The 72,089-nt window shown below is 37.7% G+C and overlaps 2 protein-coding genes across 6 annotated transcripts in view; one reads left to right on the forward strand and one right to left on the reverse strand.

The window, feature by feature from the left end:
- Positions 1-46,537: 46,537 nt before the first annotated feature.
- LOC118915720 (mitochondrial import inner membrane translocase subunit Tim9-like) lies at positions 46,538-48,506 on the reverse strand. The gene has a single exon (XM_036891896.2). The coding sequence runs from the start codon at positions 48,290-48,292 to the stop codon at positions 48,023-48,025; it is 270 nt and encodes an 89-aa protein (XP_036747791.1). The 5' UTR covers positions 48,293-48,506; the 3' UTR covers positions 46,538-48,022.
- Positions 48,507-61,499: 12,993 nt separating this feature from the next.
- The window catches only part of ARL14EP (ADP ribosylation factor like GTPase 14 effector protein), a 26,175-nt gene continuing 15,585 nt past the window's right edge, over positions 61,500-72,089 (forward strand). The window contains exons 1-2 of one of the 5 annotated variants that reach the window (XM_036891776.2): positions 61,516-61,650; positions 61,783-61,936. The gene's annotated coding sequence lies outside the window, so the exon portion shown is untranslated. The other 4 variants (XM_036891774.2, XM_036891773.2, XM_036891770.2 and 1 more) reach the window with 4 other exon arrangements.

The raw sequence follows: 72,089 nt of genomic DNA on the forward strand, positions 1-72,089 counted from the left end.
ATTAGGTATACTATTCTGCTTCAAAAGCTCCATTTGGCTCTTTTTTATAGTTTTTTTATTCTCTTCTCATTATTTTTGTGTTTACCATTATAGCCATAACCATATTAATCATAGCTGTTTTAAAGCTCTTTATTGCTTTAGTATATTTTATTGGATGTTGGCCATAGTCAATTTTACATTCTAAAATGTTAGAGTTTGTTTCAGTTTTTAAATAGTGTTAGACATTATTCTACCAGGTTAATTTACTCACCAATAATGTTGATCTTTTCAAAGCTTCTTTTTCAGCTTTTTCATGAAAAGTCCAGAGTAGCTAACATTAGGGCTAGTTCTGCCATCCTTCTAAAGTATGACCTTTCTGGAGTCTCTATGGAAATGTCGTAGTTGTTAAATGAGGACTCTCCATTCTAGCTGGTCAGAATTTTAACATCTCCCACCCCTGTGTGTGAGCTTTGAGAATTTTCAGCTAACAACTATCCAATTACCTTTCCCCAGCCTCCCTGGTTTCTACCCTATAAATCCTTGATTTATATTCACCTTCAAACCCAAGGGACTCATATGCAGATTTCTGGAGCTCTTTCTTTGCATAGCTCTCTCCTCTCCTGTTCTCTGTCCTACAAATTCCAGCTACCTAATCTCTTCTCCACACTGCAATCTCTGTCTCCTCAAATCAGGGAGATCATTTTGCTCATCTTGGAATTGCCATCTCTATTTCTCTGGAAGAAACCAAAGTGGCTTTAGGACTCAACTTACTTGTTTCCCTTCTTAAGGATCAGAGTTCTGGGATGCCAATTTTTTTAAAAACAGAGTTCTTGGATTCCGGGGAAAAGGTGACAGAAACCTCCTCCCAAAAACACATTTAAAAAAGAAAATACAACTAAACCTGAAAACTATCTGAAGACTGCAGAACTGACCCCTTATATCTGGGGAAGAAGAGATGACCTCACAGAAAAGGGTAAAGTGTCAAAGCAGTGATCCAGTGGACCCAATCCCTTCCACTACCCAGCACACAGGAGGGAGGAAGAGGAATGGAACAGGGAGGGAGTAGGAACCCAGGGTGGCTGAACACCTGGCCCTGGAGAACTTCTCCAGGAGAACGTGCTCTGGTGATTAGTGGGTCTGGACAACAAAGACCGGCAGAACACTTGGGGAGGCTGAGATTATCCAGAACTCTCTGCTTAGGAGAAAGGGCAGGTGGACAATATCTCCCTATCCTGCCCTCATCCCAACAAGCTGGGAACTCTCAGGAGCCCAAGACCCTCCATCCCCTCACTGGCAACACAGCCCCAAGGCTCCTCCCTGTGGTGCATGGCCTTCAGACAGCCCACTTGGCCTGGCAGTGGGTTCAGACTTTGCTGCCAGTAGGCAGAGGAAGACTCTCCCAGGTCTCTCAGCCCTGTTTCTGCCCAGCCAGGGAACTGCCAGAGGGAGCCAGAACTGGGAAGCTCCTTCCTTCCACCAGTTCCACCTGCCTGCTACCCCCATCATTGCTGCAGACCAGGCGGAGGGTGGCTTCACCCGTGGCAGCTCCAGAAGCTACCACCAAGGCTTCTCCCTGCATGCACAACCAGCTGACATCCCACTTGACCAGCAGTGATGTCAAACTTTGCTACCAGGTAGGTAGAGGGAGACTCTCCCAGCTTTCTTGGCCCCAGCAGGGGAACTGCCTATGGAGATGCCAGCTCTGGGAGCTCCTTCCTCCAAGCAGGTGTTGATCCCACCCACCTGCAGCTCCTGACACTGTTGCAGCCCAGGCAGAGGAGAGCCCCACCCACAGCAACTCCAGCAGAGACTCCTGCACTGATCACAAAGGTATGGCCAAAGCAAACAGCCCACCTGAAATCAGATCACTACAAGCTAGACAGAAAGGTGGCCCACCCACTGCATGCTAACAGCTGGGACTCCCACACTGGAAGGTGAAGTGTCAAGCTTCTAGGCACTAGAGGGCGCCTCCTTCATACAACTATTACTCCATAGGACACACTGAAAAAATGAGGAGGCAGAGGAATTTGTTTCAAACAAAACTACAAGACTAAACACCAGGAAGAGGGCTGAAGAAACTGAAATCACCAATCTCCTTGAGAAAGAGTTCAAAGTAAAAGTCATAAACATGCTCACAAGTCTACAGAAAAATATTCAAGATCTCAGGGAGGATCTCAACAAAAAAACAATCTGCAAAAGAGCCACTCAGAGCTGAAGAATACACTGTCTGAAATGAAACATACAATGGAGGGATTTAACAGCAGATTTTCACAGGTTGAAGAAGTTGTAAATAATTTGAAAATTACAGAGCAAGAAAACAATGAAACCAAAAAGCAGAGAGAAGAAAGACTCTAGGAATAAAAGAATAAAAAGAGAGCTGTGTGACCAATCAAAATAGAACAATATTCGCATAATAGGGGTGCCAGAAGGAGAAGAGGGAGACAATGGGATAGAAAGTCTCTTTAAGGAAATAATTGCTCAAAAATTCCCCAATCTGGGGAAGGAAATAGACATGCAAGTCATGGAAGTACAGAGAACCCCTAATAAAAGGAACCCAGGAAGACAATAATGACATATAATAATTAAAATGGCAAAGATCAAGGATAAGGAGAGAGTATTAATAGCAGCCAGAGAGAAAGGAAATCCCATCAGGCTACCAGCAGACTTCTCAACAGAAATTTCATAGGCCAGAAGGGAGTGGCATGATATATTTAATGTAACAAAACAGAAGGTCCTTTTACTCTAGCAAGATTATCATTTAAAATTGAAGCAGGGATCAAACAATTTCTAGATAAAGGAAAGTTGAAGGAATTTGCCAACACTAAGCCAGCCTTACAGGACATGTTAAAGGGATTGCTGTAAATGGAAATGTCTCTAAGGCTAAATAGCTTTCACCAGTGAAAATAAACCCACAGTAAAGGCAGTAGACCAATTAATTGCCAAGCAAGTATGAAATTAAATCAACTACTCACAAAATCAGTCAAGGGCTACACAAATAGTGCAGAATAAAAAGGGGGTTCTTTTACTGGGTGTTGAACTTTGTTAATTTTACACTCTCAAATGCTAGATTTTCAGGTGATTTCATATATTTTGTCCAGTTATCTAGTTGGTTAAATGTGGAGGGCTAGACTGGTCTCAATTTCTCCAGAAGTCAAAATCCATCTCATTTTCTTTTCATACTGAAAAAAAAAGTATAGCTTCTAACTATCAAAAGCCTCAAGAGAAACTCCTTAGAGAAGGTATACAAGAATGTATATCTGGCACTTGAACTTCTGAAACTGATGCCATAGAATCATGAGACAATTAATCTTTCAGAAAAAGTTCAGGAAAAGAACAGCTATTCTGGAGTTCTTTGCTGCCAGCAGGGAATAACAAATGATTGATTTTTTTTTTCTGCCTGTAACTATTTTTGACTTAGGTCACTGAATTCAGGCCTTTTCTGTCAGTATATTTTCTTCAGTTAGTGGAGCATGTATATTTCACAGTTCGGCAGTTGGGATAAGCTGCTGACAGGCACTGCCGTTTGGTTTTCGACTTTGGTGATGGCACAAAGGAAAAATCCCTCTTCTAGGGTGACCAGATGGAATACTCAAAGGCAGAAGAAGCAGAGAAGACATAATGAACTGAAGATGAATTTATTCCCTCATTGTTTTTGTCTTAGCGAAGAAATGCCATGGGAGGTGTTGGCAGAAGTTTGACTTAGAAAAGCTGAGTATAATCATTTCCCTCCTCCTGGCATAGGGTAGAGCAGTTGGCTGTTCTTGGAAAACAGAGAGAAGTTTCAGGGAAAAGCAACAAAAATAATCATGCAATGGAGAAAAAAATAATCTGTGAGGAAAATGGCTTATGAATTGACATTGTTTATACTCTGAAGAATACTACTGTGTCTCCACATACACATTAGCTTGCATTTATGGAGCACATTAAAACCCTTTTACAAAATGCCAGATTATCTGATTATATCTTCATAATAACATATGAGTATAAGGTATTATTTCTAGTTTATGGAGATATAAACTAAGTAGCAGAGTTTAATGGATTTGACTCAAATCATAGAGCCACTTGACGACAAAGACAAAAAAATGTCTGTTCCAGTCCATGCAACAAGAGTATTTTGGCTATCAATTCTTCATCTCCATAAAGGGTGCCACAGGAAACCAGCTTTAATAAATGAAATCAAAACCACAACACAAAAGACTCCAGAAAGAGTTCACTGTCATTCCTTGGACTTCTGGGTAAAGATGGGAAACTGAATAGACACACTTTGAATACCTATCAAAATCCCAGTAAACTAATAAAGGGATTTTTTAAAAGGCTTACGATAGAAGCATTGAGAACATGAGATAGAAACAAAAACAAATTTTTGGAGAATATAAAGCAGAAGGGAAAAAATATAAATGACATAGCAAATATAAGAAAACTGAATCCTTAGCTGATGGTAATAAGCCCTGGATCCCCAAAAGACTCAGAAACCTCTGAAAATGTGGGTAAAGGAAGAAGGGTTTTAGAAAAAGGAAGTTATCTGAAAATCTAGTAGGTCTCAGGTCCCCAACCAACTCTGGACAGGCAGGAAACTAGCAATGCTCTGCACCAGCAAAAGACTGGAGGTCTCTACTTACAGGAAGATAAAGGTACTTCCCTTCCAGGCTGATGGAGAACAGCTGATCTCAAGGAACAACTTACTAAAAAATAAAGGAGATCCCTACCACTGTTGCAGGAACTGCAGGAACTATGAACAAGGAGTTGGGGACACGATGTTTGGCAAGAAGCAGCATTTATTAGTGTCGGCACTAGCTCAGCGGATTCCTATCCAAAGGCTGAACCCCGAGTACAGCAGAGCCATGCCTTTTATACTTTTTCTACAAAGTTAGGGGGGAGTCAGCACCAAGGAACGGTAGCAGTGGGAGCTATTAGATCACTATAGGTGTATTCAGGATGCTAGTTATATTTTAATCTATTTCTGTAAAGGTTACCAGGATACTGTATTATAAACAAATGGGCTTCCATGACTACGATCAACAAGCTGTTTCAAACCACTGTGTCCTGGTGGGGGAACACATTGTTACATTGTTGCATTGTTTCAATCTCAAGCATCCAAGCACCCTGTGATTCCTCTACATTCCTGAAGCCTCAACACAGACTTTGTGTCCTTGGCTTCCTTGGCTTCCTACCACAACACTAAGCTCACAAAAAGCTGTCAGCCAGCCTTCCCCCTCCAGTAAGGAGACTGAAGATTCTTCTATGCAGAATCTCACCAGTTCTAGAGGATATAAACATCAGAGGTTCCCCCATCGTTGGAGCAACATGCAAGAGAGCTCTCAGTTGACAAGCCACATTCATGTTTTCCTATTTCCAATTCACATTTTTAGTTCCCTCTTAAAACTGAGCAGAAAGCTATATATCAGCGCACAACTAAGGGAAGCTTCCGATGTGTTTTTCCAACACCACCAAGCAATTCTCCAATTCTCAGAGACTAATAACCAGGTGTCCTACAATGTAACTCAATTCTGACACTATTTACCTGGAGATAGCATCAGATCCTTCAGGTTAAGGACTCAGTCCTACAAGACTCCAGCGCAGACTCCAATCACAAGTCCAGGTTGTCACGTGTGTTTCTGACAAACTGGCTGTGGATCAGAGGTTCCCACAAACTCCTTCTTGGGTTCAATGAATTTTCTAAAGCGGCTTACAGAACTCAGAGAAACATTTGCCTACATTTCCCAGATTACAATGAAGAATACAGATGAAAGCCAGATGAAGAGGTGCATAGGGTGAGGTTCGAAAGGGTCCCGAGAGCAGGAGCTTCTGCCCCTACGGACCTGGGAGTACACCACCCTCCCAGCCTGTGGATGCATTCACCAACCCAGAAGCTCATCAAATCCTGTTGGTCAAGAGTCTTTATAAAGCTTAATCTGCAGTCTCCCCCTGACCTATTTCCCCTTCCCAGGGGTCAGTAGGCAGGACTGAAAGTTCCAACTCTAATCACTTGGTCTTTCTTGTGACTAGCCCCATCCTAAGGCTGACAGTGGCACAAGTAAGCCATTTCATAAAGCTCAGGTTTGCTCAAAGAGACGCTTCATGAATGACAAATGACACTCATCACTTGAGAAATTTCAAGGGTTTTAAGGAGCTTTGTGCTAGAAACTGGGGGAAAATAACTAAATGTATTTCTTATTATATTATACTTTTAATCTAAAAGATACAGGAGGAGGGGAGAAGATGTACAAGAAGGAATGAAAAAGAGAGTATATAGAGAAGAATCACCCCACTCCCCACAAAAAAAAACAAAACGATAACTATCAGGCAACTTCAGATCACTAGGGACAAAGAAAACATCCCTCAAGCTACCAGACAGAAAAAATGGTAAAGTGGCTTCCACTCAGTATTGCAATCTAGGTGACAATGGTGAAATCCTTTTAAAATTCTGAAGGAAAATTATTTTTGACCTAGACTTCATTACCAAGTCAAACTACCATTTTAAAAACTAAGGAAAAAATTAATGTACTTTCAAACATGTAAAAATTTCAAAATATTTATCTTCTGAGAAATAGGAAAGACAAGAAAAATCAGAAACAGGCTATGCAGCACAAAGAAGAGGTAAAAGACATCTCAGGATGATGGTAAAAGAAGGCCCCAAGAAGAGGATCAAAGATATTCCAGGCAGAGGAGGACTCAATTTGGTTGGGTACATGGTAAGAACAGTACAAGAGGCTTCTTCAGGTACACAGAATAGAAACCTGAGTGTGAATGACTGTATTCAGAGGAATTCCAGACAATTGTCAAGGAGTCTGAGGTTGGATTAGTAATAGGTACATAAAAAGTCAAGGAAAAAAACTCAGGATGATGAATATTTAAATTGTACAGTAGAAGTAATTATAATTTTATACTTGGCTCAGCTGTAAACAGGAAATATAGTCATAATAAAAGAATAGTGAATATATTAAACCAAAATTAGATCATTACTGTTTGGGGAGTATGGGAGATAAAAAGTTTGAATGTGTGTAGTGGGGCAGGGAGAGGAAATAATTATATCCTTATCTTTCATAGAGAGAAATCAATAGCTTGTTAAAATGAGAAATGTCAGTGATAACCATGTTATTTAGAGACACTCAGAGGCACTGGAGTAAATCTGGAACCAGTTTTGCTGGGAAATACAGAGCCTACCCAATCCACATAATGTCAAAAAGGCAACACACTACAATTGGTAAAAAGCATTTGAGAACAAAACAAAACTGAATTCTAGTCCTGATTCCATCTATTAGCTGTGATATCACAGGCAACTTCTTTAACCTCTTCAAACTGCAGTTCTCTCATTAATGAAATAGAAATAATGCAAAAAAAAACCAACAATATCTAAAACCTCAGGCACACAGTTGACAGCATTTATTTGTTGAATGAATGTTTATGAAGAGATAGTACATGTAATATACGTTTAGTCTAAAAGAGAATAAACACGCAATAAAAATTTTTACGTTTATAGCTGGTCTGTTTTATAAGCATGTTTTAAATCTAAGCCCTTCTCTGTTTTCATCAAGTCAATGGGGGAGAATTAGTTATTTCACTGACACTTTCTTAGAAACTTTGGTGGCATATTTAACTTCTGACTTTCTTGGCCAACCTCTGGCAACAATCATTATATTCTATTAATGTACTTTTATATTATCTCCAACAGTACCTTCCTTCTCTTATGACTATTCTTATTTTCTCCTGTTTGTCTATGGCAAAAGTTTCCTAAATGGTTTTGTACCTTGAATCTCTTACTCCTCAACTGTTACCCTCTACCTTGCTGCTGGAGCTACCTTTCTAAAACCATAAATCCATTCATGCCACTTCAACACTAACACTTTCGAGAGCTCCTCATAACTTACAGTAAAGAGCCCAAGCTCTTCATAGCATGCCCACTAAGCCACTATACAGTCTCACCTAAGTCACCTTCATTTTGTCTCCTGATATTACCTATTTCTTCTCTTCCCAACTGGCTTTCCCTATACTGCTCAAGCACATTCCACTTCACAGTCTCTACATATGCCATGTTCTTCCTCCTATCTGAGGCTTTCCACGTACTGTTCTCAATGCCTAGAAAGTTTCCCTTCTTCCCTTTCCCACCTGGTAAATATGCCATAAAATATTGCTGGTTGGTGTCCCCAGCTTTACTATTGGTTCCTTGAAATTTGCACTATCTTACTTCTATGTAGCCTGCCTAGCACTTAACATAGGGCCTGGCTCATATTAGGTGCTAAGTAATTTCTTGTTGACCAAAGGAAAGACAAAGCCCTATAAAGAATAGTCACTCCCATGAGGCTTTTGTTTACCAGTAATTAAAGGTAGCTGATCATTCCATGTTATAAAAATTATATTCCTTTTTCAAAGAAATTGATCAGATATCCAGTTTTATTTAATATTCAATATTTACGCTGTCAAATATAGAGAAAGGTAATTTACTTACTGCTGTATAAATGAAGACAAGCTTCCTCTGTACCTTATTTCTACCTCATCTAAAAAACAAAGTCAATTGGTATGAACATGCCCATTTTAACAGACATAAGACTTGCATTTAAGGAAATATTTATTTTCTTTTTTACTGGTTCTATTCCAGCCACCTCACTCTCGGAAACCCATGTTAACAACCCAGTATGTTTGCATTTGTAACTATATATTCTTACATCTCTAAATATTGAGATATAGGTACACCTGTATATGAGATACCTGCATGTATTCACAACAATCCTCTTTACAATGCTTCTCTACATCTTGCTCTTATCACTCAGTAGAATCTACAGAAGGCCTTCTAAATTCTTTAAGTATAATGTTAATTCATGTTGACTAGCTGCATAATAGCCCATTGTCAACTCAGATTTTTATGAAAGCTTTAGCATCCTTTCCTTTAAACTATCTTCTGGCCTTAGTTCAGGCTACTATAACAGAATACCATAGACTGGGTGGCTTACAAGCAACAGAAATTTAGTTCTCACGGTTCTGGAAGCTAAGATCAAGGCACCAGCAGATTTGGTGACTGATGGGAGCACACTTCCTGTTTCATTGATGACAGACTTTTTGCTGTGCTGTCACATGGTGGAAGGCAACAGAGGGGCTTTCTGGGACCTCTTTTCTAAGAGCATTAATCCATTCATGAGGGCTCTGTCCTTGTGACCTAATCACCTTACAAAGGCGCCACCTCCAAACACCGTCACATTTGAGATTTCATACAAATTTTGGGGGAAAACATTCAGTCTATACCATGGCCAGTGAGAATGAAGCATGGAGAAACTTCCTTACCAACTTAATGAAAGGAAATCTGTAATTCAAAATGGTTGGAAATTTCAGATTTTTGTCAGAAATGAGATGTAAACAAACTCTTAGCTGAATATAATCAACTATGAAAGTTGGGTCATGGATTTATATCCATATGTTGCTAGAAACATTTTTAAACAGTCTTAGGAATTTGCATTTGATTCATTTATATTCACTGTAACAAAAACAGTACTGCAATTTATAAGGTACCTCCAGGCATTTTATTTGTTAGACTGATTTACACTAAATTGGCTTATTCCAGCATAATAAAGAATAGTCTTTGCTATATGCCACTAAAATAAATTAATTAAGCAATCTAAAATTGAGTTTTCATATCATAATCTTGTTTTGTTTTCTCATGTATCTAAAATAACAGCATCTATCATCATTTAAAACTAATAATATGATTTGTGCTTTACAGAAACTAACAACAAATTAAAAACCAAACCTTTGCATTAGTAGCAGCAAAAAGAGCCAACAGTGTTTGAGAAATGAGTATGATTTTTTCTTCACTGTTACTGTAGCATATGAAATCTGGGAGCAAAAGGAGCCCAGTGCAAACCTGTGGTTGGTTTAAAAGCTCTAACACTTCAAGACAAGGCAAATGATTTCTCACATTAAAAAGACATTAAGTTGTTCAGCAATTTAGGAGAAAAGGCACACAACTGCTCTTGAATTTTAAAATACGTTTCTGTGACAAATTACCTCTGAGTTGTAGGAGACCCTGAGGCTATTTTAAGGTACTTCTTCATGTGTGCTATAAGTGATGGTAGCCTTCCCCAGGCTTTCCAGGGTTGAGAAAGGCAGCAGTCCTGTTGTTCAAAATATTTAAAGGGAGTGATTAATCATGAGCTGTGTCATAGGCACATGAAGCCATGAAGATGGAAATGCTGAAAACCGAGTGGCTTTGTGGAGGAGGTGTAATCAACCTTGGATTAATTCTAATGGAAAAGAATGTTGTGAATAATACAAACATCATTAAATGCCAAATGGAAACCAGGCTGAGTATGTCCCAAAAATATAAATTGAAACTGTAAGATATAAACATATTTTCTTCCCATGGAACTGTTACCCAGGGTGGGGCTATAATTTAACCCAAACACTTATCTTCAAAAGAATAATGCTCTGCAGTGTTAAAGAAGTTAAGAGTAACATTTGACTGAGGGAAATACATTCCAGATATATCCATTCTAAAAGCAAGTGAACTTTTATGTCTGTCCCCTGATGCCTATCCTCTAGCCTTAACACAGACTGACTAAAAACTACAAAGGTAAAAACTTAATTGTTGGGAAATAAAAATTCTGCTAAAGGTTCCCAGAGTCAATGAAAATAGATGGGTCTAATAAAACAGAGTAAAGTTTTGTCTTTAGTAGGTTTACTAAAATATTTCTTTCACAGATGTAAAAGCAGGGCTGCTCCACAAATATGCTCACCAACATAGGGAGGACAGCTGCCTATTTACCAGCAATTTCTATCCAGCCTTGCAACACTGATGATCATTACAAGCTTTTAACAAATAATATTCAGCAGCATTATAACCCAGGCAGAATGACAGATACTGAGATGGACTGGTGAAAAAACAAACTTGCCTTTATGGAGTAAAGCACTCTTAGCTACTCTTAGCACCTAAATGACTAATAAATATAACTTTTTTTCCCTCTCTCTTCTGCTTCTTTTAGATTAATCACTCTTCTGCTAAATGAGAATGATATATACCTTAGAATATTACTAAGATTTAGAGTTCTGATACAGTTTCCACAAAATGTTCATTGATTCTAAAATCTCTCCAGGCTAAGCAGCCAGCTACTAAAATATCAACTTATATTTTAACAGGGGAGAGTGGGGTAGAGCAGAAGCATTTAGGGCAACATGTCACTTCTTCCTCAATGGGAAGTGCAAATAAGAAAAGAAATCAAATCTAGTATGAAATCCATGGGGAAAGATAGTATTTTAGTAGTTTAACTGAAGGTTGTCAATATTTAAGAAGTGAACTGAAAGGGCATCGGATTCCCAAGGATATTGTTCTAAGTTTAGTGCCAACACAGTGGAAGAGTCCAAAAAAGGTTGGGAAAATGTCAAATACAGAACTTACAAAATTTAAATGATACTTGATTATACTAAGTGAACTTTGGGAGCTAGGAAAGAAGGAAGGAAAATGCCTCATCAATAAATCAGAGATTATTAAGTATTTTTAATGGATGCCTATTACCCACATTTATTGGTTGGTTTTATCACTGTAGAAAAAAAATAACAGGAATTTTGAAAACCTATACACAAACATCCATGCCTCTAGAATTCCTTCTGGAACATTTTGTTATTTCTTTTTTGGGGACATGTATATGGAAACTGAATATCCCAGATTTCCATTATCAGCCAGTCTGACTTTACAAACCAGTTATATTCTTAATGGTCTAGTACCCAGTGAAATAAATATACAGTTATTATGTCTATGTATGAAGAAACACAAGTGAGAACAAGCAAAGATTTCATTAGCTTCCTCTCAGTACAGATGAATTCAAGTCCAACTGGAAAAAACAACATATACCAAAAGCCAGGAATATTCTGAAAAAGAAAACAAGAAAGGACAAGCTTGTCCAGATAATCAGATATGGCAAGAAGCTACAGTAGTTAGTGACTGAAGAAGCATGTGGATCAACAGAATGGAAGAGAAAATGCAAAAATAGATGTAAACCCATTTGAAAAATGAGTATTTCAAATAAGTGGTAAAAAGAATACATTATTTGGTAATCAATGTTAAAGCAACTAGAATAGACTAGTTAAGAAGAAAGTAAAGTCAGATCTCTATTTAATTTGCAGCAGACAAATAATTTCCAGAAAGTTCTAAGATTTAAACACCTAAAAAAATGAAACTATGCATGTTCTATAAGAAATATCAATAAATGCATTCAAAATGTTTGAATGGGAAAGGCCTCTCTAAACAAGATAAATTTCAGAAGTGATGTGACTACATTAAAAATTATTCATTAAAGATTGGCTTAAAGATGATGGTATGAGAGGTAAGACAGAAACCTCCTCCCAAAACCACATATAATATGAAAATATAGCAAATACAACTAATCCCCAAAGAGCCACAGGAAAAGTAGGCTGAGACAGACTGCCTACATCTGGGAAAAAGAGCAGACCTCACAGAAAAGAGTAAAGTACCAGAGCTGTGAACTGGCAGGGAGTGGGGTGGAAGCCTAGGACTGCTGAACACCCAGCCCTGGAGATATGCTCTAGAAGCATGAACCTACATTACATAGTGCTCTGGAGATTAGTGAGGTGGGAAAGCTAAGACAGGTGGAATACTTGGAGAGAATGAGATTCCATCCATTTGAGAAAAGGTACCCACAACCAGTCCCTCTGGAACAAAAGAAAGGCAGATGCTCTAAGAGACTTCCCAACAGTGAGAGGGCTGCTAAAGGGGCAAGCACTGCACAGAGCTTGCTGCACAGGAGAAAGGACAGGTGGACAAAATTGTCCTGGCACACTCAGCCCAGCAGGTTGGGAACTCTCAGGAGTTCCAGGCACTCCATCTCCCTGGCTTGCAGGCCTGAGGCCCCCAACAGCAATGCGCAGCCTGCAGCTCTTTCCTCCTGGGCAGCACCAGCTTGCAAACCTGCTGCCCACGCCATTGCACAAGGCCAGCCAGAGGGCACCCCACCTATGGCAACTATAAGGACATAGCATAGCGGCTTCTTCCTGTGCACTTGGTCCACTAGCCCTGGCAGTGGAGGCAGGCACTATAGCCAGAGAGTAGGAAAGAATTCTTTCCTCCTAGCAGGCACCAGAGAAGCAGACCTGCAAACCCTGCCTTCACTCTAGGAGCTGATAAACTCCAAAAAGTAGAGATCCTGGGCACTAGAGAGTGCCACCTACAACAAGTTACTACTACAAATATGAAACATCAAAATAACCTGGTACAAACCAAAATCCTACAAATACCAGAAAGAGCGACAACTGAAACTGAACTCACCAATCTTCCTGAAAAAGATTTCAAAATAAAAATCATAAACCTGCTTATGGAGAAACAGAAAAATATTCAAGACCCAAGGGAGGACTTCAAGAAAGAGATAGAAACTTTGAAAAATGTAGTATCCAAAACAAAACATACAATGGAGTGATTTAAAAGATTACATGAAGTAGAGATGGTAAATGAAATAGAAAATAGAGAACAGGAATACAAAGAATCTGAGAAACAGGGAGAAAAAAGGATCTCTAGGAATGAAAAAATATTAAGAGAACTGTGTGACCAATCCAAATGGAACAATATCCAAATCATAGTGGTAAAAAAAAAGAAGAAGAGAGAGAAAGGGATAGAAAATGTCTTTGAGGAGGTAAGTGCTGAGAACTCACCAAGTCTGGAGAAGGGGATATTATCTCAGGCAATGGAGGTACACAGATCTACCAACACAAGGGACCTAAGGACGACAACACCAAGACATATAATAATTAAAATGGCAAAGATCAAGGATAAGAACACAGTTTTAAAAGAAGCCAGAGAAAGAAAAAAGATCACCTACAAACGAAAACCCATCAGGCTATCATCAGATTTCTCAGTAAAAACCTTACAGACCTGAAGGGAGTGGCACAATATGTTCAATGCAATGAAACAGAAGGGCCTTGAACCAAGAATACTCTACCTAGCAAGAAGACCATTTCAAATTAAAGCAGGGATTAAACAATTTCCAGATAAGCAAAAGTTGAGGGAATTTACCTCCCACAAACTATCTCTACAGTGTATCTTGGAGGGACTTCTATACATGGAGGTGCTCCCAAGGTAAAATAGCTGGAACCAGAAAAATAAAACCACAGTAAAGGAAGTAGAACAATTAATGACTGAGCAAATGCAAAATTATGTCAACTACCCCCAAAGTAGTCAAGGAATACACAAAGAGTACAGAATATGACACCTAATATATAAAGAATGGAGGAGGAAGAAAAAAAAGAACCTTTAGATTGTAACAGCATACTAAGTGAGTTAAGTTAGACTCTCAGATAGGAAAGAAGCTACCCTTGAACCTTTGGTAACCAGGAATCTAAAGCCTGAAATGGCAATAAGTATGTATCTATCAATAATCACCTTAAATGTAATTGGACTGAACGAACCAATCAAAAGACACCAAGTTACTGAATGGATAAGAAAATCAAGACCTGTCTATATGATGCCTACAAGAGACTCACTTCAAACCCAAAGACATACACAGACTGAAAGTAAAGGGATGGAAAAGATATTTCATGCAACTAATAGGGAGAAAAAAGCAGGAGTTGCAGTACTTGTATGAGACAAAATAGAATTGAAAACAAAAAAAGTAAGAGGAGACAAAGAAGGACATTACATAATGATAAAGGGGTCAGTCCAACAAAAGGATATAAGTATTATAAATATCTGTGCACCCAACACAGGATCACCAACATATTTGAAACAAATGCTAACAGAATTAAAGGAGGAAAATAGAATACAATGCATTTATTTTAGGAGACTTCAATACACCACTCACTCCAAAGGACAGATCAACCAAACAGAAAATAAGAAAGGAGACAGAGGCCCTGAACAACACATTAGAACAGATGGACTTAACAGACATCTTCAGAGCACTCCACCCAAAAGCATCAGGATATACATTCTTCTCAAACACACATGCAACATGTTCCAGAATACATCATGTAGTAGGCCACAAAAAGAGCCTCAGTAAATTCAGAAAGATTAAAATTGTACCAACCAGCTTATCAGACCACAAAGGTATGAAACTAGAATAAATTACACAAAGAAAACAAAAAAGGCTCACAAACACATGGAAGATTAACAACATGCTCCTAAATAATCAATAGATCAATGACCAAATAAAAACAGAGATCAAGCAATATATGGAAACAAATGACAACAATAATTCAACACTGCAGAATCTGTGGGACACAGTGAAGGCTGTGCTAAGATGGAAGTATACTGCAATACAGGCCTACCTCAGAAAAGAAGAACAATCCCAAATGCACAGTCTAAGCTCATAATTAATGAAACTAGAAAAAGAAGAACAAGTGAGGCCCAAAGTCAGTAGAAGGAGGGACACAACAAAGATCAAAGCAGAAATAAACAAAATCAAGAAGAATAAAACAGAAAGAATCAATGAAAGCAAGAGCTGGTTGCTTGAGAAAATAAACAAAATAGATAAACCCCTAGCCAGACTTATCAAGAAAAAAAGAGAGTCTACACACATAAACAGAATCAGAAATGAGAAAGGAAAAATCACTACGAATACCAGAGAAATGCAAAGAATTAATAGAGAATACTATAAAAATTATATGTCAACAAACTAAATAACCTAGAAGAAATGGACAACTTTCTAGAAAAATACGACATTCCAAGGCTGACCCAGAAAGAAACAGAAAATCTGAACAGACCAATTAACAGCAATAAAATTCAATTGGAAAACAAAAAACTACCTAAGAAAAAAATCCGTGGGCCACATTGCTTCACCACTGAATTTTATCAAACATTTAGAGAAGACCTCATTCCTATCCTCCTTAAAGTTTTCCAAAAAGTAGAAGAGGACGGAACACTTTCAAACTCCTTTTATGAGGCCAGCAGGCCAGCATCACTCAAATAACAAACCCAGGAAAAGACAACACAAAAAACAAAATTACAGACTAATATCCCTGATGAACATAGATACAAAAATCCTCAACAAAATGTTAGCAAACTGAATCCAAAAATACACCAAAAAGATTATCTATTATGACCAAGGAGGATTTATTCCAGGGATGCAAGGATGGTACAATATTTGATAATCCATTAACATCATCCACCAAATCAATAAAAAGAAGGGAAAAAATCACATGATCTTCTCCATAGATGCTGAAAAAGCATTTGACAAAATTCAACATCCATTCATGTTAAAACTCTCAAGAAACTGGGTATAGAGGGCAAGTACCTCAACATAATAAAGGCCATATATGACAAACCCAGAGCAAACATCACACTTAACAGCGAAAAGCTAAAAGCTTTTCCTTTAAGATCGGGAACAAGATAAGGATGCTCACTCTCCCCAGGTTTATTCAACATAGTACTGGAGGTCCTACCCATGGCAAACAGGCAACACAAAGAAATAAAAGGCATCCAGATTGGTAAAGAAGAAGTTAAACTGTTTCTGTTCACATATGACCTAGTATTGGACATAAAAATCCCTAAAGAATCCAACCAAAAACTTCTATAATAACTGAATTCATCAAAGTTGTAGGATACAAAATTAAAATACAGAAATCAGTTGCATTCCTATATACTAATGATGGACTGGCAGAAAGAGAAATCAGGAAAACAATTCCATTTATAATTGCATCAAAAAACTTAAAATACCTAGGAATAAACCTAACCAAGAAGGTGAAAGACCTATACCCTGAAAAATGCAAGACACTCATGAGAGAAATTAAAGAAAACACCAATAAATGGAAATACATCCCATACTCATGGATAGGAAGAGTTAATATTACCAAAATGGCCATCCTGCCTAAAGCAATCTACAGATTCAATGCAATCCCTATCAAAATAACAACAGCATTCTTCAACAAACTACACCAACCAGTTCTAAAATTCATATGGAACCACAAAAGACCCCAAATGGCCAAAGCGATCCTGAGAAGGAAGAATAAACCTAGGGGGGTTATGATCCCCAACTTCAAGCTCTACTATAAAGCTACAGTTACCAAGACAATTTGGTACTGTCACAATAACAGACCCACAGATCAATGGAACTGAATAGAGTCTAGATATTAACGCAAGCATATATGGTCAATTAATATATGATAAAGGAGCCATGGACATACAATGGGAAAAGACAGCCTCTTCAACAACTGGCTTTGGCAAAACTGGACAGCTACATGTAAGAGAATGAAACTGGATTACTGTCTAACTCCATACACAAAAGTAAACTAAAATGGATCAAAGACTTGAACGTAAATCATGAAACCATAAAACTCTAGGAAAAAAACATAGGCAAAAATTTCTTGAATATAAACATGAGCACTTTTTTCCTGAATGCATCTCCTCGGGCAAGGGAAACAAAAGCAAAAATGAACAAATGGGATTACATCAAACTAAAAAGTTTCTGTATAGCAAAGGACACCATCAGCAACACAAAAAGGCATCCTACAGTATGAGAGAAAATACTCATAAATGACTTGTCCAATAAGGGGTTAACATCAAAACTATATAAAGAGCTTACACACCTCAACACCCAAAAAACAAATAACCCGGTTAAAAAATGGGTGGAAGATCTGAACAGACATTTTTCCAAACAAGAAATTCAGATGGCCAAGAGGCACGTGAAAAGATGCTACACATCACTAATTATCACGGAAATGCAAACTAAAACCAGAATGAGATATCACCTCACACCACTTAGGATTGCCAATAGCCAAATGACAAGAAACAACATATGCTGGTGTGTCGCACGCCCCGTCCTCGCCGGCAAGAACAGCACACAACAACAGCAGGATTCTTCTGCAGAAAGCTTTAATCTTCAGCTCTTTGTAAAACAAATGTGTCGGGCAGGACCCAGACTAAACGAAGGGGCCAGCTTATATAGCTCTCATGCTCTGTGCTGATTGGTGCTGCTATACGCGCTTCATTAGCATGGCAATTTTTAGTAGATCTGATTGGTTCTTATGCTAAGGAGTGATTAGCATGTGGTTTTGTGACGTAGGGTATTTTGCAACTGGGAAGTATGGGACTTTCCAGCTGCCCCACGTTGAGCGCCACCCTCTGGGTGCGGCTGCCAACACTGGTGAGAATGTGGAGAAAAGGGAAACCTCCTGCACTTTTGGTGGGAATGTAAATTAGTTCAACCATAGTGGAAAGCAATGTGGAGGTTCCTCAAAAAATTAAAAATGGAAATACCATTTGACCCAGTAATTCCACTCCTAAGAATTTACCTGTAGAAAACAAGAGCCCTGATTCAAAAAGACATATGCACGCCTATGTTTATCACAGCACTATTTACACAGCCAAGATGTGGAAGCAACCTAAGTGTCCATTGGTAGATGAATTGGTAAAGAAGAGGTGGTTCATATACACCATGGAATATTATTCAGCCATAAGAAGAAAACCAATCCTACCATTTGCAACATGGATGGGTAGTGGGTATTATGATCAGTGAAATAAGCCAGATGGATAAAGGCAAATACCAAATGATTTGCCTCATTTGTGTAGTATAACAACAAAACAAAACTGAAGGAAGAAGAAAAACATTAGCAGACTCACAGACTCCAAGAAGGGACTAGCAGTTACCAAAGTTCAGGGGTTGGGGAGGGTGGCTGAAAAGGCAGGGAGTAGGGGATTAAGGGGCAGTATAATTAGCACACACAATAAGGTAGGCCTTGGGGAAACCAATACAGCAAAGACAAGTAATGACTCTATTATAACATCTTACTACGCTGATGAACAGTGATTGCAATGGGGGGGGGGGGGGACTTGTTAATATGGGTGAATGTTGAAACCACAATGTTGCTCATGTGAAACCTTCATAAAACTATATATCAATGAAAACTTAATTAAAGAAAAGATTGTAGGGGAAGTATTAAAGATGGCGGCATGGGAGGTGAGACAGAGACCTCCTCCTAAAACCACATATAATATGAAAATATAATTAATACAACTAATACTGAAAGAGCAACAGGAAAGAAGGCTGCACCAGACTGCTTACACCTGGAGAAAAGAGTAGACCTCACAGAACAGGGTAATGTACCAAATCTGTGACCTGGTGGGACCCAAGCCCTTCCCTCACCTCAGCTCACTGGCAGGAGGAAGAGAAACAGAGCACAGAAGGAGTAGAGGCCTAGGACTGCTGAACACTTAGCCCTGGAGATCTGCTCTGGGAGCAGGAACCTATATTGCATGTTTCTCTGGTGATTAATAGGGTTGGAAAGCTAAGACAGGTGGAATACCTGGAGAGACTGAGACTCCAGCTGCTTATGGAAAACAGGGATTCATATCCAGCTGATCTGGGTGGGCACTTTGAGAGACTTCCTAAAAGTGAGAGGGCTGCTAAAGGGGCAATGATTGCACAGAGCTTACTGCTCAGGAGAAAGGACAGGTACACAAAATTGGCCTGGTGCGCTCTCCCCAGCAAGTTGGGAGCTTAAATGATCTTCAGATGCTCCATCCCCCTGGCTGGTGACACAGCTCCAAGGCCCGCCAGCATGATACACAGCCTGTTGTGTCTTCCTCCAGGCTAGCCTGCACCAGGCTCAGGCTTGCAAACCTGCAAACCCTGCCCTGGCATCAGGCCAGCCAGAGGGAAGCTCTGCCTATGGCAGCTACAAACACAAAGCATAGAGGCTTATACCTGTGTGTTCAGCCCACAGGTTCTGCCAGAGGAGACAGGCATAGCAGCTGGGAAGTGGGAAATAGCTCTTTCCTACCCCCAAGCATCAACATCACTCTCCTACAGTCCCTGACAATGCTCCAGGGGCTGAGCAGCTCCAGAGAGCAGAGTTTCTCGGCACTAGAGGGCACCACAGACAAAATTATGAAACGTCAAAGGAATCTGGATCAAAGCAAAATTATGAATACACCTGAGAAAGATTCAAATGAAATCGACCTCATGAATCTTCCTGAAAGAGATTTCAAAATAAAAATTATTAACATGCTATGCTTCAGAAGATCAGAGACTGATGAGAATTAGACTTGGGGTGGATTAATGATTGTGCATTGAGTCCCCTATACAGAATATAACATGCTCATGGAGGTACAGAAAAATATTCAAGATCTCAGGAATGAATTTAGGACAGAAATCCAATCATTGAAGAACACAATGGAGGGTATTATAAAGCAGATTAGATAAGGTGGAGGCTAAGATAAATAAAAATAGAAATTAGGGAAGAGGAACACAAAGAAGTTGAGGCACAGAGAGAAAAAGGGATCTCTAAGAATGAAAGAATACTGAGAGAACTGTGTGACCAATCAAAACAGAAGAATATTCATATTATAGGGGTACCAGAAGAAGAACAGAGAGAAAAGGAGACAGAAAGTGTCTTTGAGGAAGTAATTGCTGAAAACTTCCCCAATCTGGGGAAGGACATAGTCTCTCAGGCCATGGAGGTACACAGATCTCCAAACACAGGGACTCAAGGAGGAAAACACCAAGACATATAATAATTAAAATGGCAAAGATCAAGGATAAGGACAGACCATTAAAAGCAGCCAGAGAGAGAAATAAGATCACATACAAAGGAATACCCATCAGGCTATCATCAGACTTCTCAGCAGAAACCTTACAGGCCAGAAGGGAGTGGCTTGATATATTTAATGCCATGAAGCAGAAGGGCCTCAAACCAAGAGTACTTTATCTGGCAAGGTTATCATCTAAATTTGAAGGAGGGATTAAACAATTTCCAGATAGGCAAAAGCTGAGAGAATTTTCCTCCCACAAACCATCTCTACAGTGCATTTTGGAGGGACTGCTATAGATGGAAGTGTTCCTAAGGTGGAATAGCTGTCACCAGAGGTAATAAAAAGGGGTAGACAAAGAGTACACAATATGATACCTAATATATAAAGAACAGAGGAGTAAGAAAAGGAGGGGGAAAAAAAAGAACCTTTAGAGTGTGTCTGTAACAGCATACTAACTGAGGTAAGTTAGACGCTTAGATAGCAAGGAAGTTTCTCTTGAACCTTCGGTAAACACAAATCTAAAGCCTGAAATGGCAATAAGGACATACCTTTTGATAATCACTCTAAATGTAAATGGACTGAATGCACCAGTTAAAGGACATAGAGTCACTGAACGGATAAAAAAAAAAAGAACAAATATAAGCTGCCTATAAAAGACTCACTTCAAACCCAAAGACATGTACAGACTAAAAGTGAAGAGATGGTAAAAGATATTTCATGTAACTAATAGGGAGAAAAAGGCAGGTGTTGCAGTACTTGTATCAGACAAAAATAGACTTCAAAAAAAGAAAGTAACAAGAGACAAAGAAGGACATTACATAATGACAAAGAGGTCAATCCAACGAGAGGACATAACCATTATAAATATCTACGCACCCAACACAGGAGCACTGACATATGTGAAACAAATATGAACAGAATTAAATGGGGAAATAGAATGCAATGCATTTATTCTAGAAGACTTAGCCACTCCACTCACTCCAAAGGACAGATCAACCAAACAGAAAATAAGTAAGGAGACAGAGGCATTGAGCAACACACTAGAGCAGATGGACCTAACAGACATCTACAGAACTCTCCAGCCAAAAGCAGGAGGATACACATTCTTTCCAAGTGCACACGGAACATTTTCCACAATAGACCACATACTAGGCCACAAAAAAGAGCCTCAGTAAATTTAAAAAGATTGAAATTGTATCAACCAACTTCTCATATCACAAGGGTATAAAATTAGAAATAAATTGTACAAAGAAAACAAAAAGGCTCACAAATACATGGAGGCTTAAGAACATGCTCCTAAATAATCAATGGATCAATGACAAAATTAAAATAGAGATAAAGGAATATATGGAGACAAATGAAAACAACACCACAGTGCTCCAACTTCTGTGGGACACAGAGAAGGCAATTCTAAGAGGGAAGTACATAGCAAGCCAGGCCTATTTAAAGAAAGAAGAACAATCCCAAATGAATAGTCTAAATTCACAACTACTGAGACTGGAAAAAGAAGAACAAATGAAGCCCAAAGTCAGCAGAAGGAGGGACAAAATAAAGATCAGAGAAGAAATAAATAAAATTGAGAAGAATAAAACAACAGAAAAAATTGATGAAACCAAGAGCTGGTTGGTTTTCTGAGAAAATAAACAAAGTAGATAAATCCCTAGACATATTTATTAAGAGAAAAAGAGAATCTACACACATAAACAGAATCAGAAATGAGAAAGGAAAAAGCACAATGAACACCACAGGAATACAAAGAATTATTGGAGAATACTATGACAATCCATATGATAACAAACTGGATAACTTGGAAGAAATGGACAACTTTCTAGAAAAATACAACCTTCCTAGACTGACCAAGGAAGAAACAGAGAATCTAAACAGACCAATTAGCAGCAATGAAATTGAATCAGTAACCAAAAAACTACCCAAGAACAAAACCTCCAGACCAGATGGATTCACCACTGAATTTTATCAAACATTTAGTGAAAACCTAATACCCATTCTCCTTAAAGTTTTCCAAAAAATAGAAGAGGAGAGAATACTTCCAAACTCATTCTATGAAGCCAGCATCACTCTAATACCAAAACAAATCAAAGACACCACAAAAAATGAAAACTACAGACCAATATTCCTGATGAATATAGATGCAAAAATACTCAACAAAATATTAGCAAACCGAATTCAAAAATATATCAAGAGGATCACACACCATGATCAAGTGGGATTCATCCCAGGGATGCAAGGATGGTACAACATTAGAAAATCCATCAACATCATCCACCACATCAACAAAAAGAAGGACAGAAACCACATGCTGAAAAAGCATTCGACAAAATTCAACATCCATTCATGATAAAAACACTCAAGAAAATAGGTACAGAGGGCAAGTACCTCAACATAATAAAGTCCATATATGACAAAACCACAGCCAACATCATACTTAACAGCGAGAAGCTGAAAGCTTTTCCTCTAAGATTGGAACAAGACAAGGATGCCCACTTTCCCCGCTTTTATTAAACATAGTACTAGAGGTCCTAGCCAAAGCAATCAGACAACACAAAGAAATAAAAAGCATCCAGGTTGGTAGAGAAGAAGTCGAACTGTCACTGTTCACAGATGACATGATATTTTACATCACAAACCCTAAAGAATCCACTCCAAAACTACTAGATCTAATATCTGAATTCAGCAAAGTTGTAGGATACAAAATTAATACACAGAAATCTGTTGCATTCCTATACACTAATGATGAACTAACAGAAAGAGAAATCAGGAAAACAATTCCATTCACAATTGCATCAAAAAAAATAAAATACCTAGGAATAAACCTAACCAAAGAAGTGAAAGACTTATACTCTGAAAACTACAAGAAACTCTTAAGAGAATTTAAAGAGGATACTAATAAATGGAAATTCATCCCATGCTCTTGGGTAGGAATAATTAATATTGTTAAAATGGTCATCCTGCCTGAAACAATCTACAGATTCAATGCAATCACTATCAAAATACCAACAGCATTCTTCAACGAACTGTAATACTTCTAAAATTCAAATTGAACCACAAAAGACCCCAAATAGCCAAAGCAATCCTCAGAAGGAAGAATAAAGGAAGGAGGATCTCGCTTCCCAACTTCAAGCTCTACTACAAAGCCACAGTAATCAAGAGAATTTGATACTGGCACAAGAACAGACCCATAGACCAGTGGAACAAAATAGAGAGTCCAGATATAAACCCAAGCATATATGGTCAATTAATATGCAATAAAGGAACCATGGACATACAATGGGGAAATGACAGTCTCTTCAACAGTTGGTGTTGGCAAAACTGGACAGCTACATGTTAGAGAATGAAACTGGATTACTGTCTAACTCCATACACAAAAGTAAAATTAAAAATGGATCAAAGACCTGAATGTAAGACATGAAACCATATAACTCTCAGAAGAAAATAGAGGCAAAACTCTCTTGAATATAAACATGAGAAAATTCTTCATGAACATATCTCCACAGGCAAGGGAAACAAAAGAAAAATGAACAAATGGGACTATATGAAACTAAAAGGCTTCTGTACAGCAAAGGACACCATCAGTAGAACAAAAAGGCATCCTACAGTATGGGAGAATATATTCATAAGTGATATATCTGATAAGGGGTTGACATCCAAAATATGCAAAGAGCTCATGAACCTCAACAAACAGAAAGCAAATAACCCAATTAAAAATGGGCAGAGGATGTGAACAGATGCTTCTCTAAAGAAGAAATTCAGATGGCCAATAGGCACATGAAAAGATGCTCCACATCGCTAGTCATCAGAGAAATATAAATTAAGACCACAATGAGATATTACCTCACACCAGTTAGGATGGCCACCATCCAAAAGACAAACAACAACAAATGTTGTGAAGGTGTGGAGAAAGGGGAACCCTCCTACCCTGCTGGTGGGAATGTAAATTGGTTCAACCTTTGTGGAAAGCAATATGGAGGTTCCTCAAAAAAATAAAAGTAGAAATACCATTTGACCCAGGAATTCCACTCCTAGGAAATAACCTAAGAACACAGGAGCCCAGTTTGAAAAAGACATACACACCCCTTTGTTTATCACAGCACTATTTACAATAGCCAAGAAATGGAAGCAACCTAAGTGTCCATCAGTAGATGAATGGATAAAGAAGATGTGGTACATATACACAATGGAATATTATTCAGCCATAAGAAGAAAACAAATCCTACCATTTGCAACAACATGGATGGAGCTAGAGGGTATTATGCTCAGGAAAATAATCCAGGTGGAGAAAGACAAGTGTCAAATGATTTCATTCATCTGTGGAGTATAAGAACAAAGCAAAAACTGAAGGAACAAAACAGCAGCAGACTCACAGAACCCAAGAATGGACTAACAGTTATCAAAGGGAAAGGGACTGGGGAGGATGGGTGGGAAGGGAGGGAAAAGGGATATAAGGGGCATTTTGATTAGCACACATAATGTAGGGGGTGCACAGGGATGGCAGTATAGCACAAAGAAGGCAAGTAGTGATTCTATAGCATCTTACTATGCTGATGGAGAGTGACTGTAATGGGGTATGTGGTAGGAACTTGATAATAGGGGAATCTAGTAACCAGTGTTGTTCATGTAAGTGTATATTAATGATACCAAAAAAAATTAAAAAGAAATTAAAAAGAAAAAAAGACTGTGTATCAGCTATACTTCAATAATACAAAAGAAATCACCAAAAAAAAGGTGTTCATTAAAATATTATACTCAAGACAGGAAAATATTTGTAACATACGTGCAAGGAATAATTTCTTTAACATCTATAGAAGTTATACGATCAAGACTAAGACAAATAATCTAATAAAAATCAAGCAAAGGATATGAACATTTAATATTTAAAATTTAAAACAAATGGTCAATAGGCATGGAAAAAATTTTAATTTATTTTTAAAGAAATGCAAACCAAAACAAGATGTTAGTTATACCCATGAGATGGATAAAAATGTAAAGGTTTAACCATGACCAGTGCTGATACAGTTGATAGAAGTATAAATTTATGTAACATTTTGAAGGCAATTTGACAGTATCTTCTAAAATTTAAAGTGTTTATACTCTGACCTGGCAGGTCATTGCAAGGAATTAAGCTATAGCCACACTTGCAATAGTCAACCAATGTATTTGTATAAGCTGTTTATTATAGCTAAAAGTGAAAGGAAGAAATGCCTTCAGCATCATAGTTCTTTTTGTTGTTGTTGTTGTTATCATTAATCTATAATTACATGGAGAACATTATGTTTACTAGGCTCTCCCCTTCACCAAGTCCCCCTGACAATCACCATTACAGTCACTGTCCATCAGTGTAGTAAGATGCTGTAGAATCACTACTTGTCTTTCTGTGTTGCACAGCCCTCCCCATGCCCCCCACCCCATGTTATACATGCTAATCATAATGCCCCCTTTCTTTTCCCTGCCCTTGTCCCTCCCTTCCCACCCAACCTCCCCAGTCCCTTTCCCTTTGGTAACTGTTAGTCCCTTCTTGGGTTCTCTGATTCTGCTGCTGTTTTGTTCCTTCAGTTTTTCTTTGTTCTTATACTCCACATATGAGTGAAATCATTTGGTACTTGTCTTTCTCCACCTGGATTATTTCACTGAGCATAATAACCTCTAGCTCCATCCATGTTGTTGCAAATGGTAGGATTTGTTTTCTTCTTATGGCTGAATAATATTCCATTGTGTATATGTACTGCATCATAGTTCCTTTTAAATAAATTATGATATATTCAGACTATGACATACCATGCAACCCATGATACAAGGATGGGATCTATATTAACTGACAATGGAAAGACCAAGCCATATTGTGAGTTACAAAAATAGAAGAGTTAAGTTAAAAATGGAAATATTACTATATGCTGGTATATTAACAGTTTCTTTTCTGGCAAGAATACTGTATTACACAGTAACTCCTTCTTTTGGGTTCCCAACCTGATTCCTGTGGGTGGTGGGGGGAGTTCCCAAATACACAAAGAGCTCATGCACCACCACGAGAGTATGCAGGAACTCAACTCACTTCTGACACTGTCTGCCTGGAGACCAGATTCCCCAGGTTAAGGGCTCCATCCTACAAGACTGCCCCTCCACCCCCCACTGCAGATACCAGACATAAGGCCCAGGCTATTGTCTGTCCTTCTGACCTACCAGCTACAGACAGGAGGTTCCAGCAACCTTCCCCTTAGGTTTGATTAATTTACTAGAGCAGCTCACAGAACTCAGGGAAATATATACATTTATCAGTTTAATAAAGGATACAGGTTAGCCAGATGAAGAGATCCACAGGGCAAGGTCCCAAATAAAGAAGCTGCTATCCTCGTGGAGCTTGGGGCCTGGTTCAGTGGCAGTGGAAACTTTCTGGTTCCCCAAGCATGGAAGCTCTCCCCAGAAACAAAGCAGGATGCAAAAGAGAAAATATGTTCTTCTCTTCTCATGGGGTGTTGTGAGGTCTTCATTGCACAGTCATGATTGATTAATCACTGACCTTTGGCTGATTCAACCTCCAGTCCCTGCCCTTGGGTGGGGGTACAAAAAGCTTCCATTAACATGACAAGATACCCATTTCACCTTTAAGGCTCTGAAGTGTTTTCAGGAACTGTTTTCAGTTTTCATCTGAATGACCAAATAGTATTTTGTATAACTCACTATCTCACAAGCACAAAAAACTATTAATAGTTAGTACCTGTGGACAAGGGACTGGAAGTCATTTAGAATCTTTTTATCATGTTTGACTGGGCTTACTATGCCAGGTCATACTTCATTATTTATTTCATAGATATTATGGGCAATTTCCTAAATATATTTTGCTGTATCTTTTTTTAAAAAGTCATTTAACACTAAAAAATTCTCAGCTATTTGGAACGCAGAATAAATCATCTACTTAGCAGGATGAGGCTAAGAAACCTTCATCTAGTCACACATGTGACTGCATATTCTAGTTCCTATATTCAGCTGACCATGAGGCAAAAAGGAACACAGGATTTTCTGTTAATAAGGAAACTAGTAATAACCCTCCCTCCTCATTAATTAAGATACCTGAAAATACAATCATATACTTATGAGTTTGCTGTAGAATTTCCTTAATAAAGAATTCTATTGAGACCTAAGCAGGCCTAACTCTATAGAGTCCAAAAAGAGGCCTCTTCACAAAGGCAGTTGTGTGAATTATGCTTACATTGAAAGACCGGGCAGGATGATAACAAAAATGAACAATGAATGTTGAAGTTTAAGCAAAAGAAAGTGCAGTTATTTATGTTTTGGGTGTTTGTTCAACAATGAATACTGATTGGGCAGCTACCATGTACAGGCACTGCCTGGCACTAGTCAAAAGCATTCAGTGAAACAGACTAAGTTCTGACTTCATGAATCTTACAGTCTAACCAGCAGACAGATAAAAAAAATAAATAAATACATAACTAATAAAACATGAAGAGTCCAGAGAAAAATAAAGCACGATAGATAGTGAAAGAATGGTTATTAGGGAAGACATCCTTGATAATTAATATTTAGGTAGAATTTTGAACTAAGAAGGAATGAGCCACATAGATATCTGAAGAAGAGAATTTCAGGTTGAGGGAATGGAATATTTAAAGACTCTATGAAAAGCAGATTTGTGAGTTCAAGGAACAGTAAGGAGGCCAGAATGGCAGGAGTGTGGTAAACAAGGCACAGAGTAGTAGATGAGAAAAGAGATAGTATCTGGGAATGAGCCAGGGCCAGATCATGCAGGACCTTCAAGGAGGTAACAGGATTTTACTCCAAACATGAGGGGAAGCCCCTGAAGTGTCTTGAGCAGGGGACTGATGTGATCAGATTTACTTTCTTTGGGTAAAATTGCAGTATTTCCAGAATCTCTCCTCTGGCCTTAGTGCATCTCCATATCAAGAAGTGGAGAGAAGTAGTCTATCACCATATCAAGGTAATTACAAGAGCGAGAGGGCTTATCTAGACCAGAGAAGTTGGGTGGAATCCCTCCTTCTGCAGCCAGGTTGCCAGAGACACTGGCAAGCAGAAGTGGACACTTGTAAGCGATAACTGGATTTCTTCCACTTTATTTCTCCCTTTGACTGATTTCAGTTTCAAAGGTATTTTGCCCCAGGATTTTACCCCTGGAGTTACATTTTCTTAAAGAATTCTTCTAGTTTTTTTGAGAGAATAGATTTACAAGGTGTGCTAGTCAGGGTTCTCCAGAGAAACAGAACCAATAGAAGATATACATATATGGCTATATATGTGGTATAGATATATAGATTGATAGATTGGGAGAGACTGAGATTTATTACAAGGAATTGTCTCATGTGGTTACAAAAGCTGAAGAGTCTCAAGATCCCCAGTCAGCAAGCTGGATGGTGACCAAGGAAAGCCAATGGTACAATTCCAGTTTAAATCTGAAGGCCATGAGAACCAGAGAAACTAATGGTGTAAGCTCTAGTCCAAAAGTTGGCAGACTCATGACCCAAAAGATCTGATCTTCCAGTATGAGTCCAAAGGCAGGACAAAAAATGAAGGTTCCAACTCAAGGCAGTCAGGCAGGTAGATTTTCCTTTTACAGGCAGGTTCACCTTTTTGTTTTATTTAAGCCTTCAAACTCAACAGGACCGCCCATACTGAGGACACAATTTGTTTTACTCAGTCTATCAACTAAAATGCTAATTTTATCTAAAATCAACCCCACAGAAACACCCAGAATAATGCTTGACTAAGTATCTTGGCATCTATGGTCCAGTCAAGTCGTCACATAAAATTAACCATAAAGGCAAGAACAGAAATGGAGAGACCAATGAGAAGATTCTTGTCATTTTCCAGACAAGAGATGATGATGGCTTAGACTTTGGTTGTAGGCATGTAAGTGGTGAGAACTGGCAGGATTCAGAACAAACTTGAAAGTACAGCCAACAGAAATTTCTGATGAATTTCATGCAGAGAGAGGGAGAAGAGTCAAGGGTGACTCCAAAGTACTTGGCCTGAGTAAGCAGGTGAATTAAGATGCTGTTTACCAAGATGATAATAATAAAAACAATAAAATGACAAAAAGAATAATGAGTTGTTAAGCCATAAATGATTCTTAGTAGGTACCAGGAGATTTTCCAAGCACTTTACATAAATTAATTCATTTAATCCTCTTAAATATTAATTCATTTAATCTTTACCAGTAAGTAAGCTAAGGGACAGAAATTCTTAGTAACTTGCCCGAGGTTACACAGCAGTGAAAGTGTACTCACAACCCCTACTGCACAAGGAGAGGCATCTTTTGTTTACTTTCTCTTTTTTGCAGAAAGAGGATGATGATCAAGTAGAAATCAGGAATTTGGTTTAAGAAATGTTAAAACTGGGATGTATATTTAAAATATCCAGGTGGAGATGTTAAGTCAGCAGTTACAAATAAATTCCTGGAGTTCAGAGAAAAAGTCAGAACTACAAATGTGAATTTGAGGATCACATAAATAGTATGTAAAGCAAAAGGACTGAATTAAGTCACCAAAGAAATGAGCATAGATAGAGAATAAAAGAGATATACTAAATGTTGGAATCCCAACATTTCAAGGTCAAGAAGATGAGGATGATCCCACAAAGGCAACTGAAAGCCAACAACAGTCTTTCATGTAGAAGGAAACTAAGAGCAGAGTACCCTGTAAGCCATGTGAAGGAAGTCTTTTAAGAAATAGATCACCTGTATTGACATTCTGATAACAGTATATTGGTAAATGAAATAAGGTCCTCAGTTTTCATGGCCTCTAAATTATATTTTATTAGTTCACCCAGAAATGTTCAGACTCTAGAGAACTTCCTTTAAATAAGAGAGTAACAAGTTTAAAACAGAATTTCATTTGTTAACCAAAAAGCCAGTTTATCCACTCATATTAGGTAATATGCCATTCTTACCCTTTTAAGGTTGTAGGAGCGAAATAGAAATGTATAAGCTTACCTTTAGTATAAAAAGCCCTCCCCAGGATGTATTACTTTTAAGAATTTACCACAGTTCAGAACCTAATATTTACCCTGCCTAGGATAAAACTTGACTAAGAAGACTTGACATGAGAAGCTTTCACTAATCATATTCAAAAGATTCCTGAATAAACTCAAATGAAGTTGTTCATTTGCAAGAGAAGTGTGACCAAAAATTCAGAAAGCAGATTAATATAGAAAACCAAATCATCATCATAAATTACTTGGTAAAGAATGGAATTTTTAAAAATGCACTGGCTATGTGATTCATGTATTCAATGGCATATTTAATGAACATCCCTGTCATTAGAGCCATACATATGGTCTTTGGACCAAATAATTCCCTCTCTTGGCAGAGTGGAGATCAGCTATTTTAGCCTACACAATATTACTCTTTTCTGATAATGGTATACTGATTTTTCACTGCACAGCTTCTCCCCCTCTGTCCACACTCTTGACTCATTTGCTCTGCTTTTCCTATTCCTATCACATCTCAGAGAAATCTAATAACTGATTAAGGAAAATGTTTTTCTCTGTAGAGATATTCCAGTTAAAAAGTAAGAATATCACCATTCTTCTACAAATAATGAAATAATGAATTAGGCAAAAATCAATGATGGCTTCTAACATCACAAAAAGACAACAAAGTAGTATGTGCCTCCTATTAGAATTTCACCATACACCCTATAACATATTTTTGGCAGAAAAAAAATCAGATCCAAATCTGATTAGCCCTTTATATTTAACCACAGACTACATGGAATATAGAGGTATAGAAAATGTTAAATAATATTAAAAGAGTAAAACCAGGAAATCAGCTCCTCAGAGATTAAAAAATAGCATTTTCTTTAACAAATAAATAGCAACAAGGTAAATATAGAGAGATAGAAGAGAAACCAATAGGTTAAAAGAAACTTATAAGCGATATATCTACTGTAGATTACAAAAATTGCTACATTCTTAAACCCACTCTATGCAGTGTAACTCTATAATGCTTTCCAATCTGACACTGTGACTTGGCAATTCACTTGCCTGGACCAAAAGAATGAAACAGAAGTGATGGTGTGCCATGTGGAAACCTAAACCTGAAGCGAATTACATGCAACTGCTTGCTCTCTCCCTCCTTTGCCACTGCTATGAGAACATGCCTGGGCTAGCCTACTGGATGATGATAGACAATGGATCAAGGCCAAATTATCCAGGCCACCCCAGGTGAGGCCAGTTCACATAGCCAATAGCCAGCCAAACCCACATATGCAAATGAGGCCAGACAGGATGAATATCTACGGTAGACATATCATTTATAAGTTTCTTTTAATATATTGGTTTCTCCTCCATCTCTCTATATTTACCTTGTTGCAATTTATTTGTTAAAGAAATGACCCAGATACATCATGTTAAAAAGAAACAACAGGCCAAAATGGTATCACTTCTGCTAAGCCCCACCAAGACGTAATACCTAACCTAACTGCAGTTTCAGCCTTTTCCAGGAACAGAATCTCAAGCCTATCAGTCTGGAATTTCTTCATCAGCACTAGTGAGGTAATCTGCATGAGAAGACCCCCTGCCTTTCCTTAAAAGAAGGTATCCTTGCCCAAAATAATCTACTCTTTTAACTTCCTTGTCCCATTCTCTTTCTTCCATTTGTACAACTCCATGGAACTCCGTTCTGTCTGCTAGATGGGATGCTGCCCAATTCATGAATCATTGAATAAAGTCAATTAGATCTTTAAATGTATTTAGTTGAATCTTGTTTTTCAACCATTAGCAATAACTTCTTGTTATAACTAGGAAGTATTATGGGATATTTTACAAAGCATTAGTGTACCAATAGATAAATGATATACCCATCAAATTGCAATTTAGAGATTTTATTTGTGTTTTGATTTGAACAAACTGTTAAATAAATGTGAGTCAATTGGGAAACATTAAACAGTGACTAGATACTGTCTGACATTACGGAAATTTTTTTTTCTGTGCTGATATTACAGAGTCATAGCTCATTTCTTTGCAGTGTGAGAATGGTATTATAACTATGTATTTTAAGAGTCCTAGTCTTTTAAAGATACATATTGAAATGATACGATGTCTTAGATTTGCTTCAAAATAATTTGTGGACCAGGGTGGTGATAAGGATGGGGAAACAGATAAGACTGAACATAAGTAGATAATCATTTAAGATGGGCAATAGCTATATGGACATAATATCATTTCTCTACTTGCATATGGTTGCAATTTTCATAATTGAGAAGACATGCATGAAAAAAAAAACAACAGGCTCGCACCAAGAGCAAATAAAAACAATACATCAGGACAAAGAAAAAATAAGTTAGTTGAAATCCAATTGGTTTGTATTAATTATACCATCTATTCATTAAAAAATACATGTTTGCCTAGTATTTCTCAAGCACTAGGGTTATGGGAGTGAACAAAACAGAGGAAAGTACTTGCCATCAAGGTACTTACAGTCTAGGTGGGGAAACAGATAATAACAGATAACATTATATAACAGATAGTGATGAGAGCCATGCAGAAAAATAGAGTAGAGAAGTGGGACTGGGGATAGCAGGAGTCAGGGGATAGCAGGAGTCAGGGGATAGCAGGAGTCAGGAGAAAGTAGATTTCAGTTTTAAAGAGGATGACCAGGAAAGAGCTGGCCATACACATCACTTGAGCAAAGATGAGAGGGAGTAAACGCCTTGTAATGTGCATCACAGAGGCATATAAATTTCCCATAAACTACAAAAAACTAGCAATGGCCTCTCCTACTATAATGCAGCCTTCAAGGATTTTCATACATCAGTCTGGGTAATATGGATCTCTTATCTTTTTCTTTCTTTACTCTCCAAGGCTGAACATTTACTGGTGGCCATATTTCAAATTTCTCAGGACACTTTGTTTTGGCTCTTTATGTTCTGTATTCATTTATATAGATATTTCAATACACTTAACAAGTTACATTTTATACAGAATGCAAACTTAGGCATGGAACTGCATGCTTTGTCTATTATACATCAAGAATATGACAAGTACCCTTCATTTCAACTACTACTACATGAGCCCAAGATCCTCTCTTTATCAAATTACTGCAACAGCCTCTTAACAAGTCTCTGTGCTTCCAACCTCTCCTACAGTCCAATCCCAAGACAACAGCCAAACAATATTCAGTATTATTGAAGATAAATCAATTTCATCACTCTTTTCAAATTCTCTTATACCTCCCTATTTAACTCAGAGAAATATCCAGAATCCTGACAATGTCCTAAGAGGCACTCCTTTCCTCTAGGCAAAAAGAAAACCATACTTTTCCATCCCAACAGTTGAGCAAAGCCATGTGATTAATCCTGCCCAGTGAAAAGTGGGTGATAAGACAGAGAAAAGCCTGTGCTCTATTCTTCAGCTCCATCTTTCCCTGCCTTGGCAGTCAGGAGGCTGTGTTTTCTATGTGTTACAAATAAGAGATTGTAGAGATTCTATCAGTTTGGGTCCTGTAGCAATTATATGGCACTCAGAATCCCCCTCTCATCATTAAGCTGCAATAAACTTGTAACATAAGCTAGAAATAAAGCTTTTCAGATTAAGTCACTAAGACCTGGGAAATAATTATTAGGAGCATAATCTAACCAATGCTGACTAATAAAAAGCTTCATTTTGGTTTTTTTTGGGATTTGGGGGATTTTTCCAGGTCTCTTACATTTTCACAGGCCAGGCCTCCAGGCCTTAGACACTATGCCAACACTACCTAATAAATGAAAAAACCCTAAGTCTACCAAGGAAAACAGGAGATCAAATAAGAAGTTAAAATAACGTTTAATGAAAGCAATTCATTCAACAAAGATTTACTGAGTCTCATACTGTGTGCAAAGAGGATGAGGTCAACTTCCCCTGAGTTGCATGGGCTACATGAGAGTATGGTGGATACTGGATCAGTTTCTGAGTTCTGCTAAGTAGGAAAAAGAGGGATGGATACTCTATAGACAGCCACTAGTGTCTGCTACAGGGCAGCAACTTCAAAGCCATATGGCTTCCATCACCAACAATCCCAAATAAGTTAAGGAGAAGACACATATGATACTAATGAAAAGATTATTCTTGAGGAAGATAAACTAAGACATTTCACTCTATTGTTTCAGTCTGCAGGCTATTAAGAGAGGCTAAAAAGGATGGGTTTCTATAAGGAAAAAGAGGCCATTCCATTAAAGAGAGAGGAAAGCACTTTATTTTCAAGTAGGATGTGAGAAAGAAAGAACTCAGCTACCTGAGAGGTGACACTGACCAAGCAAAAAGAGGAAGAATGCAAATAAAATGTTCTCAAGGCTTCTGGCCTAGGAAGATACTCTCTGTCTTTGGCTGCTAGTAATCCTACAGTTAAAACATTACCTTATGTAATACTCCCTGTAAGGTTTAGAGACTGGGGCTCTGGCTCTTTTTTCTGTTGATATTTGTACTTTTTAAAATATGTCATCTGTATATTGCAACAAAAGCTGGAAACAATCATTTTTTAAAATTGGCTTTATTGAGCTTAACTATAATAAAATTCACCAATTATATGTTTACAGTTTGGTGAATATTGAAGGCATAAAGTTATGTAACGAGCATTACCATCAATATTTAAAACATTTAACTCATCCCAAAGAAGTTCACTTTAATCCCTTTGATTCACACTCTTTTTAAAATATGCCCTTAAGAATGTTTACCATCCTCAACTCTATCTAGAGTGTACATTTCACTAGATTGCATCAAAGATGGTAATTGAATACCCCTTGCTGGTGATTGGTTCAGGAATGAATATGAGAATTTAACTAATTCTGGTCTAAGAGAAGATTGCTATAGACTCTGGGGAAGAACGGCCATCCTCTTCTGGTCCTAACAGAGTAACTGATGCTGGTTAGATGTCTCACCATAAGCAAATAGAAAACCGCACAAAATGTATGAAAGAACTGTTCCCAGACTTCAAACAACAGGTGGTACAGGATTGTAATCCCTCATGTTTACCCCCAATTTCTGCCCAACACACTGCAAAGCAGGAAGGTATATGCCATGCAGAGAAAGCTAGTCTACAGAGCTGGGGAGACAGAGATTAGAGTTTGGAAGGGTGAGAAACTGAAATCTATGAGGCAGAGTGCCAGAGAAAAGAAAACAGAATTAAGTGGTGAAAAAGATGTCAGAAATCTGCACCAGAGTTCTGAATCTTGGTTGAATTCTAAGATACCACAGAGCTGGTCACAGAGTAACTACAGTGAAAACAACAAATACGAAGTTGCTGTAAGTTGAATATCTACTGGGAATGTTTGAATTGTGAGCAGTCACAGTAGAAAGACTTCACAGACATCTGAGGCAGTCAATACAGACAAAGGCTGTACTTTATTTCCTTAGCTTCCCTTAAGAGCCTTCCAACTTAATTACTGCAGGATATGTCTTAAGTTTTCCTTCCACTTTCTTTAGTTTTCTATAGTATCCAAACAGTTTTCTTTAGTATCCAAAGTGTTTTATCTACTCTTAGATAAAATGAATAAATCCTTTGAATGGCACAAATTCCAAAACCAACACAGAAAGAAAAAGAAATTTGGATAGACTGATGTCTATTTTTAAAATGTCAATTGTAATTAGAAACCTTCCTATAAAGAAAATGGCTGTCTTATATTCTGCTTTACCCAGATAGAGAATTCTATCAAACATGTAAGGAAGATATAACACCAATCTTAAACTCTCCTAGGCAGTAGAAGAGAGAACACTTCCCAAGCCATTTCATGAGGCCAATATAACTCTGATAATAAAACCTGCCAAAGACATTATAAGAGGAGAAAAGCACAGGCCAATAGCCCTCAAGAATATAGATGCAAAAGTCATTAACAAAATATTAACAAATTGAAATATATCAATACAGAAAAAGAAGAATATATTACAGCTAAATTGGGGTTTATCCCAAGAAAATGAGAAGTTGGTTTAGCATTTAAAAATTTGTCAAGATAATTTACCATATTAACATGCAAGAGAGAATAATCGTATGATTATCTCAATAAATGCATTAAATGAATTGGACAAAGACTAACATCCTAGGAATAGAAATAAACATCTGGATAAAAAACATTTACTGAAGAAAACATGCTGCTACATAATTCTCAAGGAGAAAAATAAGCAGGCTGCCACTAAGATCAAGAAACTAAGTCACATTCTGTGCAACATTATTATAAATGTCCTAGCCAGTATAATTAGGCAAGAACATGATTGCAAAGAAAGAAATATACTGTCCTTAATTACAGACGACACTACTATGTAAACTGAAAATTCCATATTTTTATTTATTCATCCCCCTAGCAATGACCACTTAGGTTTTTTTTCTGAATCACAACAGTCATGAATATCCTTATAGATGCACATGTAGGAAAACACCCAGAAATGGGATTGCTGGACCATTGGGTACAGTTATACTTATAATATTAGTTTAATTTCCAGAAATATTACACTAGTTTCCTTTCAACCAGCAGTGAATTATATACTTTAAACTTAAACTCATTTAAAATATATTCTGTCATTTATAGAATAATATACTGAAAGAATAATTTTGTTTTGTTTCTGGCTACTCTATAGCCATACTCATTAAGAAAGAAAAAAAATCATGTCATGTCCACCACCCAGGGAAGTGGGCAGGCCTCAATATATAAGGCCTGAGCTCTTCATAAGATCTAAGGGAGAATAAAAATTCATATTGTGTTCCAGAATCAAAAGGAGGAATTACCAAGCAGGAATCCACTACCATGAAAACTGCTCCTAAATAGATCTTTATTCTTCAAAGGGCTAGTTCTACTTAGAGAATTTAAGGATCTTTGGAAAGAAAAGACTAGAAGCTCTATGGAGTGCTCTGTGGTACATTGATGGTTGTTGACTCTCTAGGATTGCAAATTTCCTATGGGTGTCAGGATTGATCTTGTCTAAATTCATTTTGCCCATAAAGTGAAAGAAAAGTATGATTAGGTGAGAAGTGCTTCACTCCTGGAAGTCTAAGCGAGGGTCCCTCTGGTTAAACTTGGTACAGCAGAAACGGAGCACACACTGGAGCAATTAACTTTGAACAGACTGTTTTGTTGGCCTTTAAGGACCTTGGAAGTCCCCAAGGTTTTTACAAAAATGAAACAAGGGAAAGGAGTCTGTGAAATAAAATGCCTGATAATGCTAAGCAGTCTCAGCAGATGGTACCAGACTTAACCTTCAACAACATCCCCTAAAACAAATTGAGTCACAGAGTGTATGTAATCCAAGAATCAACTTCCCTGTCTTTGACCCTCTTTCCCCTTGTTGATCTCATAGATTTCTAACATCTTTAAATGCCACCTATGTGCTAGTGATTTTTTTCATATCTAATTAGTACATGCACACGCACACACATGCACACACAGTATATAATCCCTATAAGCATATCCTCTACTTTATCTTCATTGAACTCACCACTGTTTGTTTTAACATGTCTGCTTTCTTTCTTCCCAACTGGATTGTATCCTAACCAAGGCAGGAACTGCATCTTTTTTGTTTACAAAATACCTACCTATTTGCACCCAACAGTGCCTGATATAGACAAAGTACATGATTAATAAACACAACAAGTGAATATGCTGTATCCCTAGAGTTATACAGAAATTCGTATTTGTTACATAAAAAAGAAAAACACTTCTTAAAATCTCCCATTAGTGTGTCATGCCTACTTTCTTTATTAATAATCCTAGAACATAGGATTCTCTAAGATTAATTTATGATACAAAAGAAAAATTTGTTTGCCTTATAGGTAGGCCATTTAAGAAAATAAAGGTTCACCATTACCATCCCAAAGATGGAGTCTGAAATATGTTTCCTGGGGCAGTAAAATTTACCAGAACCCAGCAAGAAGGGGCAGAGGGAGAGGGAGGGAACAGAAGAAATACTAGAACAGAGGGCAAGAGACTAAATAAGATGATAGTTCTTGATGCTCATCAGATGACTGTTCTGTTTGGACTGAAAGGTGAGCCAATGGCATCAGAAAATAAAGGTTTACATCAGTCTCTGAACTATGAATATGATTGTAATGAAGCATTCATAAGATAAGATTCCTTCTTATAATATCTGGACTTACCCATTTCCAAATGTTTCTAGACAGAGTTACAAAACCCTAAACAAACCTCTGAATCAAAATCATTCTTCAATTACCACCTTTCTAACATCTGACTTAGGACTGCAGGGAATCCACAACCATAATTTAATTTACCATCATTCTATTTCTGGTGAAAATAAAACATCACAGAGAATGGGATTAATATGAAGAGCACTTTAGGAGGGCAGGAAGAGGACAAGCAATGGGTAGGTCAGAATCTGATTTAAGCAAGGAGCTGTGGAGGAAAGTTTTCAGGTCCTGTCAGCTTTTCAGTACTGGGGTCATGAAACTTTCTTCCAAGTTGGCAGATAAAACAAAAACAGTGCCCAACATCTTCTATGTGGCTGTGCATGGTACTCTAAGCTTAAAAAAGCTATTATCAATAAAAAATGCCATGGCACTGCTAATTTATTTTAATAAAAAGAGTCCTCATCTGTGATTTTCCCAACTATGCCCAGCCAGTTAAACTTTGCCTAAAGCAGAGAACATCCTGTTAATTACCAGATTATTACTAATGCTCATAGGTTTACCTCATTAAAATGATTTTTGGAGCCTCTCTGTACAATAAGCATGGTCTGTTGTCTACTTCTATTTTTATTTTTGGAGGATAACACCTAGAAAGGCTGGATTAAATTATAGCAAGTGACTGCAGCTAAGTGTGAGGGGATGTGAGGAACACAGTCTTCCTAAGCTTTTGCTACATTTGCAAGAATAGGTGGGAAATGATGCTGAGGACTTTAAAGTCAGTCAGACCTGGATATGCCAACGGGAAGTTATTTAATCATTCTGAGGCCTGGGTCTGTTCTCACTAAAGTTGGAACAATAATATATATGTTACAGAATTATTATTACTAATTAGAAGCAACTTATATCTGACACACAGGGCATTTGATAGGTGGTTTTGATAAATGGTACTTATTATTATAGCCCTCAGAAGTCTGCCCCCCAAATTAAATCTTCATTAGATCATATGAGCTTTTCCAGTACATCCCCAATATTTCATTAAGGGTTTACAGGTACAGCAGAGTGGCAGTCATATTATTATCATAGAAAATGACATAACTATACAAAAATAATGGTAATAAAAAAAGTGACTTTCCTGTGAACACTGGTAGAGCTTGCACCAGAATTAACCAGGCTGCAGATGAAGTGGAAGGGATTCTATTTCCAGCTATAATAGCATAGCTTGTGAGCAATGAATGCTCACACCAAAAAAAACTAGAAAAATTTTTAAAGATTTTTAAAAGAACTCTGTTTGAAAGCATTGAGAGCTGTTGAGTCAACCAGGACTTCAAGAGCCAAGATCCTAAAAAGAGGTGAAGGAGAGAGATGATCCAAGAAGCTTCCCCTTGAGGGGTTTCCTAATTCTTAGTTCTGGGCAAATAGGCAAAGAATATAGGTAGAGTGCAGTTGCTAAGAGGCAGAATAACTGTAAGTTTCTGGTAATTTCACAGGACAGAGAACAAAAAGTGGAATCCAGATTCACCAAGACAGCAAGGATAAGGAAGAGGCAAGGCAAGCGTCGCATATAGTCAAAATTTTAAGATACACAAAGCAAGAGGCTAAGAATCTAAGTAGAATGCCAACTAAAAGCCTAGCAGAGTTGTCAATAGTCCGACAGTGCCAAGGGGACAAAAGTAAGAGTATATGACACAGCACAAAGAAGGTGCCCTAATAAACACCCCAGCCTCTCAGTTAAGACCCCTGGAAGACCATGTCCCCAAGAGTGAGGCCTAACCAATTGTATAATTACTTCAATAAAAACCTCAACACAGATGAACCATGGCAATTCAAGTGGTAATAACATTAAGTTGATCTGATCCCCATCCTAGCTTCCTAAAAAAGAACAGAATAAACCCTTTCTGAGGAATGGTAAAAGCATATGGAACTATGCAATTTTTCCATATACAATTGCTATCATTTAATGAAAGATGACAAGGCATACCAAGAAACAAGGCAAACAGAAAACCCAGATGATGTAACAGCCCCTGAGGGTATCTAGATCAGTGCTATCCAATAGAACTTTCTGCAGTGATGGCAATGTTCTCCGTATGTGGTGTCCAAGTAGTGAATACACACATGTGGCTATTGGGTACATGACATTAAGAACTGAATTTTTAAATTCTGTTTTCACTAATTTACATTCACATTTAAATTTAAAATAGTCATATGTACCCAATGAGTACTGTACTGGACAGCACAGCTTTAACCACTAATAGAATGCATAATTCTCATGCTGATAAGGAAAAAAGATAATTAATTTTTAAATATTTGATTAATCCAACAAAGGAGATAAAAGCAACACAGGACAAATGAGATAAAAAGAAAACAGTATAATAGTCAATATATACCCAAATATATCAGTAACCATTTAAATGACAAAAAGAATTTATACTCCAATAAAAAAACAAAGATTGTCAGACTAAAAAAAGAAACAAAACATAACAATATGCTGCTTACAACCAGGACACACATTCAATTACAGAAATTTCTTTAAATAGTGCTTGTCCTCTACTCTTTCTTCTTCTCTAAACTCTCATTATATTAGATACATGTTCACCCCATTCAGTCTGTCCTCTATGTCTTAACCTTTTTTCCCCTATTGTTCATTTCTTTATCTTTGTTGCATTTATTCTCAATTCTTTCAGTTCAATAATTCACGTTTTTGCTATTACCTATCTATTGTCTAATCCTTCCATTGAATTTTTAATTTCAATGATTTCATTTCTAGGAGTTCAGTATTTTTCAAACTCACATATTCTAATGTAATATCCTACTCTTTCCTTTTACTTTTTACTCCTTTTATCACTTTAATAATGTTACTGTATAGTATCATTCAGATTGTTGAATTTTCTCAAGTTCTTGATGATCAAGTTCCCCTTCACTATGTCTGATTTTTCTCTCCCAAGGGAAATTTAAGTCTTCTATTGTTTATAAATTTAATTACTAACTCTTCTTAGACGTTTCTTATGTTCTGGACTATTGGAAGCATTGCTACAAAGAGTTTTGCTTCTGCTGGACATCCTCAGAGCCCACTGGTGTGAAAGACTGGTGTTCATATTAAAACCCTAGGAAGAATGTCAAATGAGACTTCATATCTGGAAAAAGCTTGGAGATTTGATTTCCCAGGGGATATGTTTTTAGTTGTTAGTTTGAGTGTTTAGTTTTTCTGACTCCCCTTTCACTGAGAGACAGCAGTCCAAGGTCTTGCCTTTATGCAGGGACTTCAGTTCTAATTTCTGTCTCACAAAAAAGCCCTGTCTTCCATCCCCAGGAAAGCTTTGAAACTACAGCCTCCAGCTGCTAAGGGCTATAACGAGTTAACAGCTTCCCCAGGGCACCACAGCATCAGCTGATAAGTTTATTGTGGGTTTAACTTTCCTTTTCTTGAACCCAATGACATCTTGTAACAAATATATATTTAATTCACAATTTCTTTGGAGTTACTGGGGTTGAACAGCTCTGCTGTGACTCAGCCCAGCAGGCTCCCAGAACTACCCACATGCTTTCTATACCTTTCTTTCTTCTCTTTCTGCCTTCATTCCTGAACTTTTTCAGATCAGCTTTCTCCTATATGGTATCAGATCTAGAAGCTTCATGAGCTTACACAAAATTCCCACTCATACCAATCACATCTATATTTTTATGGATTTTTCTGAAGTTCTGTGGTGCCCAGGAGAGAACCACACCAGAGTGCGCATTACCATCTGCCATCTTATTTGCTTCGACCTCCTTCACCTTTCTTCCCCTATGGCAGACCCCGTATGCTCTGACTTCTCCAAAAGCCCTTGCTCCCCACAGTTCTTCCTTATCACACATGGGAAGGCCATTTCTCCTAAAAGTAGGCCTCACCTCTCAGAAATGGATCTGTGCTCTCTAATCCCATGGAATTCTGGGCAGATAGATCTTTGTATCTGTAAACTCTGATAAATCATACAGAAAAGGACAGAGGCAAGACCAGACATTGTCAGATTTTTTTTTTATTGCAAAAACGCCAGTTAATCCAAAAACAGAGAAAATAAGTATTAGCAGCTTTGAGGATTATTTGACAATATTTTTCATACACACATACAAATTATAAAATGTGTTTATTCTGTAAGAATGGAAATAGGTTAGCATAAGAGTAGCCATCTTAAGGGCCTAGAAACCATTTTCTGAGTATGTGACTTAGAAAGAAAAACTGGAACTGGGTAAAGCTTGAAAAACAAGTTAATCATGAACACCGGGTTGTGGGAAGCTGTGACCCTTGGTCAGCTAACCTTGGTCAGCTAATCATACATACCAAGCTTATCGTGCAGAACCGCCGTAACAATTGAGGAGTGGTCTTATCTTGCTCTTGCTTAACCCCAGGATGTATGACTTGCAAAAATAATGTGTAGCTGTGGAAAATTACTATGAGTTAAGTGCTTTGAAAATGCTATATAAACCCTTGGCTTTGAGTGCTCAGGGTCCTTGTTGAAACCCGCTGTGTCGGGCAGACACTTGGACCCCAGCTAGCTGGAATAATAATAAACCTCTGGCTTGTTGCATCGATCTGCCGTGGCCCTCGTTTTCTCACCGGGGGGAAACGCTGACCGGAATAAGGCCAGTAGGTCTTACAATTCACTCAACAAATATTCATTAAGCACCTAATATGCAATGTGCTACCTTCCAGGACTATAATTAAAAAGAAAACTATTTAATTGCCTACCTTTCCTGCTAAACCATAAATCTTGGTAAGGCAGATGCTGTGTTTGGCTTGATCACCTCTGCACCCAAATGCTTAGCAATGTGCTGGCATTTATCAATATTTGTTGAATGAATAAATGAGTGATTATATGAGCACAGGAATGAGTTATGTTGCAAAGATAAAAACCTGCAGGGGAAATGATACTAAATAGCTCTTTAATCCAGCAACTATTTTGAAAAATAAAACATAATTTCCTATCTTTTAGTTCACTCATGTAGGCAACTTCTCTTCGCAAGCCCTTAATAACTCCTACTCATTTGTTTCCTTCACGTGCTCCCAGTTACTCTCTCTGGCTTTGATTCCATGCCTGCCCACCTTGGGCCTCCTGGCTACCACTCTGAAATACTCTCCTGCCAGTGCAACGGGTACACTGGACAAGCATGATTCATGGGATCCAACTTTATTTTCACTACTACTGACCTTTTAAAGTTATTCAGAGGTGGAAGATCTTTCTTTTGCCACTGAAAAATAAAACTTCACAGGTCTTATGACTATTTCTCAGTTTAAGTAATAGATGGTTCAGTGGTCACTGAAGTCACAATCCATAGTATCAAACTCAGAACATAAAATTTGCAATCCAAGATAACATCTCTTCAAACTTCGTTCAAATGTAAGGTCTCTCCTCCCATGTTCAGTAATGCAGGCTGGTGGTAGGCCATTTGCCCTTGCAGATGGGGTGGGTCAGCTTCCGTTCTTTTTCTCTCATCTTCTTTTCTTCAACTAGCTGTTTGGTTGTTTTTTTAGTCTAATTTATATATATTAAAATTCACTAATTTTTAAGTGTATAATTGATGAGCTGTGACAAATGTATACAGTTATTTGAATAGCACCACAATAATGATAAAGATCATTTGTATCATCCCAAAATGTTTCCTCATTCTCCTTTGCATTCAATCCCTCTGGCCTCTGGCAACAACTGATCTGCTTCCTATTCCTATACTTGTGCCTTTTCTGGAATTTCTTATAAATGGAATCACAGTATGTATGTAGTCTTTTGTATCTAGCACCTTTTACAAAACATAATGCTTTTTACGTGGATGTTTATTGCCCTCATCTAGCTTGGATTAACACATAGTCTACAGGCACACACCTGATCATCTACATTTGCTCTCTTACAACACTAAACTATGTTTTCCACCTTTATCTTGTATCTACCTACCACTTCAGCATTTTATTAAAAACAATAATAATAAAGAGAGAAATGTGGTATCCACATATAAATCAAGTATAAAAATCAAATGAATATTCATATTTGAACTGACTGTTTATAGTTCATAATGTATGAGCAAAACCGAAAGTTTCTGTGATGACTGCCCTTGTACTGTTCACCATGTAACTTATTCGCTAGGTAAGAATTTGTTCTCCATGTAAGAACTTGTTCGTTATGCTTCAGAAGATGGGAGGCTGACGAAAATTAGGCTTGGGGTGGATTAATGATTGTGTATTGAGCATTGACTCCCCTATACAGAATTTTATTGTTGTTAACAACCATTTGATCAATAAATATGAGATGCCCTCACACAACAACAACAAAAAAAGTACACACTTCCAATTGTAAAATAAATAAGTAACCGGGATGTAATGTATAGCATAAGGAATATAGTCAAAATATTGTAACAACTTGGTATGGTGATAGTTGGTACCTAGAATTATCATGTATATAAATGTTGAATCACTGTGTTGTACACCTGAAACTAATGTAATACTGTGTGTCAACTATCTTTCAACAAAAAATAATTATCTACAAAAATAAAAAATAAAAATAAAAATAATGCTTTTGAGATTCATACATGTTGTGTGTATCAGTGGCTTGGTCCTTTAAATTGTTGAGTGGTACTTCAGTGTTTAGACATACCATTATTTATTTATCCATTCATCATTCTTTGGAAAATTTGATTCTTTCCCTTATTTAGCTATCATGCATTCAAATCCAAATTATTGTGTAGGTATTTGCTTAAATTTGTCCCAGATAAATACCTAGGAGTGGGATTGCTGAGTCATATAGAAGAACTATCATATAGTTTTCCAGAGTGGCTGTACCATTTCTCATGTCCACCAAAAATGTTCCATTTCTTCTACATCCTCTCGAGAACTTGATGTTGTTGGTCTTTTGCATTTTACTCAGATAGTGGGGTATACTGTAGTATCTCATTGTGATTTTAATTTTCATTTCACTAATATGCATTGAACATTTTTTCACATGCCATTGCCACTGGTATTTTCACAAAGTATCCCTTCATTTTATTTTAAATGGGATTGTCTATCTTATTATTTAGTTATAAGAGTTGTTGACATATTCTAGAAGCAAGTTGTTTATCAAGTATACTATCTACCAATATTTTATTACAATGTGTTTCTTTTTCATTTTCTTCAGTGTCTTTTGAAAAGCAAATATTTTTAATTTTTGTGAAGTTCAATTTATTATCTTTTCTATTATTGCTCATGCTTTTTCTGTTCTAAGTACATCTTTGCCTACCCCAAGATCACAAGAATATCTCATATGCTCTCTTCCAGAACTTTCATAGTTTGGATATGCAATTTATTTTGAATTAACTTATAACTATTGGCATAAGATAATGGTCACTATTTACCATTTTGTATCTGGATACTCAGTTGTTCCAGTACTACTTATTGAAAATATTACCCTTTCCCAATTAACTTGGCACCTCTGACAAAAATCAATTGACCATGTATGTGGATCTATTTCTCTATTTTGTATTCTGTTTCAGTAATCTATATGTCTATTCTTACACTAATAATCTATTGTCTTGTTTACTGTAACTCTACAGTAAGTCTGGAAATCAGGTATAAACATCCTCCAATTTTGTACTTTTTACAAAGATTATTTGGTTATTAAAGGTCATTTGCATTTCCATGCAAATTTTATATACAGCTTGTCAATTTTTACAATAAAAAACCTTTTGGGACTTTAATAAGGATTACAATAAATCTACAGATTAATTTGAAGACAACTGAATGTTAACATTGAATATTTTAATGCACAATTATGGTATCTCTCTCTTCATTTATTAAGTTATTTAATTCCCCTTAATATTTCATACTTGTTAGAACACAACTGTTGCACATATTTTGTTAAATTTACCTCTAAATATTTCATATTTTGTGATGCTGTTGTAAATTGTTTTTTAAAATTTCAATTCCCAGTAATTCTTCTTAATGTATGGAAATGCAATTAACTTTCTATATTTCTACCTGTTATTTTGAGACCTTGCTCAACTCATGAATTCTTTTTTTTTTCTAATTAACTGATTTGATTGTTTATTGGTTGAGTTAATCAAATTGTTTTTGTATCACATTAGTTCCATCAGCTTGAAAGCAGTCACTGTTAAATCTTTTTCTTTAAAAGGTTCAATACAAAATATTTTGATTTATTGTGTCATCTCTATACGGCCATGCTTTTAAAATAAACCTTTTTGTGAAATAGTAATATATTTCATTTAATAAATGCCTTCTTTAAATGTCTAAGAAAAGTTACTAAAAACCCAGCAATGAACATTTATGTTGAAAATGTAAAATTAGGTGTCTAGACACAAACCTTAAGTCTAAAATTATTGACTGTAATTATGGCGTCAAAAGTATGTGAAAGAAGAGGTTTAATTACTTCATCTTAAGGGGCCTGTAAGTTAAATGATCCAGTGGTTTAAAAATTAGATGTAATATAGAAAACCATAAATTATCCAAGCAGAACATTACTTCTACTTTCTCATATGACAAAACATAGAAATCACTTCCAAAAATTTTTACATATAAGCTACTTATGTTCTTTTTAGATTGATATCAAGTGAAATCCATCCATAGCCAATTTATTAATAGGTATTAGTTCACTTACATTTACTAAACTGCTTGTTATACTTATGCATCAACTAGAAGTTCCTGCAAATGCAGGAAAGGATTTGATTTAGAGTTCATTTGGTCATAAGACACTACTTTAACTTTGGTTCACTTTTTATTACACTGATCATGTCATGGCTGAGAAGACACTGAATATTGTTTGTTGGTCTGACTCAGAATCATTCATAATGGACTCTCAACTTTGAACAAGACACAAAACAACAGTCTCCAATAGAGCATAATGGTCTTAAATATTCCCAAGCTAGTCTCAGATGGAATGTTTCCTGAAGATATGTGAAAAGGTAGCTAGGATAAGAATGTGTAATGTCCACCCTGACACAAGAAGGGAGGCAAGAAAAGGATCATGCATTGAAATGATTAGCAAGTAACTACTTTATGTATTTACCAGCAATTTGAGGCAGACATGAATGAACAGGAATATTTGGAAGATGATCCTGATTGAAAAATATTTCAACGTATCCTCAGTCCAGTCAGAATACTATGGTACTATATAGTATAAACAACTGCTCAGTGATACTTCCATTTATTTTACTTTTAGTAATAAAACTTTTTCTCTGTCTCATACATGATAGAACACATATTTTGCTTTAAAATTAACATTCACAATTGACGAAATAATGGTTTATTTTTCTAATCTTAAGACCTTAACAAATGTTGCATCTTATTATTTTCATTGAACAATAAGACCTCCTATTTTGATTATTCCTAGTGAATAGCAATTTTGTTTCTTCAGTGGTTTCCATTTGCCAAACAGTCATGACAGATGGTTTAACATGGCAGCTCGTGCTTTCAGGGGATTCTATCAGATGAATCCTCACTTTCCAGGTAACACTGCTGGCAATCTTTGATCAGGAGTCCATCCGTTGGGACTTCTTTATCGTGGTTGGCCAAGGAGTCCTGCTTTGGCTGCTAGGGCTTCATTCTGCTGAATATGATATTCCTGGAATCTCATAGATATTCTTTGTGTCATTTTTAAATATTTCTCTAAGCAATGTTCTGAACAGATGGTCTCTTCAGGTTTCACTTCTCTTGTTGTGAAGTCTTTAACACAGTCCAAAAAGCAGGTTTCTGTAAGTTTATTGTAGGTTCCAAGAAATTCCTTAAACTGTTTTATCTGATCAGATTCTGGTACTTGTGCAGCCATATTCTTCTGGTATGTTTATTAGTCACCTTTTCTGATGCATGAGTTTCCTTTCTGTTCTGGAAAAATAGTTGTCCAAGGTTTGCTTGAATTGTCTCCGGTAAGGCCTGCTTTCTTACTTAAGCACAGGCTCTTGCATCCGACACCAGTGCAAGTCTGGGAGTGCTGCATGGCCAGACGAGACTGGGGTTGGAGGGCCGGGGTCAGGGCTGGCGCCGCAGCTGGATGAAAGAGAACACTCAACTCATGAATTCTTACAGTGATTTTGTGGGATTTGTAAAATTTTCTAAATGGGTAACCATATTGCCTAGAAATAAAAACAATTTTGCTTCTTCCTTTCCAATTTGTCCTTTTTTTTCCTTCCTTTACTGTGCTGTTAGAACCTCCAATTCAATGATGAATAGAAAAGGTAAATACTTAGCCACCAAAGTATCTTATCAGCTAATTTCATGCTTTCTAGGTTTGCAACTAGTGAACAATAGTTTCCAATTTCCTCTCTTTTATTAAGCTCTCTAAATAATCTTTTGGGAGCACTCCCATCTAAGTTTTTGGTGCAGCAAAGCACCACCCACCCTTTGACCTTGTGAATATAAGAGAGCAAAGCAACAGCTTTCACCCAAGAAATTTCACCACTAATCCTTGCCAGTTTATAATTGTTTTGATCCTTTTACATTTGTAAGTGAGGGTTTCTTTCCTTCTTATTAATAGTTATGGATACAGCTTTAGGGTTATTTCCTTTGAGAATCTGAATAGGATTAATATCACATCTCACTTTTTTACCTAATAGCTGTATCTTTACACTTCAGTCCAAATTTCTGAAGTAATATCCTGTAAAGTGCTATTACAGTAGCATTCTTGATTTATCTGTACAACTGTCTGCCAATTGCAATTGACCCAGTAAAATCCAGACTTTGGGATCAATGCAATTGTCTAACTCCACTCTTCAGTGTACTAGAAGGCTGAATGCTGAGAATAATACCTCAAAACCATATTAACTGTTATGCTTAACAAATATGATCTCTCACCTTGGCTGAACCCCCATTCAGAATTTCAGTCCTTTACTCATCCTTATCAGTTTGCTTGCCCATACCATGTAATGACTATCATTACTTTCTTCTAAATCTCCTACTCAAAGCTTCCTTTAAATCAAGAGAATCAGGCCTATCAAGCATGATGTCCCTTAAAATTCTACTTCCATGTATACATTCATATACATCTCTGCCTACTTTCCTTTAAGCTCAGAAGTTCAGTGTCCCAACTCCTATTCAATGTGAACTCCTCCATCTCTGAGCTCCATCTTATTTCCTCCTCCTTTGCTAGTACTTTTCTCCAATATCCCCTCCTGTATCTTCAGTCCTTCAACAGGCTTCTTGCTCACAGCTCGCAAACATGCTCAATTGTCTGTCTTCCTGACAAAAAAGTCCCTTCTCTCACAGAATCCTCATTTAACCAATGTCTGACATTTTTCCCTTAATACTTAAAAGTATTATTTATTCTTCTTGGTTGTACTTTCCAATCATTTTTCAATAAACTGTAATCTGACTTGTGTCCCATGACTTTACTTACATTGTTTTTATTTGGGTCAACAATAAACTCCTGGTAAATAAATTTAACTTCCATTGGATCTGACAGTTTTCAGCATATATTTTATAGCACCTCTCAGCTGCATATGACACTATAGATCATTTCTTGTTTCCTATTCCCTCCTTTCTAAATTCCCTATTTCCTTTTTCTCCTAGGGCACTGTACTCTCTGGGTTCTCTATTCTCTGTCAATAGCTTCTGTGTCTACTAAGTAATATTTCCCAAAGTGCTCTCCTCTACCCACTACTCATCTTAAACAACATATTTTCCTTGTTAGACCTCATTTAATATGTTTACTGACAACCTAATGACCAATGAAGGCAATTCTTCGGCAAAGATGTTTTCAAACCTTCCATATTAACTTGCAGCTGGACATTGTCTTGTGATCAACCCATAAGCCTCACCTTCTATGTGTCCCAAATTAAATTCATCATCTCCATTGGTAGAAGTACTTTAGTTGGAGACACCATCATTCACCTATGATAGAAAACTGGTATTATTCTTGAATCCCCCTCTCCCTCACCCTTCACAGCTATGTACAGTAGTATAGTATGGCAATTCAGAAATCAGTACTGAAGAAGTCTCTGTTCATGACTCATTAACTACATTGGGAAAGTTATTTCATATGGTTCAGCCTAGTTCTTAGTCTCTTTAATTTTTTCCTCCTCATCTGTAAAATGGGAAAAGTATGGTACACATTACACAGAGGATTGTTGTGAAGATTAAATAAGATAATGCAAGCAAAACCCTCAGCCTTCTACTTATTATATAAGTACTCAATAATGTAGTTAGTTTGAACAAACTCATTAAGCCCTATTTACTTCCAAAATATATCACAATTGTAATCAAAATATGAGTTTATCTCACTTACCTTAACACTATTCATTCACTCATTTATTCACCTAGAAAATTTTTATTGCATAACTACATGTTTCAGGTGCTAAAACATGGGAATTACCTCACTTAGTAACCTTGGGAATTCATGATGAACAAAGCAGATATGGCTTCTGCTCTAGTGCTAATTTTGGAATGGAGAGGAAGACAGACTGTTACAAATAAATTAAATGAAAGTCATAAAAAGTCCTGCCCCAGGGGTTCATGCTGACAAGTGACGGTATACATTTTCTGGGTCCCCATCCCCTTGCCACAGTGTCCTTCCTAGATGAGGGAACAACACATGATAAGCTCAGAGATAAGAGAACTGTCAAAGAAACTCCTGCCAGAGTGATCCATCTAAACCACAAATCTATGTCACTCACTGTACAAACCATTCTACAGCTCTTCACTGCCTGCAATTAAACTCCTTAAAAATGACAGATTTTGACCTCATCTCTTAGCACTCTTTCTCTCATTTTATGTTTCAGTAATACTGAACTATTTCTTTACACAGGCCATGCTTCTTTATGTTTCTAAGTCTTTGCGCTTGTGGCCCCCTGAAACATCTTTCACCCTCTCTCTGCCTCAGTAACTCTTTATATCAGCTGGGATTCTTGTGGCTGCAAGGGAAACAAAGCCAACTCAAACTAGCTTGAGAAAAAAGAGAGTGATGTTTTTATAAGGATACCGGAGTGTCTCATGAAACATAAGAACAGGGAGGTGGCTGCACATATATTGTAGGTAGCAAAAGAACCAGAGGCTTGAATGCTGGGAAGATGCATTTCCTCCAGAGCTTTGTCTCTGCTTCTCCCCTGCATGTCAGTGTAACAGACTGTTGTTGTTTTTCCTCTACCAAAAGACAGAAAACAAAGACAGTGCTCAAGTTTCACTGGGTCCCATGTTGAAAAATCCTAGGGAGGGACCCTGACTGGCCCAGAATGTTGCAAGTGTCCATGAGAGGACCAAAACTTTGTGACCTAGAGATGCAGAGTAATAGAGTACTGAACAGTTGCTCTCAACATAACCATGTGGATAGGGAGGGGAAGATTAAGGAATAACTCCTACTATCCAGGTGGCCCTTCTCCAGAAAGCACTCCAAATCCCCCTTACTGGGTTGGATGTCTTTGTTGATGCACTCTTACTGCCTTACAGGTATCTCTAATTGTCTAATACTGCCATTAAAATTTCCAATATAAGTCTCTCTTGAACACTTTAAGGGATAAGTATGTATCATATTCAGTTCTTTATCCCAAACTGAGGATACAAAAGCAGTAGTGAATGTGTAAATTTACTTAAGCTTTCTGGAACAAAAAGTAGTTGACTACTTCAATTAACTGACATATGGATTTTATTTCTAAAACTCTAACCATAAAAAGTCATCATTTCAAGCTTTCCATGGAGTCAGTATACTGTTTATCCTCTTACTAGCAATGAAATAATTTCAAATCTTACTATATTATTAGGTTTTCTTAAAAGTCATCACTAGAAGTGAGAGGATCTACACATTTGATCTAATTATATATATCTAAAAATCACTTAATCCAATATGATGGAGAAAAGCATGTGAAAGCCACACAAACTCACACTATGCTTAAGAACTTTCTAAACCCAGCATATCTGATAGCCTATAGACTAGTAAGTTAATTAAAATGCCAGTTCATTGACAGCAATATTCTCTGCCTTCCCCATAAGCAAAGGAAAGAGTAGTATTTTTCTTACCATTGTTAAGGACTCTTTCAAATATGTGCAAAAAATAAACAAAAGGTTAAACCCAGTGAAGAGTAACTTGATGAAAATTGGCAAAACAATGTTCTGCTCTCCCTCTGCTGGTGCCTATGCAAAATTGCTCTTCAAAGGTCTGCCCAAAGGCCCAAATGAAGGTTCTCTCAAAGGAATCCCGAAAACATTTAGAATAGGTCATATTGTTCATCTAAATAAGCGCCCCCCAAAGTAATGACTCCCCACAAAAGCAATCAGTACCTCTTCTCCCTATCACTAATAATGAGTACTATAGAAAAGACAGAACATGTAGACTCTAAAGGCTTAACTCCTTACTTTCCAAGAGAGGAATTCAAAAGAGAGAAATATATTTTGACAAATCAAAACCTTCAGAGACTGAGAGATCTCTGAAATAAAAGGGTTTATTGGGTCTTCTTACAGATGCTATCCAGATAAGGCCTGAGTCTTAGGACAGGAAATTTCTGCTTCACCAGCAGCAAGGTCAGTTAACAGAAACAACTACACCAGACTCAAGAAACAGGACACATTTATGAGAGGTCTCAAGGAAAGATAGTTCTTTAAATTCACCTTGGCTATAGATAAGAAAGGTGGGCTAACATGAACTGGGGAAGGTGTTTGGGGTAGGTGGTTAGTCCATAGAGAAGGCTCATAGCTTGGTTGCTGATGATGGTTAAACACTGGTCACATGCAAGGGGGATGGGGTGGTTCTGAGGACCTTCTGGATGATTGCTGAAATTACTTCATCCAGGAACACGGAGTTTCTGGTTAGCTACAGCCCACAGCTATTAAGTGATAACCTTCCCTTGTCTCTCCCTCTCATTCTCAAGTCCTTATATCACGTAATTTAGGACATTTCAGAATTTTTGCCTAATCTATATAAATCATATTTTCTGGTTTTCTAAGAATATGATCCTTACTTATGAATTAAGATTCATTCTGATAGAGGGAAAACACTGCATTTTGAGTTAGAAGACCTGGGTATGAGTCTTGGCTTTTCCTTATTACTTACTAGTAATGTAACCTTTACTAATTGAAGCTTATATATATTGGTTGTGTAACATTACTATTTCTGGAACTGAGTTTTATCAACCTCTAAATGAAGAAACTGTGCAACAGAATTGTTGGATCCTTTTCCAGTTCTAATATTTTATGATTCTAACTTCTTTTGAATTACAAAATTTTAATGATTTATTTCTGCCTTTTCTTTATACCATCACACATAAGCAAAATGGTTGAAACTGTTCCTGTATCATCAGCTTCCCTCCTCGATATAGTGCCAAACACACTGTGGACACCCAAATCAATCTCAGTACAATGATTATGATGACAAGGAAGGACCCTGGGATTTTAATTTGAGCCAATTTATCTTATGATTATGTGGTTAGTATTTTGAGTAGCAGCTGTGAACAGATCTGCATTTCTTCCCCATTCCACCCCCACAACAGTCTGAAATTTTTCCTTCACATAAGAAAAATCAAAAAAAGCTAAAATGTAGCTCCAATCTGTCCTGCTGTCCAGTCATTAAATTCCCTATATCACATTTATTCAAATCAATTGACTCTTCAATATTGTTGAAAGGAAGAGGAGTACAAAGTGATGAGAGAGAAGTCATAAGATACAGGTTAAAATAACAACTCTACTTCCTCTCAGTTTAATATCCATCTTTCAAGATTAATGTTGTCTCATGTCATGAATGAGACAACATGTGTGAGCTGATCCAGTGATTGGATCCACATGTGTGAAATGATTCCAGAAATGATTGGAGATCCATAAATAGTAGCAAAAAAAAATTACAGCTACCAGTTACTATGTGCCAGGTACTATTTATATGCACATATGTAGGACACTGAGAAATTGTGATCTATAATAAGAATTTATATTTTATCTTAGTCACATGTTCTGGCACAGAGTTCCTAAAACCCTTGGAAGTTCCTAAGAGATAAGAATAATAAAGGCATCTTTTGTTATTCACAACACACCCCTTACAACCACACCCTAATTATGTTAATGAGGGGACCCTTAGAGGGCCCCTAAGACTGCCAGGGGAACCAACCCTTTGATCAAGGGTGGGAACTTTAGGTCCCACTCCACCTCTGGGAGGGGCAAGGGGCAGGAGACTGAGTTGTAATCACCAATAGTCAATGATTTCATCAACCATGCTTACTTAGTGGAACCTCCTTAAAAACCCAAAAGGAACCAGTTCAAAGTCTCCCAGGTTGGTGGACACCTATAAAGTTCTGGAAAGTGCTATGCCCCAGAGAAGGTATGGAAGGCTCTGTACCTGTATCCACATACCTTGTTTTATGCTTCTCTTTAATCTGGCTGATCCTAAATTGCATCTTTTTCCAATAAACTGGTAATCTAACAAGTAAAATGTTTTTCTGAATTTTTGATGTAGTCTATCAAATTAACCAAGCAGGAGGAGGGGGTCATGGGAACCTCTGATGTGAGTCAGAAGCTTAGGTAAGCTGAGACTTTCTATTAGCATCTGAAGTGGGGAGATCTCATAGGACTGATCCCTAACTCCAGGAAGACAGTGTTAGAATCAAGTTAAATTGGAGGATACTCAGCTGGTATCCCAGAACTGTTTGGTGTATAGAAAACCCACTCATATGGTATCAGAAAGAAAAGATTATATAATTATAAAGGAAGACACAAGAGGAGGTATGTATGTTTTTTCCTTAGAGGGATATGTGTGTATGTGTGTACATATTCATTTTAATTATATATGGTTTGGCATAGTGCCTGGCATATAGTTAAGGTCTCAACAACTAGTAGCTATAATTCTTGCTTTATATATATATATATATATATATATATATATATATATATATATATATATATTTATATATATATTTATATATATTTGTTAGAGAGCAAAATTCAACTGAGTAAATGTTAAAGATCTTATTTGCTTTCTTCAGTGATTCATGAAGCAGGAAGCATCCAATCTAACAGACAGAAAAGAGTTCTGAGGAACTTTACAAAATGAAAGGCTTTTACAGGCAGAAGGGAAGAAGAACAGGGAAGTCATACAGGCATCTGTTGATTGGTTACAACAGGGTTTTTTCCATATGTGGAAAGCAAAGATAAGTCTTGGAGCCTAGTTAGGTAACTTGTGCTGGGCAGGCAAGCACTGACTGGTTGACCTTGGCCTTCTTTTCCTGAATGCTGAGCATAGAAACTTAGTTAGGTTTTGATTTGTCAACATGGGGCTTAGCATGAGCAATTCCATCTTGGGCCTAAGCTGGTTCCTTTAACATAATATATATTATACATACAAATACACACACAAGGATGCTTATGAATATATGCCTGCTACACACAAACACATATACAGACATTCATTTACTCTCCACAGCAACTCTATAAGGCCAATGATATCTCTGTTTTACAGAGGAGCATTTGAAGCTTAGAGAATTGAAGAAACTTCCATAGGTCATCCCACTAATAAGTGGCTGAGCCAGGATTTGAACCAAGTATCTAATTCCAAAGCACATGCAGTTTTGTTTTGTGCCCTAAATGGTACATTAAAGCAACTTACCTTTAGAAAATAATTATTTATGCACCCTCCAGAAAAACTAAAATGAAAACTTACAATAACAACTAATAATCCCAAATGTTGCTGAATTTGTTTCAGAGTGTAAGTTGTTGCTGGAAGGAGTGTGAATTGATACGACCACTTTGGAAAACTCTGTGGTAGTATCTACTCAAACTGAACATACACATTGTCTATGATCCAACAATTCCACTTCCACTACATGCCCAAACAAAAGTGTGAATATACATGCACCAAAAGACAGAATGTTCACAGCAGTATTACTGTAAAAGCCAGCTATGAAATCAACCCAAGGTCCATCAACAGTGAAATTGATAAAATAAAATGTTGTCACCTTCATGCCATAGAAACAAAGTTCAGCAATGACAAGAAACTACTGTTAAATGCAACATGGATATAACATTGAGCACAGAAAGCATGACACAGTAGAATATATACAGTACCATTCTAAAATTCAAAAACAAGCAAAAGGAGTCTATGTTCAAAGAAGTTAGAATGGTGCTTACCTTTAGCAACATGTGACAAAAACTGGGGGTACAGTATAAAGGAGACTTCTGGGATACTGGGAATTTCCTGGCATGCATAGTGATTATACAGATATAAAAATTAATCAAGCTATAGACTTAAGACTTGTATACTTTTCTGTGTTATGTTAAAATTCAGTAAAAAGCTTACAAAAAGAAAAAAACCAAGTACTAAGAATCCATTCTCCTGCATTTTCCATATCCACTTCCAGAGCACCACACCATCTCATCCCAAACTTGGGACTCATTCCATGATAATAACCTTTCATAATTTTCCTAATTCTCTGTTGCTTTGCCCATCACCAAGTATCCTTTATGTGAAGCCAAGATTTAACCTTACAGGAAAATGCTCCACCAGCTATATCTTAAACTGCAGCTCTACTCTCTGACCATAGCTCTTCATTACAATTTGATCACTGATTTCACCTCCTTATACTCTATTTTGATTTTGAGAGCTCAAGTTCACTTTACATTCTTGCAACTAGTCAGCTATCACTTTAACAATTCTACTTATTCAACTAATAGTCATAGGCTGTGGGAATACTAGAGTAAACTAAACCAATATGGTGTCTTCTCTCATAATTATTTCCATCCATTGATTTCATTGACAAAACTACAAACTCTTTTATCCCTCTTCCTTCTGATGCATCTGACTGACAATTCCTCTACCTTGAATTAATCCAATTATCTGCCTTCACTAGTTGCACACAAGGACACCTATACACTAGAAGAGAAATTCAAATTTTCACATCACAGATTTGTGTTTCTACACATTCATGGGCACTAACTTCATGTAGACACAAATTTTACTCATATATTTTTAGTTAACTATCTCTATTTCCTCTAACTTCTAACTTAAATTGATCATTGCATTTACTTATAGTGCAGGCAACAATTCACAATATTAGTAGTAGTACCTAGTAATACTGCTGCAGTATTAGTAAGTGTGTCTACCACACCTATAACTTTGTCACCAACAGAAATCATAGATTTTTTTTATATCAAATTGGAGTTGTTACAGATATCACAAAATATCCTTTATATTCATCACTACTTTGAAATTACGGTCATTATTAGATTTAGTACTAGACTATGCCATTTTATGCATTTTTGAAACCTATTTACACAATTTTATACTCACCCCGTCAAGAGGTGGAGGTGATGTTGTCTCCCCTTGAATCTAGGCCAAGCTCAGTGACTTGCAGAAAACGAACAGAATGAGGGGGAAATGATAATACATGACTCTGGGAGGTCAGTCATAAAAGGCAAAGTCACTTTCCATCGCTTGGTGGATCACAAGCACTGGGAGCCCTGAGCCACATGAAATCACCTGGCTACCCTCTGGCTAAGACGCTGTGAGGAAGACCAAAGTAGCCTAAGCAGAGACCACATGGGAGAATGCGGGAGACTGCAGCCCATGCTCCAGCTGTTCGTATTTTCACTGGTAGAGACAAAGTTCTTATTACAAGGTCTCTCTACTGCTCCAGATGGGAAAACCAACCACTCGCAGCCTTGTATCAGCATCAGAAGTTGTTGCTCTACTGCTTTTTGGTGGCTCTTTCCCAAGCCTCCTCGAATTTCACTCTTCCACTGCACAGATCAATACTCATCAATACTCAGGTACAAGGGAAAGGTATACCTGAGCAGACCTTCAAGACTCTCTCTTTGTGCCACTTCCTCCTACCTGATACCTGCCTATCAGTTTCCCTGAAAGTCTCCCCAAATTCCCATATCTGTTTCCCATTCTATGAAGCTACTAGTCTCAGTTTAGGTTCCCACCACTGCTTTATACCTTAAACACTGCCTCCAGGCAGTAAGCTGGGATGATTTGTGGGACTTATCTTATTTGTTTCTCTTCTTTCAGGGATCATAATTCTGTATTACCTGTTGTCCAATGTCTGAAAACAGCTATTTCATATTTTCTAGTTGTTTCCATAGGGAGGGCAATTCTGCAGAAGTTGTTCAAATGTCATTGCTAAAACCAACATAAAGAACTGAACTGTGTTGTCTGATCTTAAACCCATATTCAAAAGTACACAAAAAATCCCCTCATATTGTAGTATCAATGGCAAACCTTCTTGAAAATGTTCTCTATGTAGCTATTTTCATTTCTGACTCTACATTTTTTAACTCAGTGTATTCTGGCTTCTATCCTCACCCCTTCACTGAAAGAGCTCTATCACACCATCTATGACCACCTTATTACTCTAGCTAAAGTCTACATTTTAATTCTTTTCTTACTTGGCATTCCATAGCCGTGCTATTCAATATGGTAGCCACTTACCTACATGTGGCTACTGAGTACCTGAGATGTGGCTATTCCAAATTGAGAGCAGCTAGAGGCACAAAATGTACACCAGATTTCTAAAACTTTTTGAAAAAAGGCCATATCTTAATAATTTTATATCAGTTGCATGTTAAAATGATGTTTGATATATTAGGTTAAACAAAATATTTCTAAAATTAATTTCATCTGTTTCTTTTTACCTTTTTAATACTGTTACTAGAAAATTTACAGTTACATGTGACCTCTAATTATACTCCTAATGGCCAGTATGGCTCTATGGCAATCTCTTTTACTGACAGAGCCTTGCTTTCAACTTTCCCCTTCCCTAGTTTATGGAACTCAGCTTTTCCTTAGTTTTCTGCTACATCACTGTCTGTTCCTTCTCTAACTTCTGAGACCTAAATACCTATTGTTCTCAAATTTTAGTGTGCTGCATAATCATTTAATACCAAAAATGTCTCCAGACATTACCAAATGTCTGGAGGGTGGAGAGGGGGGAAGAAATCACCTCTCACCCCATAGAGCCACTGCCTAAGTTGATTTTTTATTAAATCTCATCATTATTATTCATCTGTATCAGGGCAAGAGATTCCACCTAGCCCTCCTGCTCAGGACTGTCCCTCTTCCGTATTCTCCATACTCCTTACAATTGTAGTTTTTTTCAGGATAAAATCTAGTATCTCTAATATGGCATAAAAAGGGTATTATCTGTCGTCCACTTACTTCTCCAGCTTCCCACTCCGGCTATATTGAAATCCTTGCAGTTTCCTTAAGGATGTATGAAAGTCATAAGAAGTGTTAGTCAGAAGTGTTAAATACACTGTAGCTTATGAGATAAATGTAAAACTCCTAGGATGTTTTATATATAGAATATGAGTAAGAATGCACTTTGTGAAACATGGGCAGATTTATGTTAAATATACACAGTAAGTTAGTAAACTATAAGGCATGCCAAAGTTAAAATAAATCAAAAATATGATGGAACAGAGGGTCATTCAGAGTCAAAAAGGTATGGAAAAACTAAGGTATGAATGATTATGCCATCTCTAGGCTGACAGCTGTGTCACCCCTAAATCAGCCACCCATAGGTGACACCTAGGACAGCTTCATATGTGCTCTCTCCAAGAAATGCAAATACAACCATGTTTGTTCATCAGGCACATTTGTGCCACTGGCCCAAAGCACTTCCTACCTTTGGGCCTCTTTGCTGTAACTTCAATTCTCGTGCTCATAAGCATCCTCATTTCCCATCAGTAGGAAAGGCTGATGTGGCAGATGGAACATATGAACACTGCATAACTCATGATTCCCGTGATATCTTCGCAATTGTTTGCACCCTATCCTAAGTGTGTCAGCTTACTCCAGCTCTCTCCCCTTGCTTTGCACCAATATTAAATTTATTCAATAAACCATGTTATTCAAACATCTTAATCTGGTATGTGAGCCTTCTGTTTCACTACCTCTAGAATAGCTCAGTAGTTTACTTGGAGGCCACCTTTGATTCAAGTTAGTTTCCCATATGAAAACTCCATTTAAGCACAGATCTCCTTCTGCTTTATTAACTCTCATTTTATCCTGTTTACATCCTTATGTTTCTATTATGGCATTTACCACACCACACCGTGATTAACTCCTTACTCCTCTATCTCACTAGTTGGTGAGCTCGTTGAAATGAGAGAGAAATTTTATTTTTTGTCTCCTTATTACTTAGCAAAATGCCAATCACAAAATAACTACTAAAAGAACTACTGAATATGTATCCTGAAGATACAGCTGAGGAGAATATCCATTGTTTTTGCCTTTCTTCCACTCCAAGTTTAAGACTGGTCTGATTTTAAGTGAGCACCAAAGCCATATCTGGTTGCAGAACACCATGGAGGTGGTAGCAAGAACCACAGGCTGCTCACTACACAAAACTTAAAAAGTCTGTGTGTATAGTATTATTAGCAAGCTTGGGGCTTGGTGAACTTTATCTTATTTTCCTGTCTCACATTTTTCACCTAGCTAGCTACAAAAAAAACACATCAATATTTGCACTAGGTTTTTTCTTCTTCTACCACCACCGGAATATGGTTAAGGTTGAGACCGTTCAGTAAGGGATCTTCAGCTCTCAAAGAGTCTAGATAAAATCCACCTTAAAAATGAACAAGCATCTAAACTGTGACAGGAAGTAAGGTACAAAAAAACATACTGTTTCTTACCTCAAAAAATTTGCAAGCATCTACGTGGAGCCTACATTTCATTGAGGTAATAAACAGCTATTTTTATAGTTTATAATAAAAAGATGCATTTTGGGGTATATTTCGCTTGAACGAAAGAAATCAAAATGTGAGAGCTTAAAACAGTCTGTTTTTGAGTTCCTTTTAACTCATTCACTTCTCCATCGGAGATTAGGAGGACTGGAGTGCAAAAATCTGGCATCACTCAAAGGCGCATGATTTGCGAAAACAGTCCGTGTTAGCCGAACCGTATCATGTTAGAGATGGCCCCAGGGACCTCCCAGATCCCTAGCCTCCGAGAACAGGCGTGACCGCTTCTAAAGCAACCATTGCCTCACCTTGAATCATTCGCCAAGTCACGCCGCCCCACCCTTTCCGCCCCGGAGCCGGCCGGCTCGGATCCGCTCTAGGCTTCTCTCGGGCAGCTCTTTATGGTCGCACTCAGCCGCTCTAGCCCTCGCTCGCCGTTCTCTCAGTGGTAGCGCGGGGACGAGTTGAAAGGCGGGCTGTCAAGCTCGCGGAGAGCGGAAGTGGCTGCTGTCCCAGCCCCGGCGGAGGACCGCTCAAGCTAAGGTGGAAGGGGCTCGGGGGAGGCCCTGGGAAGGAGCCGGGGTGGAGACGGGTCCCTGAGTGGGAGAGGGCCCGGGCCGGGAACGGAGGGCCCCGAGGAGGCCGGACACGTGAGGGGTTTCCGTTTCTGACTAGGGCCTCCTGCGGTCTGTCGCCCTGCAGTCATCCCGCCTTCCCCATTTCCTCTGCGGCCCCGTGTCAAGGCCCAGTACAATTTCTGCCGCATCTGTCGCCTCCGCGGGTTGTCATCTTGCTTTGAGAGACCGGAGCCCTCAAAGCTCTGCTTTAGGTTTGTATTATTTAGATACAGGGTGTTGTGGCCTTGGACCCTGTATCTCTCCTATTTTGTCTTTTTAAAAAATGTGAAACCTCCCAGTTCCTAGCTCTTCCGTTGAGGCTGGAGGCTAAGTAGCAGTCATTTTTCCATCCGGGCAGCATGAATGTAGTTAAGTGCTCATTGGGCGTAGCTGGTAGCCAGACATATTAGATGTAGCCATGGACTAGGGACGTTATGCATGTGACCACCACAGGGTTTTGGTAGGAATAGTTGCAGGATCCTGGGGACCTAGTCACACAGATTTGGGGAGATTACACCCTTCTGGTGTGAGATTCTGGCAGTTTCCAAACGTATTCATTCAAGACATTAAATGTCTGTTAAGTGCCAATATTGTGCTAGAGAAGCTGCAACTGTAGGCATAACCCAGATGATTCCTTGATTTCACAGAGCTTAATATATAATGGAAACAGTTAACAAGTAACAAAAAAGCCTGTGATGAGTGCTGTGCAAAGTGATCCCTGAAGTCACTCTTTCCCTTTGGGTGATACAGAAAATAATACTATGTAGCTAGCTCCTGCCTTCCAACAGCTAAGAATAGGAAAAAAGTTTCACAACACCCTGAAAGTGTTGTGCAGACACAGAGGAAGAAGGACCTAGAACAATAATATTTGGGTAAGGCACAGTAGATAACTAAAGACACTGGCACTGTCTTCTTTTTTTTTAAATATATGTATATTTTCTTATTAAAGTATCATTGATATACAATCTTATGATGATTTCATATAAACAACACTGGTGGTTTCAACATTCACCCATATTATCAAGTCCTCACCCGCTTTGTTACTGGCACTGTCCTAAAGGATAAGTTAGTACTCTCACAGAAAGGGCCAAGGGCTTTCCAAGCAAAGAAGACAGTATAAAGGCATGAAGTGTGAAATAACTTTGCAGGTAGTATAGTTTGACCTGGAATATGTGGCCTTTGAACAAGTAATACCATGTTAGAGAGGCCAGACTTTATTTTCTAGGAAGAGGTGAAAATGTTTTCAACAGAATGGTTTACTGTTCAGTTTCACAATTACTTAGCCAACATCTCTAGTGTGAAGTATTCTTTGACACTTCTGGCCCCATGCAGAATGAGGTGAATAAGGAGAGCTTTGCTCATTATTCTTGGTCTGGAAGCAGTCTCTCTATTGTTGAAATCCCTTTTGTGTTTTTGGCCTTTTAAGGACCAAAGGAATAGAGACAAATTGCAAATGGGGTTTGGAAGCCTGAAGGGTTTACTAAATTGTTACAAAAATGATCCGAAAGTACACTGGACGAAGCATCAAAAAATCTGTTGGAGTACATTAAGGTGAACCTAGAGTAAATCACTGGGAGCTAATTAAAAGCGATTCTTCATATAAAGTAAAATGAGGTGGTTTTTAAAATATTTTCAGCAAATACTTGAGTGTCAGTTATACCAGGCACTGTGCTGTAGAGTTCCAAGCTTCAGTTTCTTCATCTGTAAATGGGCAAACATATATACTTCAAAGTTGTAAAGATGAATGAGATGATGTTTTTGCTTAGTGCCATATCTGGCACTTATTAACTATAGGCACTTTCACCCGATATTGTGAATAGTAGTATGGACATATTTTTAAGTTCTCATTGCCTTTCTTACTGCGCGGGTCTTCTTGAGGCTGAGACGATCTGAGTTGGCTCTTTAACCCTTTTGTTAGTGCGCATTCACATGTACCGGGGGTAGTTAATACTTGAAGGTAATGGGCACAAAAAGTTGACAGTTGCAAAGAAGCATGACTTTTGTATGTGTGTTTACCTATGACTAAACCTGCTGATTTGAAAAATGGGGATAGATAAAATTATTTTACTTGCATTAAATAAGAAATAATCTGGGAAAATGCTTCATAAATTGTAAGACCCCTATATCCAAAAAAAGCATTTTTCATGAAAGGAAAAGACTTATAAATTAACCTAAAAATTCAGTAAATTTCTTGGTTGATTAAATTTTCCTCTTAATGCTACTTTTTCCACTAATGAGACTGGTAAAAAAAAAAGTTAAAACTATACTGAAGGAAATTAACATATTGGAACTTATTACCACATCTCCACTATAAAATTTGAAAAGGAAAAAAAAATAGATTCCTTGATTAATCCCTACCTTCCTGTGCTATTGTTAGAGGCAGTGATGATCATGGTGTTGCACTTGAACTCCTGTAAGAGCCTGTGGTAATGTTCTAGGTCTTAAAGGAAAGCTTGCTATCACCATGGCCTTGTATGAGTTGGCTCATGGCTTCTTCAATACGTCTAACCTTCCTGTTTTAGAGTTTGGTAATGGGTAGCAAGAGATAATGCTTAAAAGCTTATTATGTGGAATCTAAAAAAAGTTTTTTTAATATATTTATTTATAAAGAGAGCATAGTGGAAGATGCCAGAGGTGGTGGGTTGGGGTCGGCAAAAAGGGTGAAGGGAGTCAAAAGGTACAAAATTCCAGTTATAAAATAGGTAGTGGGAATATAATGCAGTAACTATACTGGTTAATACCATGTGGTATATTCAGAAGTTGCTAAGAGAACATAGGCGTACCTTATTTTATTTGGCTTAGCTTTCTTGTGTTCCTAAGATACTGAATTTATTGCAATTTAAGGGTTTGTGGCAACGCTGCATTGAACAACTCTACTGCTAAAGCATTTGCTCACTTTGTGTCTCTGTCACATTTTAGTAATTATCACAATATTTCAAACTTTTTCATTATTATACGTTTCATGGTGTTCTGTGATTAGTGATCTTTGGTGTTACTATTGTAAATGTTGTGTGGTGCCATGAACCGCACCCATATGAGACAGTGAATGTAAGTGATAAATGTGTATCTTGACTGCTCCACCTACCAACAACCATCCCCACCATCTCCTCAGACCTCATTATTCCGTGAGACACAGCAATATTGAAATTAGGTCAATTTATAACCCTAGAATGGCTTGTAAAGTGTTCTAATTTAAGTGAAAGGAACACTCATGTATTTCTCACTTTATATATTTATTTCTTTTAAAAATTCATTTTATTATCATTAATCTACAATTACATGAAGAACATTATGTTTACTAGATGCCCTCCTTCACCAAGTCCCCCCAACAAACCCCATTACAGTTACTGTCCATCAGCGTAGTAAGATGCTGTAGAATCACTACTTGTCTTCTCTGTTGCACATCCCTCCCTATGCCCCCCCACACACATTATACATGCTAATCATAAGACCCCCTTTCTTTTAACCCGCCTTTATACCTCCCGTCCCACCCATCCTCCCCAGTCCCTTTCCCTTAGGTAACTGTTAGTCCATTCTTAGGTTCTGTGATTCTGCTGCTGTTTTATTCCTTCAGTTTTCCTTTGTTCTTATACTCCACATATTAATGAAATCATTTGGTACTTGTCTTTCTCCACCTGGCTTATTTCACTGAGCATAATACCCTCTAGCTCCATCCATGTTGTTGCAAATGGTAGGATTTGTTTTCTTCTTATGGCTGAATAATATTTCATTGTGTATATGTACCACCTCTTCTTTATCCATGCATCTACTTATGGACACTTAGGTTGCTTCAATTTCTTAGCTGCTGTAAATAGTGCTGTGATAAACAGGGGTGCATCTGCCTTTTTCGAACTGGAGTGCTGCATTCTTAAGGTAAATTCCTAGAAGTGGAATTCCTGGGTCAAATGGTATTTCTATTTTGAGCATTTTGAGGAACCTCTATACTGTTTTCCACAATAGTTGAACTAGTTTACATTCCCACCAGCAGTGTAGGAGGGTTCCCCTTTCTCCACATCCTGACCAACATTTGTTGTTGTTTGTCTTTTGGATGGTGGCGATCCTTACTGGTGTGAGGTGATATCTCATTGTGGTTTTAATTTGCATTTCTCTTATGACTAGCGATGTGGAGCATCTTTTTATGTGTCTGTTGGCCATCTGAATTTCTTTTTCGGAGAACTGTCTGTTCAGCTCCTCTGCCCATTTTTTAATTGGATTATTTGCTTTTTGTTTGTTGAGGTGTGTGAGCTCTTTATATATATGTTGGATGTCAAGTCTTTATAGGATCTGTCATTTATGAATATGTTCTCCCATGCTGTAGGGTACCTTTTTGTTCTATTGATGGTGTCCTTTGCTGTGCAGAAGCTTTTCAACTTGATATAGTCTCTCTTGTTCACTTTTGCTTTTGTTTCTCTTTCCCAGGGAGATATGTTCATGAAGAAGTCACTCATGTTCATGTCCAAGAGATTTTTGCCTATGTTTTTTCTAAGGGTTTTATGGTTTCATGACTTACATTCAGGTCTTTGATCCATTTAGAATTTACTTTTGTGTATGGGGTTAGACAGTGATCCAGTTTCATTCTCCTACATGTAGCTGTCCAGTTTTGCCAGCACCATCTGTTGAAGAGACTGTCATTTCCCCATTGTATGTCCATGGCTCCTTTATCATATATTAATTGACCATGGATGTTTGGGTTAATGTCTGGAGTCTCTATTCTGTTCCACTGGTCTATGGCTCTGTTCTTGTGCCAGTACCAAACTGTCTTGATTACTGTGGCTTTGTAGTAGAGCTTGAAGTAGGGGAGCAAGATCCCCCCCCCACTTTATTCTTCCTTCTCACGTTTGCTTTGGCTATTCGGGGTCTTTGGTGTTTCCATATGAATTTTTGTACTATTTGTTTCAGTTCATTGAAGAATGCTGTTGGTAGTTTGATAGGGATTGCATCAAACCTGTATATTGCTTTGAGCAGGATGGCCATTTTGACGATATTAGTTCTTCCTAGCCAAGAGCATGGGATTAGTTTCCATTTGTTAGTGTCCTCTTTAATTTCTCTTAAGAGTGTCTTGTAGTTTTCAGGGTATAGGTCTTTCACTTCCTTGGTTAGGTTTATTCCTCGGTATTTTACTCTTTTTGATGCAACTGTGAATGGAATTGTTTTCCTGATTTCTCTTTCTATTAGTTCATTGTTAGTGTATAGGAAAGCCACAGATTTCTGTGTGTTAATTTTGTATCCTGCAACTTTGCTGTATTCCAATATGAGTTCTAGTAGTTTTGGTGTGGAGTCTTTAGGGTTTTTTTAATTTACAATATCATGTCATCTGCAATAGTGACAGTTTAACTTCTTCTTTACCAATCTGGATTCCTTGTATTTCTTTGTTTTGTCTAATTGCCGTGGCAAGGACCTCCAGTACTATGTTGAATAACAGCAGGGAGAGTGAGCATCCCTGTCTTGTTCCTGATCTCAGAGGAAAAGCTTTCAGCTTCTCACTGTTCAGTATGATGTTGGCTGTGGGTTTGTCACATATGGCCTTTATTATGTTGAGGTACTTGTCCTCTATACCCATTTTGTTGACAGTTTTTATCATGAATGAATATTGAATTTTATCAAATGCTTTTTCAGCATCTATGGAGATGATCATGTGGTGTTTGTCCATCTTTTTTCTGATGTGGTGGATGATGTTGATGGATTTTTGAATGTTGTACCATCCTTGCATCCCTGGGATGAATCCCACTTGGTCATCGTGTATAATTTTTTTTATGTATTTTTGAATTCGGTCTGCTAATATTCTGTTCAGTATTTTTGCATCTACGTTCATCAGAGATATTGGTCTGTAATTTTCTTTTTTGGTGGGGTCTTTGCCTGGTTTTGGTATTAGTGTGATGTTGGCTTCATAGAATGAGTTTGGGAGTATTCCCTCCTCTTCTGTTTTTTGGAAAACTTTAAGGAGAATGGGTAGTATGTCTTCTCTGTATGTCTGATAAAATTCCACGGTAAATCCATCTGGCCCAGGGGTTTTGTTCTTGGGTAGTTTTTTGAATACCACTTCAATTTCTTTGCTGGTAATTGTTTTGTTTAGATTTTGTGTTTTTTCCTTGGTCAGTCTTGGAAGGTTGTGTTTTTTCTAGGAAGTTGTCCGTTTCTTCTAGGTTTTCCAGCTTGTCAGCATATAGGTTTTCATAGTAGTCTCTAATAATTCTTTGTATTTCTGTGGGGTCCGTTGTGATGTTTCCTTTCTCATTTCTGATTCTGTTGATGTGTGTTGATTCTCTTTTTCTCTTAATAAGTCTGGCTAGAGGCTTATCTATTTTGTTTATTTTCTCAAAGAACCAGCTCTTGGTTTCATTGATTTTTTCTATTGTTTTATTCTTCTCAATTTTATTTACTTCTTCTCTGATCTTTATTATGTCCCTCCTCCTGCTGTCTTTAGGCCTCATTTATTCTTCTTTTTCCAGTTTCAATAATTGTGATGTTAGACTATTCATTTGGGTTTGTTCTCCCTTCTTTAAATATGCCTGGATTGCTATATACTTTCCTCTTAAGACTGCTTTCGCTGCGTTCCACATAACTTGGGGCTTTGTGTTGTTGTTGTCATTTGTTTCCATATATTGCTTGATCTCTATTTTAATTTGGTCATTGATCCATTGATTATTTAGCAGCATGTTGTTTAGCCTCCATGTGTTTTTGGGCCTTTTTGCTTTCTTTGTACAATTTAGTTCTAGTTTCATACCTTTGTGGTCTGAGAAACTGGTTGGTAGAATTTCAGTCTTTGAATTTACTGAGGCTCTTTTTGTGGCCTAGTATGTGGTCTATTCTGGAGAATGTTCCATGTGCACTTGAGAAGAATGTGTATCTTGTTGCTTTTGGATGTAGAGTTCTATAGATGTCTATTAGGTCCATCTGTTCTAGTGTGTTGTTCAGTGCCTCTGTGTCCTTACTTATTTTCTGTCTGGTGGATCTGTCCTTTGGAGTGAATGGTGTGTTGAAGTCTCCTAAAATGAATGCATTGCATTCTATTTCCTCCCTTAGTTCTGTCAGTATTTGTTTCACATATGCTGGTGCTCCTCTGTTGGGTACATATATATTTATAATGGTTATATCCTCTTATTGGACTGAGCCCTTTATCATTATATAATGTCCTTCTTTATCTCTTGTAATTTTCTTTGTTTTGAAGTCTAGTTTGTCTGATAGTAGTACTGCAACACCTGCTTCTTTCTCCCTGTTGTTTGCATGAAATATCTTTTTCCATCCCTTGACTTTTAGTCTGTGCATGTCTTTGGGTTTGAGGTGAATCTCTTGTAAGCAGCATATAGATGGGTCTTGTTTTTTTATCCATTCAGTGACTCTTTGTCTTTTGATTGGTGCATTCAGTCCATTTACATTCAGCGTGATTATTGATAGGTATGTACTTATTGCCATTGCAGGCCTTAGATTTGTGGTTACCAAAAGTTCAAGTTTAATTTCCTTACTATCTAAGAGTCTAATTTAACTCACTTAGTATGCTTTTACAAACACAGTCTAAAGGTTCTTTTCTATTTCTCTTGCTTTTTCTTCCTCCTCCATTCTTTACATATTAGGTGTCCTATTCTGTACTTTTTGTCTATCCCTTGATTGACTTTGGGGATATTTAATTTAATTTTTTCATTTGTTTAGTAATTAGCTATTCTACTTTCTTTACTGTGGTTTTATTACCTCTGGTGACAGCTATTCCACCTTAGGAACACTTCCATCTATAGCAGTCCCTCCAAAATAGACTGTAGAGATGTTTTGTGGGAGGTAAATTCTCTCAGCTATTGCTTATCTAGAAATTGTTTAATCCCTCCTTCAAATTTAAATGATAATCTTGCCAGATAAAGTAATCTTGGTTCCAGGCCCTTCTGCTTCATGGCATTAAATACATCATGCCACTCCCTTCTGGCCTGTAAGGTTTCTGCTGAGAAGTCTGATGATAGCCTGCTGGGCTTTCCTTTGAATGTGGTCTTATTTCTTTCTCTGGTTGCTTTTAAGAGTCTGTCCTTATCCTTGATCTTTTCCATTTTAATTACTATGTGTCTTGGTGTTGTCTTCCTTGGGTCCCTTGTGTTGGGAGATCTGTGGATTTCCATAGCCTGAGAGACTATCTCCTTCCTCAGATTAGGGAAGTTTTCAGTAACTACCTCCTCAAAGACACTTTCTATCCCTTTCTCTCTCTTCTTCTTCTTCTGGTATTCCTATAATGTGAATATTGTTCTACTTCGATTGATCACACAGTTCTCTCAATATTCTTTCATTTTTAGAGATCCTTTTTTCTCTCTGTGCCTCAGCTTCTTTGTATTCCTCTTCTCTAGTTTCTATTTCATTTATTGTCTCCTCCACCATATCCAACCTGCTTTTAATACCCTCCATCATGCTCTTCAACAATTATATCTCTGACCTGAATACATTCCTGAGTTCTTGGATGTCTTTCCGTACCTCCATTAGCATGTTGATGATTTTTATTTTGAACTCCCTTTCAGGAAGAGTCACAAGGTCCATATTATTTAAATCTTTCTCAGGAGTTGTATTAATAATTTTACTCTGGACCAGGTTTCTTTGGCGTTTCATATTTGTATATGGTGCCCTCTAGTGTCCAGAAGCTCTATTCTGGAGCTACTCAGCCCCTGAAGCAATGTCGAGGGTCGCAGGGGAGTGGTATTGGTGCTGGAGGGGAGGAAAGGGCTGTTGCCTGCCTCCCAGCTGCTGTGCCTGTCTCCACTGCCTGAACCAGTGGGCCAAGCACACAGATATAAGCTTTTGTCCCAGAGCAGCCAGATGTGGATCCCTGCTTTCCACAAGTGGCTGGAATCTCAGTCTCTCCAGGAATTCTGCCTGTATTCACTTTCCAACCCAGTAATCATGCAAGTATGATGAAACACCATGAAATGTAGGTTTGTGCTCCCAGAGCAGATCTCCCGAGCTAGGTATTCAGCAGTCCCCAGGCCTCCACTCCCTCCCTGCTCTGTTTTTCTTCCTCCTGCCAGTGACCTGGGGTGGGGGAAGGGCTTGGGTCCCACCTGGCCACAGCTTTGGTACATTACTCTGTTCAGTGAGGTCTCCTCTTTTCTCCAGGTGTATGCAGTCTGGCGCCGTCTTCTTTCCTGTTGCTCTCTCAGGATTAGTTGCACCAACTTTATTTTCTAATTGTATCCAGTTTTAGGAGGAAGCGCCTGTCTCTCCTCTCATGCCGCCATCTTTTATCCTATTCCCGTATTTCTCACTTTAAATCAAAGCTAGAAATGATTAAGTTTAGGAAGGCATGTTGATAACTGAGATATGCCAGAAGATTAGCCTCTTGTGCCAAACAGTTAGCCAAGTTGTGAAAGCAAAGGATGAACTCTTAAAGGAAAATAGAAGTGCTACTCCAGTGAACACACCGATAAGAAAACAAAACAGCTTTATTGTTGATATGGAGGAAGTTTTTAGTGGTCTGCATAGAAGTGCAAGCCAGCCACAATGTTTCTTAATCCACAACATTAAGCCAAAGCCTAATCCAGAGTAAGGCCGTAACTCTCTTCAATTCTGTGAAGGCTGAGAGAGGTGAGGAATGTGCAGAAGAAAAATTTGAGGCTAGTAGAGGTTGGTTCATGAAGTTTAAGGGAAGAAACAATCTGCATGACATCAAAGTGCAAGGTGAAGTAGCAAGTGCTAATGGAGAAGCTGCAGCAAGTTACCCATTTTCAGTGTAGATGAAATAGCCTTCTACTGGGAGAATATGCCATCTAGGACTTGCATAGCTAGAGAAAAGTAAAATGCCTGGCTTTAAAGCTTCAAAGGACAGGCTGACTATTGTAAGAGGCTAGTGCAACTGGTGACTTCAAGTTGAAGCCAATGTTCATTTACCATTTTGAAAATCTTAGAGCCCTTAAGAATTATACTAAATCTGCTCTACCTGTGCTCTATAAATGGGGAACATCAAAGCCTGAGTGACAGCACATCCATTTACAACATGGTTTACTGAATATTTTAAGCCCTCTAGTGAGACCTACTTCTCAAAGAAAAGATTCATTTCAAAATATTACTGCTCATTGGCAATATAACTGTCACCCAAGATCTCTAATGGAGGTGTGTACAGTGAGATTAATGTTGCTTTTATTTCTGCAAACACAACATCCCTTCTGTACTTATGGAAAAGGAGTCACTTTGACTTGTAGGTCCTATTATTAGGCATTGAAGAATTATATTTTGTAAGGCTATAGCACCACAGATAGTGATTGCTCTGGTGGATCTTGGCAAAGTCAATTGAAAACCTGGAAAGGATTCACCGCTTTAGATGCCTTTAAGAACATTTGTGATTTATAGGAAGAGGTCAAAATATCAACATTAACAGGAGTTTAGAAGAAGTTGATTCCACCT

Source organism: Manis pentadactyla, chromosome 9 (assembly GCF_030020395.1).
Source record: "Manis pentadactyla isolate mManPen7 chromosome 9, mManPen7.hap1, whole genome shotgun sequence".
NCBI lineage: Eukaryota > Metazoa > Chordata > Mammalia > Pholidota > Manidae > Manis > Manis pentadactyla.

Coding starts and splice junctions, on each gene's coding strand:
- LOC118915720 (XM_036891896.2), bottom strand. CDS start 48,292: ATGGCTGCACAAGTACCAGAATCTGATCAGATAAAACAGTTTAAGGAA.